Source organism: Hypanus sabinus, unplaced genomic scaffold (genome assembly GCF_030144855.1).
Source record: "Hypanus sabinus isolate sHypSab1 unplaced genomic scaffold, sHypSab1.hap1 scaffold_131, whole genome shotgun sequence".
Lineage (NCBI taxonomy): Eukaryota > Metazoa > Chordata > Chondrichthyes > Myliobatiformes > Dasyatidae > Hypanus > Hypanus sabinus.
In genome coordinates this window covers 297,289-357,497 of record NW_026779378.1, presented here as the reverse complement: position 1 = coordinate 357,497, position 60,209 = coordinate 297,289, and the positions used below count along the sequence as shown (strand labels likewise).

At 43.8% G+C, this 60,209-nt stretch overlaps 2 protein-coding genes and 1 pseudogene across 2 annotated transcripts in view; all 3 read left to right on the top strand.

Annotated features, from left to right (window-relative positions):
• Positions 1-18,899: 18,899 nt before the first annotated feature.
• LOC132386784 (zinc finger protein CKR1-like) lies at positions 18,900-26,903 on the top strand. Its single transcript, XM_059959121.1, has 2 exons — positions 18,900-19,035; positions 26,692-26,903. Exons 1-2 carry the CDS (start codon positions 18,900-18,902, stop codon positions 26,901-26,903), a joined length of 348 nt encoding a protein of 115 aa, XP_059815104.1.
• Positions 26,904-29,338: 2,435 nt separating this feature from the next.
• Positions 29,339-37,801, top strand: LOC132386781 (oocyte zinc finger protein XlCOF6-like; annotated as a pseudogene).
• Positions 37,802-54,114: 16,313 nt separating this feature from the next.
• The window catches only part of LOC132386782 (zinc finger protein 214-like), an 8,401-nt gene continuing 2,306 nt past the window's right edge, over positions 54,115-60,209 (top strand). Inside the window, exons 1-2 of the mRNA XM_059959119.1 lie at positions 54,115-54,150; positions 56,811-60,209. The exon at positions 56,811-60,209 is cut by the window's right edge and continues 2,306 nt beyond it. Coding sequence (XP_059815102.1) covers positions 57,382-58,053 — 672 coding nt within the window. The 5' untranslated portion in view covers positions 54,115-54,150; positions 56,811-57,381 and the 3' untranslated portion in view covers positions 58,054-60,209. The remainder of the gene's footprint in view (positions 54,151-56,810) is intronic.

Genomic DNA, 60,209 nt, shown 5'->3' with positions numbered 1-60,209 from the left:
TACATCCCAAAGTAGTGCAAGCATTGGAAAGGCAGGAGGACACAACTGTGGCAAAATGAGAAGCCAAACCCAACATAAAAGCCAAAGGGAGGGCAAACAAAAGAGCAAAAACTATTGGCAAGCTTTTAGAAGCCAACAGATGACAACTAAAAAAGGGGTCAGATATGCTCAGGGCATGGACTGATGATATTGTAGCCATTAATGCATCTTGGTTGCACCCAACAGCCTGAGGCACTTAGAGGAACAAAATATATGGGGCCTCGATTCCTCTTGAAAACCAAGGTTCCCTGCATCATTTGCATCTCAACTTTTATTTTGACAGACACATACAAACACCACACCCTTAAAATTTCACTTCTGAAGGCATCCCACTGACTAAGTACTTATTTGCCAAAAAACATTCTGTCCCAAACCACACTTGTCAATTCCTTTCTGATACCATCAAAATTGACCTTTCTCCAACTTAGAATCTCAACCTGTGTTCCAGACCTCCCTTTTTCAATATTTACTTGGAATATAATAGCATTTTGACTTCTGGATACAAAGTGTTCCCATACACTAATTTCGTTCACTGGCCCTGGATCGTTTCCTAACAGCTTATTGCACACTTCTACATCAGGAATTCTATGTACTGATTAAGGGCACATTTGACAAACTCTTCCCCATCTAGTCCTTTTATAGTATGGGAGTCCCAGTCAATATATGGAAAGTTAAAATCGCTTACAATCTCAACCTTTGTTTCTTGACATAGTTTCATGTTTCTTGGTAGAGTCTCTCGACAAATTTGTTCCTCTAAATCCCTCAGATTGTTGGGTGTACTCTACTCCCTGTACTGGCTATAACATCATAATTCCATGCCCTGGGTTAATCTGGCTTTCCTAAGATGCTTCTTGCATTGTGATATGCACAGCTTAGCACATTCATATCATCATGCCCAACCATTTAATTGCTGACTCAAGTCTGCATTCTGAACAACATCTCTCTGGTGTCTAGAAAACAACCTCTCCCTCATTGTCACAAAAACAAAGGAGCAGGCTGTGGACCACAGAAAGAATGGATACAGGAAAAACCCTTCACAGCTTAATGGATCTGCTGTTCAGAGGGTGAACAGCTTTCAGTTCCTCAGCATACACATTACCGAGGATCCCACCAGGTCTGTACATACCGGCCGTGTGGTGAAAACAGCACAACAGCACCACTTTCACCTCAGATGTTTGAAGAAGTTTGGAATGGTTCCCCAAATCTGAAGAACTATCTACAGGGGCAACTTGAGAACATCCTGACTGGCTGCATCACTGTCTGGTATGGGAACTGTACTTCCCAAGTTGCAGGGCTCTGCAGAGAGTGGTGTGGACAGCCCAGCCCATCTGTATATGTGATCTTCCCACTATCCAGGATATTTACACTATTGTGTAAAAAGGACCTGCCGGATCATTGGGGAGCTCAGTCACCCCAACCACAGACTGTTGCAGCAGCTACCATCCGGGAAACGGTACCACAGCATAAAAGCCAGGACACCAGGATCTGGGACAGCCTCTTCCACCAGGCCACCAGACTGATTCATTCATGCTGATACATTTGTATTTCTGTTATCTTGGATGCCCTGTTGTACATATTAATTATTATAAATTGCTAGAAATTGCACATTTAGACTGAGACATAACTTAAAGATCTCTACTCTTTAAAGATGTATGTAATAAAGTCAATTCAATTCACCCTCTCCACTATCTGCTCTGTCATTCTGGCTCCAATCCTCCCTGCAACTTTAGTTTAACTGCTCACCCCACAGGGGAGCACTAGCAAGCCACTAGGATATTAGTCCCCTTCTAGCTCTGTTCTCCTAACGAACAAATCCCCTATCACCCCCTTTGACTTTCCCCCATCAGGTAATCCCCCCCACAACAGTTTCTAAAGTGGTCCACCTATTCTTGTGGGGTATGGCCACAACAGTACTCTGTGATGGCTATTTAACCTCATTCACCTTCCTGACTCTCACCCAGTTTCCTGTGTCCTGCACCCTAGGTGGAACTCGCATCTCTTCATGTCATATCCATCACCCCATCCGACTGCCAGATGATCTGGAATTCATCCATTTCAAGTTCCAGCTCCTTAACGTGCAGGGTTACAGGCTGCAGCTGGATCCACATCTTGTAAGTGAGGGCATCAGGGACACTGGAGGGACCCAGTGACAACAATATTGTGTGCACTGAATTCTACATTTTGAGGTATTCATTTGAACAGCTAGCGAATCACTGTCAGTAAGAACTTTGATCTCCTCTGGGATTGATCGAGTTCATCTGCACTCTCGCACAGCCTATGTACCTTGCCTGTAGCAGGTAATGGACGATGCTCTCGTCAGAGCTTTTGCATACTATCCATATCTGATTTGTTTGCTAACTGATGATTTAAAAATTCACATTTCCAAAGATTGCTCGACTTCTTCCCACTTGCAAATTCTCCAGCAACTTTTGTATCATCACAATACACACAGGTGACTCCACTTTCTGTATTGTACATAAATATTCCCCCTGAACCCTCCCTCAGGTGACAGATGGTGGTGAACTCAGTGATGGCAATCCCAATAAACATGAAGGGAAGGGCAGTCGTCTATCTTACTGGAGTCTGGCACATTTGTGATGTGAAAGCTACTTGTTGCCCAGGACAAAGTTGTTTGATATCATTATGGAACCAGAGAGAATGGGCTGAAGCATGTTCTCACTGGTAGAAAATTCCAGAACAAGAGGTGGTAGAACAAGGAACAGACACAAAATGCTGAAAGAACTCAGCAGGCCTGGCAGCATCTATGGAAAAAAATATTATTGTTGAGTTCCTCCAGCATTTGCGTTTCTTGGATCTCCAACATAGGAAAAAAAAACAGAAAAAACAGAAAACCTACAGCATAATACCGGCCCTTCGGCGTACAATGCTGTGCCGAACATTACTTACTTTAGAAATTACCTAGTGTTCCCCAGAGCCCTCCATTTTTCTACGTGCCAAGTATCTATCCAGGAGCCTCTTAAAAGACCCTATTGTATCCGCCTCCATCACTGTCACCAGCAGCCCATTCCACACACTCGCCACTCTGCGTAAAAAAAACTCACCCCTCGTGGTGATATCACGTGTCATAACGCGATGGTACCGAGCATGCGCAGAAACGAAGAATGTTCGAGAAGCATGGCAATGTAAAACGTAGTTTTGCTGCTGTTAAATAAAAGGTCAATTCTTCCAGTATATGGTTTGTTATGAGTAACTCACAGTACGTATAAGGCACACAACACCCCCGAGATCTCCGTCCAACCACCTTTAAACTGTGCCCTCTCCACAAATTCTCTTTTTTTAATGATTGGAAACAAAACAAAGCTGATTTTCTCGACTGGTGATGTAAAAGATTTTGTTCCCTTTCTCCGAGTTCCTAATCCTTGCATTTAGATAGCTGGAGATCAGCTCTGTCTGAGAGATCCATCGGTTCCCATTCCCTCATCAGTCGGAATCTCCCCGGGGCCCGTGTACGGATCGTGGGGCGGAGAGACATTTAAGAGAGCAGGACTGTGCCGGGATTGCGGGTCACGGTATCCGAAGCTCACAGAAATGTCCCGAAATCGGTGTTGCAAAGTTCACATGGTGAACTTTCTTACCTTATGCTGATCCTTCGGTTTGTGCACTGCGCGCATGCGTGATATCCGGGGATGTGAACAATGCTGACGCCTGCGAATTCAATCGGTCCTTCGCCGAATGCGATTTTTTTAACGTACGGACTTATGGGTAATCACGGTGCCATTGAAAGTTTCTGCATCACCGATTCCATGACAATACTTAAGTGTTTTTTTTGTGTGACGGCTCCCATAAACAATATACTACATATCAGCAGGCACTTCGTGTATCTAATGCCAAAGTACAAACCTATTACAAATGTTGATATGAAACACAGAAGATTCTGCAGTTGCTGGAAATACAAACACACACACACGCAGCAACTAAGCAGAGGAATACACAGTCTTGGCATGCTGAAGGCCGTCGGCCTAAACGCTGTCTATTTATTATTCATCACATTTGCGGCCTGATCTGTTGATTTCCTCCAGTACTTTGCAGAAATTAACGACCCTTTTTCAATCAAACCGATTCCAAACGTTTCTGATCTTTCATTTGTACCCACATCCTGGTGGAGTTATTCAGCTTCCTTCTACTCATCGTAAACTGCAGGCACCATTTGTTTCTGGAGTCCCAAAGTCCTGACTCAGGCTGGCAACTCTTTGGTTTCTGACTCTGCTCCATCGAAGATTCACTCGCTAGTCTGCTGTCAGGGTTGAGAGGCGCATTGCAACAACCGGCTGTCCTTTGAAATTAGAGAAAATGACCCAAAACGGTCAAAAGAGCAGGAAAGAAAGAGTTACCAACCTTAGTCCGGAGTTCTGAAGAACGTTAAAACCACAGTTCTTCAGCATGGAGAAAATCATGCAGGAAATTCATGGAGGTATATCTGATGATGAGAGTCATTTGACGTGCGGATAGCCAAAGGCTTTTTCCCAGGGCTGGAACGGCTAACACGAGGGGGCATAGGTTTAAGTTGCTTGAATGTTGGTACAGAGGTGATGTCAGAGCTAATTTTTTTTTAAACAAAGAGGTGTTTGTGTGGAATGCACTGCAAGCGACGGTGGTAGAGGGGGATACAATAGGGTATTTTAAGAGACTCTTAGATAAGTACATGTAGCTTAGGAAGATGGAGAGCTTTGCGGTAGGGTAATTCTTGGCAGTTTCTGGAGTAAGTTACATGGTCGGCATAACATTATGGGCCAACGGGTCTATAATATGCTGTAGATTTCTATAATTCTATGAAATTCAAGGGAAATCTCTTATCCCACGGAGAGATGACAAGTTGCAACCTGTCATCATAGAGAGTGTGAGAGGGAAACGGCAGGGATAGATTTTGATATACTGATATGGAACAGAAACATGGACAGGAACCAAATGGACTGAGTGGGCTTTCTAGTTTACATTGTGAGGGTGATAGAGACAGTAAGTACCTGAGACACGGGATAAATGATACAGAATTGACTTATCATTCATAGATTCACAATGTAAAACTTCTGTCTAGTCTAAGGCTAACATCAGCAGAACTGACCCCTCCAATGCTCAGACCAGGGTTCAGTCCTGGGTGCGATGAGCAGCCGCAAGAACTGCAGAATCTGACAGTAACAGTCCCTCATGAACCTGCAGCTGCCTTCAGTCACCGTGATGGTTAAACATTTAACACGGAGCTGATTTGAACTTCCTCCCTGATGGGAAGTTGCTGGTGTTGCAGCAGCTGGGATGATTGAGTAAATCTCTTTCTTTATTTATTAATCTTTTTATTGATATAAAGGAATATAAATACAAACAAGAGGAGAATTATCTCAAATGTACATATCAATAACAATACAAACAGAAAGTGAAATAAACATTATCAAAGTCATACATAGTGTTAAGCTATTATGTGATATATAATAAAAAAAAGATGACAGATGATTCTCCTCCATTCTATTCATGGAGAAAAAAAACTTTAAATTATGAAATGAAGAAAATAAAACATTGCACTCTACAAAATAAAAAAGGAACTGGGCAGTTCATTCTGAGGATATGATCAAAAAGTAAAAAAAAAAGAAAGAATTTTGATCAAATCTAGAACTTTGAAAAAAATTGTAAAAGTAATAAATCAAATCAACTGAAAATATTGAATAAATGATCGCCAGATTTGGTCAAATTTACAAGATGTGTCTAATGTCCGACTTTTTCTTTTCTCTAAACTTAGACAGGACATAATGGAGGAAAGCCAATAAAAGACAGTGGGTGGATTAGAATCCTTCCACTTCAGTAAAATGGCTGTCCTAGTCAATGAAGTTGAGTGGAATCAGGAATATTTCCTGGTTCCAGTGGGATAATCCCAATGGTTCCAGATCCAAGACATTTGATAATGTTTTAAAAACATCTCTCCAGAAATTGTCTAGTTTTATACAAGACCAAAACACATGAGTGAAAGTGGCCAGCTCAATATTACATCTGTCAGAGACAGGATTGATGTTGGAAAAAATATGTGCTAGTTTATCCTTTGTCATACACTACATGCACTACATTAAACTGTATCAAGGAATGGCGGGCACAAAGAGATGAGTTATTAACCAAATAAAAATTTTACTCTATTGATTATCTGAAAATGACTCTTGAAATTCTAATTCCCAAGCAGGTTTAATTATATCATTAGATATCAGTTGAATAGTGGTTTATAAATTATAGCTATCAGCCCTTTATGAAGTGGTTTAAGATGAAAGACGGCATCTGTCATATTAGGTGGATAAACAGAAGGATAATTTGGCAGCAAACCACGTAAAAAATTCCCAATATGTAATTATCTAAAAAAGTCTACATTAGATAAATCTGGCTATCCACAGGACCAATGCCTCTCATCATCTTATACACCTGCATGAATTTCCTGCATGTTTTTCTCCATGCTGAATAAGACGATGGCCACACTGTGGTTTTAAAGTTATTCAGAGCTCTGGGCTAAGCTGGTTCTTCCCTGCTCTTTTGAACGTTTTGCGTCATTTTCACTAATTTCAAGGGACTGTTCCTCAGGCAGCTGGGTTGTTGCAACGCGCCTCTAAACCCTGACAGCAGACTAGCGAGTGAATCTTTCTGACCAGAGTCAGAAACCAAAGAGTGGCCAGCCTGAATCTGGGCTTTATAACCATATAACAATCACAGCATGGAAACAGGACATCTCGGCCGTCATAGTCCGTTCCGAACTCTTAATCTCACCTAGTCCCACATACCCGCACTCAGCCCATAACCCTCCCCTCCTTTCCTGTCCATATAACTATCCAATTTTACCATAAATGACACAACTGAACTGGCCTCTACTACTTCTACAGGAAGCTCATTCCACACAGCTATCACTCTCTGAGTAAAGAAATACCCCCTCGTGTTTCCCTTAAACTTCTGCCCCCTAACTCTCGAATCATGTCCTCTCGTTTGAATCTCCACTACTCTCAATGGAAACAGCCTATTCACGCCAACTCTGTCTATCCCTCTCAAAATTTTAAATACCTCGATCAAATCCCCCCTCAACCTTCTACGCTCCAATGAATAGAGACCTAACTTGTTCAACCTTTCTCTGTAACTTAAGTGCTGAAACTCAGGTAACATCCTAGTAAATCGTCTCTGCACTCTCTCTAATTTACTGATATCTGTCCTATAATTCGGTGACCAGAACTGTACACAATATTCCAAATTTGGCCTTACCAATGCCTTGTACAATTTTAACATTACATCCCAACTTCTGTACTCAAAGCTTTGATTTATAAAGGCCAGCGTTCCAAAAGCCTTCTTCACCACCCTATCTACATGAGACTCCACCTTCAGGGAACTATGCACAGTTATTCCTAGATCTCTCTGTTCCACTGCATTCCTCAATGCCCTACCATTTACCCTGTATGTTCTATTTGGATTATTCCTGCCAAAATGAAGAACCTCACACTTCTCAGCATTAAACTCCATCTGCCAACGTTCAGCGTTCCACCATCTTTAGGATTGCAGAAAAAAAATGAGGCCTGGAGTTCACGATGAGTAGGAGGAAGAGGAATCACACCAGCAGGATGTGGCTACAAATGAAAGATCAGAAACATCTTGAAACTGTTTGATTGAAAAAAGGCGTTTAATTTCTGCAAAGTTCTGCAGGAAATCAACAGATCAGGCCGCAAACGTGGGGAGGAATAAATAGACAACGCTTAGACAGAGCCCGTTCAGCATGCCTAGACTGTGTACTCCTCTGCTTAGTTGCTGCCTGAACTGCAGAGTTCCTCCAGCATTGTGTGTCTGCATCTCTCTATTTCCAGCAACTGCAGAATCTCTTCTGTTTCATACCTGCATTTGTAAGAGGATTGTACATTGGCATTAGATACACGGAATACCTGTTAGTATCGACTTTGTTTGTTTCTGGGAGCCGTCACACAAAAGAAAACTGAGCTATGGACATGCAACCGGTGCTTGCAGAGACTTTCAATGGCACCGTGGTTACCGATAAATCCATGCCAAAGCACCGATCTAATGCGCAGGCGTTAGCGTTGTTAATTATACCCGAACATCACGCATGCGCGCAGTGCGCAAACGGAAGGATCAGCATCAGGTAAGAGTGTTCGCCACGTGAAGTTTTCAACACAGTTTTAGGAAATTTTCTGTGAACTTCGGACACCGTGGCCCGCAATCCCGGGACAGTCCTGCTCTCTTCCCTCTCTCTCAGTCCCACGATCCGTACACGGGCCCCGGGGAACTTCAGGCTGATAAGGGAATGGGAACCGATGGATCTCTCAGACAGAGCTGAGCTCCAGCTATCTAAATGCAAGGATTAGGACCTCGGAGAAAGGGAACAAAATCTTTTACATCACCAGCTGAGAAAATCACCTTTTTTTCTACCTCCAATCACAAACAAGAGAAAACCTGTGGAGAGGGCACAGTTTTAAGGTGCTTGGAAGCCGGTTGGAAGGAGATGTCAGGGGTTGTGTGCTTTATACGTACCCTGGGTTACTCATAACAAACCATATTCTGGAAGAATTGACCTTTTATTTAACAACAACAAAACCACGTTTTAAACTGCCATGCTTCTCGATCAGTCTTCATTTCTGCGCATGCTCGGAACTCTGTCCCATCCCTTTCTCACATGTGATATCACAATGAGGGGGGAGTTTTTTTTTACGCAGAGTGGCGAGTGTGTGGAATGGGCTGTGATGGAGGCCGATACAATAGGGTCTTTTAAGAGGCTCCTGGATAGGTACATGACACGTAGAAAAATGGAGAGCTGTGGGGAATATCATGTAATTTTTAACGTAAGTAATGTTCGGCACAGCATTGGGGGCTGGAGGTTGAGGCGTTCTTTATCTACGTTGGAAATCCAAGAAACACACACAAAATGCTGGAGGAACTCCACATTGATACAATTTTCCTTAGATGCTGTCTGACCTGCAGCATTTTGTGTGTGTTCCTTGTTCTACCACTTCTTGTTTTGGAATTTTCTACCGGTGAGAAAATGCCTTGACCCATTCTCTCCGGATACATAATGATATCAAACATCTTTGCCCTGGGCAACAAGTAGCTTTCACATCACAAATGCGCCAGTCACCGATGAGACAGACTACAGCCCTTCCCTTCATGTTCATTGGCATTGCCATCACTGAGTTCATCACCATCAGTCCCCTGGGGGAGGGTTCAGGGGGAATATTTATGTACAATACAGAAAGTGGAGTCACCTGTGTGTATTGTGATGATGCAAAAGTTGCTGGAGAATTTGCAAGTGGGAAGAAATCGAGAAATATTTGGGAATCTGACTTTTTAAAGCATTATTTAGTAAGCAAATCAGATATGGATAGTATGCAAAAGCTGTGATGAGAACATCCTTCATTACCTGCTACAGGCTTGCGACATAGGCAGTGTGAGAGTGCAGATGAACTCGATCAAATCCAGAGGAGATCAAAGTTCTTATTGACAGTGATTCACTAGCTTTTGAAATGAATATCTCAAAATATAAAATTCAGTGCAGACCATATTGTTGTCACTGGGTAAACATTGCACAGCACAAGGTTTTTGCACGCATATTTCAAATTGGAGGGGACATTAATGGGAATGAGGGGAGACTTCAGTGTCCCTGATGCCCTCACCTACAAGATGTGCATCCAGCTACAGCTTGTAACCCTGCACTTTAAGGAGCTGGAACTTGAAATGGATGAATTCCAGATCATCCGGCAGTTGGATGGGGTGATGGATATCACATGAAGTGATGTGAATTACACCCAAGTTGCAGCACTCAGGAAACTGGGTGAGTGTCAGGAAGGGGAATGAGGTTAAATAGTCATTGTTGAGTAATCTTGTGGCCATCCCCCACAAGAATAGGTGGACCAGTTTGGAAGGTGTTGTGTGGGGATTACCTGATGGAGCAAAGTCAAAAGGGAGATAGGGGATTTGTTAGTTAGTGGAACAGAACTAGAAGGTGACTACTATCTTAGTAGTAATGCGTCCCTGTGGGGTGGGTGGTTAAACTAAAGTTGCAGGGAGGATTGGTGCCAGAATGACAAATCAGATAGCGGAGAGATTGAATTGAATTGACTTTATTACATACATCCTTCATATACTTAAAGAGTAGAAATCTTTACGTTATGTCTCCATCTAAGTGTGCAATTTATAGTAATTAATAATAATTAATATGTACAACAAGGCATACAAAGGTAACAGAAATACAATTGTATCAGCATGAATGAATCAGTCTGATGGCCTGGTGAAGGGGCTGCCCCGGATCCTTGTGGTCCTGGCTTTTATGCTGCAGTACCGTTTCCCGGATGGTAGCGGCTGCAACAGTCTCTGGTTGGGGTGAATGAGTTCCCCAATGATCCTATGGGTCTGTTTTACACAATAATGTAAATACCCTGGATCGTGGGAAGTTCACATATACAGATGGGCTGGGCTGTCTGCACCACTCTCTGCAGAGCCCTGCAACTGGGGAAGTACAGTTCCCATACCAGGCAGTGATGCAGACTCTCAGGATGTTCTCAAGTTGCCCCTGTAGAAAGTTCTTGGGATTTGGGGAACCATTCCAAACTTCTTCAACAGTCTGAGGTGAAAAAGACGCTGTTGTGCCATTTTCACCACACGGCCGGTATGTACAGACCTGGTGGGATCCTCGGTAATGTGTATGCTGAGGAACTGAAAGCGGTTCACCCTCTGAACAGCAGATCCATTGATGTCAGAAGGGTTTATCCTTTATCCATTCTTTCTGTCAGCCACAACCAGCTCCTTTGTTTTTGTGATAATGAGGGAGAGGTTGTTTTTTAGACACCAGACAGATGTTGTTCAGACTGCAGACAAAGTCAGCAATCAAAAGGTTGAGCATGGTGAGATGAATGTGATGAGCTGTGTATATCACAATGCAAGAAGCATCGTTGGAAAGCCAGAATAGCCCACGGCATGGAATTTTGATATTGTAGTCATTACTGGGAGTTGGTAACACCCAACAATCTGAGGGATTTAGAGGAACAAATTTGTAGAGAGATCACAGACTATTCCAAGAAACAAAGGCTGAGATTGTAAGCGATTTTAACTTTCCATATATTGAGTGGGACTCCCATACTGTAAAAGAACTAAAAGGGGTAGAATTTGTCAAATGCGTCCTTAATCAGGACGTAGAATTCCTGATGTAGAAGTGTGAAATAAGCTGTTAGGAAACAATCCAGGGCTAGTGATTGAAATTAATGTATGGGAACACTTTGTATTCAGAGGTCATAATGCTATTATATTCCAAATAAATATGGAAAAAGAGAGGTCCAGTACACAGATTGAGATTCTAAATTGGAGAAAGGTCAATTTTGTTGGTATCAGAAAGGATTTGACAAGTGTGGTTTGGGACGGAATGTTTTTTGGCAAAGGAGTAAATAGTAAGTGGGACACCTTCAGAAGTGAAATTTTAAAGGTATAGAGTATGTATGTGCCTATCAAAATAAAAGTTGAGATGTAAATGATGCAGGGAACCTTGATTTTCAAGAGGAATCAAGGCCCCATTTTGTTCCTCTAAAAGCCTCAGACTGTTGGGTGCCACCAAGACTCATTAATGATTACAATATCATCATTCCATGCCCTGAGCATAACTGACCTTTTTTTAGTTGTCATCTGTTGGCTTCTAAAAGCTTGCCAATAGTTTTTGTTCTTTTGTTTGCCCTCTCTTTGGCCTTTATGTTGGGTTTGGCTTGTCATTTCGCCACAGTTGTGTCCTCCTGGCTTTACTACTTTGGGATGTATCCATCACTCAGCTCCCAAATTGCTCCAGAAACTCCAGCCATTGCTGCTCCATTGTCACTGCTGCCAGTTTCCCTTCCAATCAAGTCTAGCCAGCCTCTCTGTCATTGAAACATGGAGAAGTTCAGGACAGAAACATGCCATTTGGCCTATCTTCTCAATGCTGGAAAAACATTCGAGCTGTGGAATGCAATGACCTGCACCGTGACCATAGCACCTCCCATCCAGATACCCATCCAAACGTCTCTTAAATGGTAAAATGGAGCTACCATACACCACTTGTGCTGGCATCTCATTCCACACCCTCATGGCCAATAATTTGTTCCCCATTAATTTTCACACTTAAAATCAGTTGGAAAAGGCTGCTTGCATTTACCCATTCTATACCGTTATATTTTGTCTACATAGAAACATAGAAAACTACAGCACAATACAGGCCTTTTGGCCCAAACATATCCTTACCTTAGATCTACCTAGGCATACCCCTAGCCCTCTAACTTTCTAAACTCCATGTATCCATCCAGGAGTCTCTTAAAAGACCCCTTTGTTTCCGCCTCCACCACCACCATGGACTCGTGCATGCACTCACCACTCTCTGTGTGAGAAAAAGAAACCATCTTCTATACTTCTAACAAATCCTCAAATCAATATTGTTTCCTTGTTTATTTTTAGAGCTTTTTTCAGGTGTATAAGATGATGAGGGGCATTGATCATGTGGATAGCCAGAAGTTTGTTCCCAGGTCAGAAATGGCTAATATGAGGGGGCAAAAAGACTTTTAAGGTGCTTGGAAATGTAAACCGAGGGGATGTCGGGGGGTATGTTTATTACACAGAGAGTGTTGGATGTGCGTAATGCACTGCCAGCAGCAGAGTCCGAAGCAGATACAATGGGGTCTTTTAACAGCCTCTTAGATGGGTACATGGAGCATAGAAAAGTAGAGGGCTGTGTGCTGGGAAGTTCCAGGCAGTTTCCAGAGTAGGTTACATGGTCGGCACAGGACTGTGGGCCAAAGTGCCTGTAACGTGCTGTAGATATCACTGTTATATGTTAAGGAGCAAAACAACTTTGGTTAACTTCCGATCATCTGGTCCCACCCCCATCACTAAAGATGACTTAATTATCTCTGCCAGGGACACAACAATTTCTGCACTTGACTCCCACAGGGTCTAATCCACCCTAATCTGCCTCAGGATTGGAAACACCTCCTCCACTTTAGTCAGTACAGGATCCACGATGTTAATGCCGCTTTTCCAAACTTCCATAGACCCTGTGTCCTGTCTCCTGACTAAATAGAGATTTAAAAAAAACGAGGATCTCCCTATCTGCTTTGTTTCCACACATGGATTGCCACACTGGTCTTACAGAGGACCAACTTTCTCCCTTGCAATCCTTTTGCTCTTACTCTATCACTGGAATCACTTAGGATTATCCTTCATCTGTTTTGTGAGGGCAAAACATGCTTTCATTTAGCCATCCTGATTTATTTCTTATGTGTTCTCTTGCATTTCTTATACTCCATAAGAACCTGCCTGCCTATTCCTGTTATACAATTCCATTTTGTGCTTCACCAGGGTCTCAATATCTCTTGAAAAACAAGGTTCCCAACTGTTTCTGTCTTTACCTTTTATTCTGACAAGGAGATACCCGCTTTGTACTTTCAAAATTTCGCTTTGAAGGCCTCCCATTTACCAAGCACACCTTTGCCTTAAAGCAGCCTGTCCCAATCCACAGTTGCCAGATCCTAGTGTTGATGATGCCCTGAACACATCCGCCTTTCCTACGCTGCTCCTTGTATTGAAATATACAGGGCTCAGCATATTCACTGCACCATGCTGATCTTTATCAATCCTGACTTTGTCTGAGGACTGGACAACACCTGTCTCCACAACCCCTCCACTCTCTGTTCTGTTATTCAGGCTCCCATTCCCCCTGCAACTTTAGTTTAACCCTTCTTACCCCCACCTCCCACCATGCAGATCTATCAGCCCTTTGGCTTTCCTGTCCCAGACCAATAAAAAGGAGGTGCATACCAGGTACAGGCAGATAGGAACAAATGGGGTACTTATGAAATACACGAAATTCAAGTGAACACTTGGAAAGAAATAAAAGAAGGCATGAGGTTGCCCCAGCAGACAAGGTGAAGGAGAATCCTCAGGGATTCTGCATATATGTTAAGAGCAAAAAGACTGCAAGGGAAATAATTAATCCTCTGGAAGATCAAAATGGTAATCCATATGAAGGATAGCATAGACTTGGGGAGATTTTTTCTGCATCCGTATTGACTCAAGAGATGGACCCAGAGTCTATAGAAGTGAGGCAAAGCCGCATCAACTTCATGGACCCTGTACAGATTACAGAGGTGGAGGGGTTTGCTGTCTTGAGGCAAATTGGTGTGGATCAATCCGCAGGGCCTGACAAGTTGTTCACAGGGACCCTGCGGAAGACAAGTGCAGAAATTATTGGGGCCTTAGCACAGATACTTAAATCATCCTTAATGACAGGTGAGGTACTGGAGGATTGGAGGACAGACAATGTTGTTCTGATGTTCAAGAAAGGCTGCAAAAATAAACTAGGAAATTATACGTTGGGGAGCTTGACTGGGAAAGTTATTGGAATGTGGGTACAGGAACCAGGTATATACTGTAAGTATTTGGATAGGTGTGGACCGAAAAAGGATAGGCAGCGTGGCTCTAGCCAATCTTATAGAGTCTCTCGAGGAAGTTATAAGGAAAGTGGATGAGGGCAAGGCAGTGGATGTTGTCTACATGGACGTTAGCAAGGCACTTGACAAAGTCTCATATGGGAGTTTGGTCAAGAAGGTTCATTCACTCAGCATTCAAGATGAGACAGTAAATCGGATGAGACACTGTCTTTGGGAGAAGCCAGAGTGTGGTAGCAGATGGTTGCCTCTCTGACCGGAGGCCACTGGCTAGTGGTTGCCACAGGGATCAGTGCTGGATCTGTTGTTGTTTGTCATCTATATCAGTAACCTGGATGACAGTGTGGTTAACTGGATCAGCAAATTTGTGGATGACAACAGGACTGGGGGTTTAGCGGACTGCGAGATTTACTTCTTATGTGTTCTCTTGCATTTCTTATACTCCATTAGAACCTGCCTATCCCTGTTATGTAACTCCATTTTGTGCTTCACCAGGGTCCCAATATCTCTTGAAATCCAAGGTCCCTACAGTTTAACATATCCTCTTCGCTGACGATCAACATTGCTGCACCTCAGAGGTGTGTGCTTAGCCCACTGCTTTACTCTCTGTATACACATGTCTGTGTGGCTAGGCATAACTCAAACACCATCTACAAATTTGCTGACGATACACCCATTGTTGGTCGATTCTCAGATGGTGACGAGGGGGCATACAGGAGTGAGATATGCCAGCTAGTGGAAGGGTGCCACAGCCGCAACCTGGCATTCAACGTCAGTAAGACGAAAGAGCAGATTGTGGACTTCAGGAAGAGTAAGATGAGGGAGCACGTACCAATCCTCATAGAGGGAAGTAGAGACAGTAAGCAACTTTAAATTCCTGGGAGTCATGATCTCTGAGGATCTAATCTGGTCCCAGCACATGGATGTAGTCAGAAAGAAAGCAAGACAGTGGCTATGCTTTCTTAGGACTTTGACGCGGTTTGGCATGTCAACAAATACGCTCAAACACTTCTATAGTTGCAGCATGGAGAGCATTCTGACAAGCTGCATCACTGTCTGGTGTGGAGGGGCTTCTGCACAGGACCGTAAGTATCTGCAGAAGGTTGTAAATCTAGTCAGCCCCATCTTGTGTACTAGCCTACAAAGTATCCAGGACATCTTTAGGAAGCAGTGTCTCAGAAAGGCAGCGTCCATTATTACTGTCCTCCAGCACCCAGGGCATGCCCTTTTCTCATTGTTACCTTCAGGCCTGAATAAAGGCACACACTCAGTGATTCAACAACAACTTCTTCCCCTCTGCCATCCAATTCCTAAATGGACTTTGAAGCTTTGGACACTATCTCACTTCTACTGTTTTTGCACATTTTTAATGATCTATCCATTACACATAATTTATTTAATTGTTTATTTCTAACGTTTTAATGTATTTATTTTTTTATTATTATTATTATTATCTATGCTAGGCTATGTACTGCATTGAACTGCTGCTGCAAAGTTAACAAATTTCACGACACATGCCGGTGATAATCAACCTGATTCTGATTCTGAGTTTCTATCTTTATCTTTTATTCTGAGAAGCACATAACCGCTTTGTACTTCCAAAATTTCACTTTGAGGGCCTCCCATTTACCAAACACACCTTTGCCATAAAGGAGCCTATCCCAGTCCACAGTTGCCAGATCCTAGTATCCTAATTCCAGGTGTTGATCCATGCCCTGAACACATCCACCTTTCCAACGCTGCTCCTTGTATTGAAATATACAGGGCTCAGCATATTCACTGCACCATGCTCAACATTTTGATTCCAGACTTTGTCTGAGGACTGAACAACATCTGTCTCCACAACCCCTCCACTATCTGGTCTGTTATTCAGCCTCCCATTCCCCCTGCAACTTTGGTTTAACCCCCCGCCCCTTACCCCCACTTCCCAGCATGCAGCTCTATCATCCCTTTTGCTTTCCTCTCCCAGATCAATGAAAATGAGGTGCATACCAGGTACAGGCAGATAGGAACAAATGGGGTACTTATAAAATACAGGAAATTCAAGTGAACACTTGAAAGAAATAAAAGAAGGCACGAGGTTGCTCCAGCAGACAAGGTGAAGGAGAATCCTCAGGGATTCTGCAGATATGTTAGGAGCAAAAGGATTACCAGTGGAAAAAATTAATCTTCTGCAAGATCAGAATGGTAATCCATAACAGGAGACAAAATAGATGGGGAGATTTTTTTTCTGCATCCGTATTTACACAGGAGATGGACACAGAGTCTATAGAAGTGAGGCAAAGGAGCATCAACTTCATGGACCCTGTACAGATTACAGAGGTGGAGTTGTTTACTGTCATAAGCCAAATTAGTATGGATAATTCCCCAGGGCCTGACAAGTTCTTCCCTGGGACCCTGCGGAAGACAAGTGCAGAAATTGTTAGGGCACAAACACAGTTATTTAAATAATCCTTAGTGACAGGTGAGGTACTGGAGGATTGGAGGACAGACAATGTTGTTCTGCTGTCCAAGAAAGGCTCTAAAAATAAATAAGAAACTGTACGTTGGTGAGCTTGACATCAGTCGGGGCAAAGTTATTGCACGTTATGTGCAGGAACTGGAGATGTAAGTATTTGGATAGATGTGGACTGATTAAAGATAGACAGCATGGCTTTCTGCATGGTAGGTCAGGTCTAACCAGTCTTATAGAGTCTCTCGAGGAAGTTATCAGGAAAGTGGATGAAGGCAAGGCACTGGATGTTGTCTACATGGACGTCAGCAAGGCACTTGACAAAGTCTCAAATGGGAGGTTGGTCAAGAAGGTTCAGTCACTCAGCATTCAAGATGAGACAGTAAATTGGATGAGACACTGTCTTTGGGAGAAGCCAGAGTGTGGTGGCAGGTGGTTGCCTCTCTGACCGGAGGCCTGTGGCTCGTGGTTGTCTCAGGGATCAGTGCTGGATCTGTTGTTGTTTGTCATGTATATCAGTAATGTGGATGATAACATGGTCAGCTGGATCATGAGATTTGGGGATAACACCAAGATTGGGGTGTAATGAACCGCGAGGAGGACTGTCATGGCTTGCAGTGCAATCTTGATCAGCTGGAAAAATGGGTTAAGAAATGCAAAATGGAGTTTAATAGAGACAAGTGTGGGGTGTTGCATTTTGGTAGGAACTAGGTTTTATACAGTGACTGGTCGGGCACTGAGGAGTGTTGCAGAGGAAAGGGATCGAGGAATACACGTCTATATTTCACTGAAAGTGGTGTCACAGTTCAATAGGGACGGAAAGAAGGATTTTGGCACATTGGCCTTCATAAACCAAAGTTCAGAGTACAGGAGGTGGATGTTATGTTGACTTTGTACAAGACAATGGTGAGGCCTAATTTGGAATATTGAGTGCAGTTTTAGTCACCAACTTACAAGAAAGATGTAAAGACTTTGGAAGAGTTCAGAGAAAATTCACAAAGATGTTGCCAGGTCTGGAGGACTTGGGTTATAAGGAAAGATTGAACAGGTCAGGACTTTATTCCTTGGAATGTAGAAGATTGAGGGGAGATTTGATGGAGGCATATGAGAGTTCTGAGGTTTATAGATAGGGTAAATGGAAGCTGGCTTTTACCACTGAGATGGATTGGGACTACATTGGTTAAGGGTGAAAGGTGAAACATTCAAGAGTAAAATTCTTCACACAGACGGTCATCTGGGTGTGGAATGAGCAGCCAGCACAAGTGGTGCATGTGAGCTCAATTCTGCCGGGTGAGTTTCCAAAGAGATCACCAGCTCGTAACCCAGCACGGATGGAAAGCGTGCAGGGGAGCCGGATGGATTCGAACTCAGGACCTTTCGTCCTGAAATCCTGATGCCACCTCGCCACCATCCAGTTCAAGAGATACTTACATGGCATTGAAACTGTGGGAGATTAAATTAACATTACATAAAGAAACCCCCGGCTGCACGTCAAGAAAGGCTATTTGTGTGAGGGTGTTTCAGTTACTGTGGGGCCAGGCACCCATGCAGCTCAGTGGGAACAGGGAATAGTACCAATGGAGAGAGTCTGACAAGTCACAGGTTGGAGATGGCAGAAATGCCCCATTCTTATAGAGACAGGAGGAGCTTCAGAGTGTTCAATGCTCATTCCAGATACCAGCACTCTGCCCAGTCAGGAGATGATTTCTCCATCCAACTTGGATTGAACCTCAATGTAACAGTGTGATATCAGATCACACCTTGACAACTCAAGTGATCTCATCTGAAATGTTGTCCTTCAACCACTGATGGATTTTTAACTCTTTTTACAGGTTGGAAACGACAAGGAATTTTTCTATGGGAATTCAAACACAACACACCAGTTGTGCTGTCTCTGTCTAAATATTTAAGGAACAAGGGATTCAATCAACCATTTTTCCTGTTCAGACCGTGGGGAAGGATTCACTCGGTCATCTGGTCTAATGGCTCACCAGCGAGTTCACACCAGCGAGCGGCCGTTCACGTGCTCAGACTGTGGGAAGGGATTCACATTGTCATCTCACCTAATGAGACACCAGACAGTTCATACTGGGGAGCGACCGTTCACCTGCCCAGAATGTGGGAAAGGATTCACTCAGTCATCTGAACTACTGGCACACCAGTCAGTTCACACTGGGGAGAGGCCGTTTAACTGCTCCGAATGTGGGAAGGGATTCACTCGGTCATCTCACCTACTGGCACACCAGCGAGTTCACACTGGAGAGAAGCCATTCACCTGCGCAGACTGTGGGAAGGGATTCTCTTGGTCATCTGATCTCCAAAAACACCAGCGAGTTCACAGTGGGGAGAGGCTGTTCACCTGCTCAGACTGTGGGAAGGGATTCACTCAGTTATCCAACCTACAGAGTCACCAACGAGTTCACACTGGGGAGAGGCCATTCATCTGCTCAGACTGTGGGAAGGGATTCAGTCAGTCAGCCACCCTACAGAGACACCAGCGAGTTCACAATGGGGAGAGGCCGTTCACCTGCTCAGTCTGTGGGAAGGGATTCACTCAGTCATCTGATATGCTGGCACACCAGCGATTTCACACTGGGGAGAGGCCATTCATTTGCTCAAACTGTGGGAAGGGATTCACTCAGTTATCCACCCTACAGAGACACCAGTCAGTTCACACTGGGGAGAGGCCGTTCACCTGCACATACTGTGGAAAGGGATTCACACGGTCATCCACCCTATTGGCACACCGGTCAGTACACACTGGGGAGTGGCCATTCATCTGCTCAGAATGTGGGAAAGGATTCACTCAGTCATCCAAACTACTGGCACATCGGTCAGTTCACACAGGGGAGAGGCCGTTCACCTGCGGTGAATGTGGGAAGGGATTCACTCAGTTATCTCATCTACAGAGACACCAGCGAGTTCACACTGGGTAGAGGCCATTCACCTGCTCAGACTTTGGGAAGAGATTCTCTCAGTTATCTCCACCAAATGTGCGTCATTGACTTCACACTGGGGAGTGGTCATTCACCTGCTGTGAATGCGGGGAAGGATTCACTCAGTAATCAAACCTTTTGACAGACTACTGGGTTCACACTGGGGAGAAAGTTTCAATAAGCTGAATGCTGGATATTTGTCCATCACCGTTGCTGAATGCAATGTCAAGAGTGACTGTAAGGGCTGAACTCTGCAATTATTGCTGCTGCTCACCACACCCAGTTCTGCACCCTGGTCACTGGGCATGGGAGGAGTTCCTCCTGCTGCATATTCACCTTTAATGGGACTGGAGTTTAATTCTCTGAATCTGTGACAAATAAATCAGTTCTATTTTAAACTCTGTCTTTGGAACTTAGTGAATTTATAACACACCAAGTGTACAATAGAGATCAACTCAGGCCAGCTGGACACTACCAGTGATTCTGTTCCAGGACAGTCCTTTTAATTCCTCCCCTGTTGTTCATCTCTCGCTCTCCCTGTGGTGATGGGTTCCAAGCAGTCACCGCTCTGGGTGAAGAGGTTTCCCTTGAATTTTCTGCAGACTGAAGAAGTCGAGCTGACTGCAGTTCTGTCTGAGATGTTCTTTGCCCCTCAAATCTCTGGACGAGGAGGAATGACATTGGTAGTTAACCTCCTCAATCATGACTCATTTCAACATTATGGGTAATTTTCCCTGCTTCTAAAGGGTTGTTGAAAGCACCACTGTCCTCTAAAGACTGAAAGCAGAATGGAAAACCATTTGTTGGATGTTCAATGAAGCAGGGTCAGAAACCCGAGGGGGGTCTGCACAGGGCAGAGTTTGGGGCTCTGGACGATGGTTCGGGTAAGAACGTATGATGAGGAGAAGGGAATCAGCAGTAGGGCATGGCAACGAATGACAGAGTAGCAACATTTGGAAGCAGATTGACAAAATCTTTTGTTTGTCTGACTGATGACACAGACAATGCCTGTGGTGAGGTGCTCCACTGGTCGAGGAACATGTGTGTGTTGGGAATGGTTTTATCTATCGAGGGATTTGTTCCTGTAATATTATTAATGTCCTTCTAGGTCCCTCCAGCATTTTATGTACGTGTTGCTTGGATTTCCAGCATCCACAGATTTTCTCCTGTTTTTGATAAGAGCAAAAGCCGGGTCATATAATATAGCAAGAAAATAGTGGGAAATTAGAGGATTGGAAAGCTTTGACATAACCAACAGGAGACAACTAAAAAAAAACACACACACACAGGAGGGACAAGATGAAAAAGTAAGCTGAGTGAGCCAGTAATATCAAGTTTCAGAAGTTGTTCACATACATAAAGTGTAAAGGAGAGGCAAGAGTTGATATTGTACCGCTGGAAGATGATGCTGGTGAGATAGTAATAGAGCAAAGAAATCGCGGCCGAATGTAATAATTATTTTGTGTCATTCTTCACTGTGTAAGACACTCGCAGTATAAGACCATAAGACATAGGAGCAGAATTAGGCCATTCAGCCCCATCGAGTCTGCTCCACCGTTCTATAATGGCTGATCCCAGTTCTCACCCAACCCCATGCACCTGCCTCCTCGGCATATCCTGTAATGCCCTGACTGATCCGTAAACTATTAGCTTCTGCCTAAAATGTACGCACAGACTTGTCCCCCACCACCGTCTGTGTCAGAGAATGCCATAGATTCACTGCTCTCTGGCTAAATAAAATCCTCCTTAACTATTCTGAAAGGTCGCTCCTCAGTTTGGAGGCTGTGCCCTCTGTCATGGCTACCCCTACCATGCGGAAAGTCCTCTCCTCATCCACACTAACTGGACCTTTCCACATTCGGTAGGATTCAGTGAGATTTTACATCCCCCCCCCCCCAACATTTATTAAACATAAGTCAGTGCAGGAGTACAGGCCCAAAGAAGGAAACGCTTCTCATATCTTAACCCCTTTATTACCGGAATCATCTTCTTGAACACCCTCTGGACTCTCTGCAATGACAACACACCTTTTCTGAGATATGCATCCCAAATACTCTCAGTGCGGCCTAAGTAACGTCTTATAAAATATCAGCATTGTTTCCTTGCTTATAGATTCTACTTCACTTTAAATAAATGCCCACAATCATTTGGCTTCTTTATCATAGGCTCAACCTGTAAATTAACCTTCTGGGAATCTTGCCCAAGGATTCACATTTTCTGCTGTACTTCTGTTGTTTGAACCTTCTCCCCAATCAGATAATAGTTCACTATTGTTACTTTTGCCAAAGTGCTTTATCGTACATTTCCCAATATTGTATTCCATTTGCCTTTTTTTTTATCCCGTTCTTGAAATTTGTCGGTGTCCTGCTGCAATTGTATTGTTTCCTCAGCACTCCACCTACCTTCGTATCATCCACAAACCTTGCCACAAAGCCATCAGTTCCATTATCCAACTCATTGACAAACAATGTGAAAAGTAGTGGACCAAATACTGACCCCTGTAGACCACCAGTCACTGCCAGACAACCAGAATGAGCCCCTTTTATTCCCACTCGCTGCCTCTTGGCTGTCAGCCATTCCTCTATCCATGCCAGTATTACTTCTGACTTTTATCCTGTCGAGCAGTCTCATGTGTGACACCTTATCAGAAGCCTTCTGAAAGTCCAAGTAAATGATATCCACTGCCTCTCGTTTGTCCATCCTGCTTATGACTTCCTCAAAGAACTCTAACAGATTTGTCAGGCATGATTTCCCTGTACAGAACCTATGCTGGCTTTGATTTATTTTTAGTCCCCAAAACCTCATCTGTTATATTAAACTCAAATGCTTCCCCAGGCACTGAGGTTAGGCTAACTGGACTATAATTTGTTTTGTTTTTAGTTGCCCGTTGATGAATTTTACAAGAAACCCAATTATCTAACTTCCTACTCACTTTTGCTAACTTATACACACTTTCCTTGGCTTTTATACAGTCCTTAAATTCCTTTCTCAGCCGCGGTAGTCCAGCCCCACTGTTTGAGAACTACTTCTGCCGGACATATCTATCCTGTACGTTATGGACTATTCTCAGAGATGTCAGCCACCTGGGGAATCACCTCTCTCATGCCTCTGTAATTCCCTTTATTCCATTGCCATACTCCGCATGTGACCTATGCTTCTCCCTCACAAGTTGCAGTGGGAATTCAATCAAATTATGATCACTGCCTTCTAATGGTTCCTTTACATTAACCTCCCTAATAAGATCTGGGTTAATACACAACACCAAAACTAAGATAGCAGTTCCCTGAGTAGACTGAACCATCAGCTGCTCTAAAAAGCCATTTCGTAAGCATTCCCTCTCTTGTGATCGGACACAAAAGCCTGAAGGTAGCTAAGACTGCTGGACCAGAAGGTGTGCACCCCAGGGTTCAGAAAGAGGTAGATGAAGAGACAGTGAAGGCATTAGAGTCATAGAACATTACAACACAGGCAAACCCCTTTCGGCCAATCTAGTCCATGCCAAAACATTAATCTGTTGAGTTCCAACAACTTCCACCTGGACCATAGCCCTCCATATCCCTCTCATCCATGGACGTAAGCAAACTTCTCTTGAAGATTGAAATCGTCCCTGCCACTTGCTCTGGCAGCTCGGTGTACACTCTCCCCGCCTCTGAATGAAGAAGTTCCCCCTTGGTTTTCTCTTCAAGTGATGAGTAATTATCTATCACAAATCACTAGATGTTGGAACGGTTCTGGCAGACTGGAAAGTTGCAAATGTCACACCACTCTTTAAGAAGAGAGAGAGGCAGAAGAAAGGACAACAAAGGTTTTGCCTCCTGAAAACCTTTAGGTGTATCTGATGAATTTTGGACCACTGATCATGAAAATCACCATGAAATTTCCCTGTGATGCACCATTTTTTGAAATCACTCGTATTATTTCAATTCATAATTCAGGTCAATTAAAATGTTGCCTGCAATGTGAGCTGGAAAGTTTCCTATCTTGTTCAGGCATGCTTGGGCATGCGTACGCGGCGCGGCTGCTGCATGGCAGGACAGGTTTTAATAATAGTTATTGGGTTCAGGACTGTAAGGATGGAATTTGATATCACCAGGCACAAAAAATTATATGAAGGATTTTAATATTTAAGACGGATGCTTCCCAGAATAAGCATTTTTATTGGTACACAAATCAAGCAGGTCATCAATGACAGGCAATTAAAGAATTTCTAGTGGGACTGGAGAAAATGACATGGAAGTTCAAGGAAGTTTTGAAAATTTTCTCGGCATCAACAGAGCACCAAGCTTTATGCAGCTGGTTGAAACCATGCTTATAGCATATAAAACCATGAAATGCAACATGTTACTAAAGATTCATTTTCTGCATTCACATTTGGACTTCCTCCCTGCAAATCTTGGTGCTGTTAGTGACGAGCATGGTGAAAGGTTTCACCAGGACATTGCGGTCATGGAGAAAAGATACCAGGGCAACTGAATCCAGCAATGCTGCAAATTAGTGTTGGACAATTAAGCGAGAAGCCTCAGACTCTGAGTATGAATGCAAATCATTAACAAAATATTTTTAACTTGGTTGCACCATTGCAAAGCATCAGCATCATTATGCAATTAAAAACAATATGTTCAATAAAAGTTAATTTGTCATTTTTTCCAAATTCCTGCGTGATACAAGTAGTCTTAAATTATACTTGTGTTAATCTTCAAGCAGATTATCATAAACAAAAAAATTCTGAGGAAGCAACACCTTTGAAAAAAAAATTGTTGTCCAGTGAAATTATAGGACAGTTAGTCTGATCTCAGTGGTCAGGAATATGTTCGGGTGTATTAAGGGTGAGTGTTTTGGGTATTGTAATTGGGGAGGTATGATGAAGTAGGACAGAGTCAGCAGAATTCCTTTGCAGGGAATCGTGTGTGACAAATCACTTGCAATATTTTGAGGAAATAACAGGCAAGATAGATAAATTATCATAGATCATTTGTAGATAAGATAAGATAGATAAGTTGTTTGCTTGGATTTTCAGATGAGCTTTAACAAGGTACCCCATGCAAGGCCGATTGAGAAAGTAAGGAGGCAATGGATCCAAGAGGACATTGCTTTGTGGGTCCAGAACTGGCTTGCCACAGAGGACAAAGAGTAGTTGTAGTCGGGTCCTATTTTGCATGGAGGTCGGTGACTAGTGGACTAGTGGATGACTCCCATCCGCTCCATAAGGTACTGGTTAGGCACAGAAGTACATTCAGCCAGAGACTCATTCCACCGAGATGCAATACTGAGCGTCTTAGGAAGTCATTCCTGCCTGTGGCCATCGAACTTTACAACTCCTCCCTCGGAGTGTCCGACACCCTGAGCCAATAGGCTGGTCTTGGACTTATTTCCACTTGGAATAATTTACTTATTATTATTTAATTATGGTTTTCTATTGCTATATTTCTAACCTATTCTTGGTTGGTGTGACTGTAACAAAACCCAATTTCCCTCGGGATCAATAAAGTATATTTGGCTGTATGTCTGGTGTGCCTCAGGGATCTGTTCTGGGACCTCTACTCTTCATGATTTTTATAAATGACCTGGATGAGGAAGTGGAGGGATGGGACAGTAAGTTTGCTGATGACACAAAGGTTGGGGGTGTTGTTGATAATGTGGAGGGCTGTCAGGGGTTACAGCAGGACATTGACAAGATGCAAAACTGGACTGAGAAGTGGCAAATGGAGTTCAACACTGATAAGTGTGAGGTGATTCATTTTGTTAGGTCAAATACGATGGCAGATTATAGTATTAATAGTAAGACTCTTGGCAGTGTATTGGATCCACGGGATCTTGGGTCCGTGTCCATAGGACATTCAATGCTGTTATGCAGGTTGACTGTGTGGTTAAAAAGGCATAAGGTGCATTGGCTTTCATCAACCGTGCGATTGAGTTTAAGAGCCGAGAGCTAATGTTGCAGCTATATAGGACCCTGGTCAGAGTCCACTTGGAGTACTGTGCTCATTTCTGGTCGCCTCAATACAGGAAAGTTGTGGAAACCATTGAAACGGTGCAGAGGAGATTTACAAGGATGTTGCCTGGATTGGGGAACGTCCCTTATGAGAATAGGTTGAGTGAATTCGGCCTTTTCTCTTTGGAGCGATGGAGGACGAGAGGTGACCTGATAGAGGTGCATAAGGTGATGAGAGGAATTGATCGTGTGGATAGTCAGAGGCTTTTTCCCAGGGCTGAAATGGCTAACATGAGAGGGAAAGTTGTTTTTACACAGAGAGTGGTGAGTGTGTGGAATGGGCTGCCGGGGGCGGTGTTGGAGGCGGAACCGATAGGGTGTTTTAAGAGAATAGTGGACAGGTACATGGAGCTTAGAAAACTAGGGGGCTATGGGTAACCCTAGGTAATTTCTAAGTTAAGGACATGTTCGGCACAGCATTGTGGGCTGAAGTGCCTGAATTGTGCTGCCCGGTTTCTATGAAAATGCATTTTGTGTCAATAACTGATTTGGAAATGTTGTATTTGGTCTCTGAGCCAAATAGTGGACACAATTTGTGAACAACTGGGTTCCAAGCATTGCTCCCTACAACACCCACTGGGACATCTTACAGGCCCAGGAAGGGTCTTTCAACAGACCGACAACCGGAACAGACGAAGGCCACTCGGCCCCTCCAAACCGTCCTGTCATTCAATAAGTCCTTGGACTGGTCATTCGCCCCCCACTTTGCTATGACCATTGGCTCCACTTGCAGGACAACAGACTGCCGATTTGACCCCCAATGTGGTGAATCCCTCTGCTCGCCACCATTCCATCTTTCCAATAAAATGCACCCCTGCTGGGTTGATTCCCTCCGTCCCCGGGGAGTCAGCAACAAGCCGATTCGCCAAGTGTTCTCCTCCTACCTCTCGGCGATACATCAGACTCCGGCGGCAGGGGACGCTTCAGAAGCGCCCCCAACTTCCCTCGGAGGGAAGCGGAAAGAAATCAAAAAGCGGGACATTTACTTTGAGGTTTATCCCGCCGAGGAAGCGGGGGAGACGATCTCTCGGCTGTTTCGCCTGTACTATTGGGTGTAACGAGTAATTGACATCGCTTCGCACCAATGGAGATAACACAGCGCCTGAATCCTCTGTTCCTCTCGGGGCCATAATCATAACTGTTGCTCGACAGATCCCACTGAATAAAGTTGAAATTTCAAAGTTTAAGTCGGAAAAGGGAGAGACTAATGGCGGACAGAAATCGACTGTGTCTTACATGTCAGTGAGCGGGAGGGGGAGTCCTGTGTTAAATGTTTAACCATCACGGTGACTGAAAGCAGCTGCAGGTTCATGAGGGACTGTTGCTGTCAGATTCTGCAGTTCTTGCGGCTGCTCATCGCACCCAGGACTGAACCCTGGTCACTGAGCATTGGAGGAGTCTGTTCTGCTGATGTTAGCCTTAAACTAGACTGGCGTTTAATATTTTGGATCTGTGACAGATAAATCAATTTGTATCAACTCCCGTGTCTCAGGTACTCACGATGCAAACTAGGGAGGCCACTCGGCCCATCTGGTCCCTGCCCATATTTCTGTTCCATATGAGTACATCAAAATCTACCCGGGCCGTTCCCCTCTCATCTCCCTGAGATGACAGGTTGCCAACCATGTAACCTACTCTAGAAAATCTTAGAATTACCCTACTGCATAGCCACCTATTTTCCTAAGCTCCATGTACCTATCTAAGAGTCTCTTAAAAGACTCTATTGTATCCGCTTCTACCACCATCGCTGGCAATGCATTCCACACACACACACCAATCTTTGCTTTAAAACCTTAGCTCTGATATCTCCTCTGTACCTACTTCCAAGCAGCTTAAACCTATTCCCCCTCGTGTTAGCCGTTTCAGCCCTGGGAAAAAGCCTCTGACTATCCACACGACCAATGCCTCTCATCATCTTATACACCTGCATGAATTCCCTGCATGATTTTCTCCGGGCTGAACAAGACGATGAGCTCACTGTGGTTGTGACGTTGTTCAGGGCTCCGGACGAAGCTCGGGAAACAATGCTTAAAGTCTTCAGATGTTAAAGTAGAACAGTTCAGTAATCCACGGAATAAGTGAGTGGGAGAAGAGAGTTGTAAATCCACACGAAAATGTGGAGAGAAGGCAATTACGAAGAATTCCACAAACATTGCAGGCTGGGTAAACGAAATAACAGTCGCCGAAGATCTTATCCGTGGATTAGTTCCGAAATCCACTTATAAATATCACCAGGTGACAGTCACAGGAATATCGTCTTCAAGTGGTTAGCTCAGAACACCCCGATTCCAGGTAAGGACCAACAAAAGTGATACCCCAGGATACTCCAGCAAAACCACACATAAGGATTATACGAAGTGACACTCAAACATCTGTTGTGCACTGCGTGCTGATGATCAATCCAATCTTTTGTGCATGGAAGAGCTCCAACAGTTTGTCCCTCTCTCTCTCTCTCTCTCTCTCTCTCTCTCTCTCTCTCTCTCTCTCTCTCTCTCTCTCTCTCTCTCTCTCTCTCTCTCTCTCTCTCTCTCTCTCTCTCTCTCTCTCTCTCTCTCTCTCTCTCTCTCTCTCTCTCTCTCTCTCTCTCTCTCTCTCTCTCTCACTCTTTCTCAGTCTGAAGCAGTCTGTGTCTCAGTCCCGCCTCATTCAGGCACTTCAAGCGACTCCCACAGTAAGCAAACCTGCGGTCTCGCAAAGCAATGCGCCTCTAAAGTCTGACAGCAGTCTCCTTCTCTCTCTCTCTCCCCCTCCCTCTACCCCTCTTTCGCACTTAAATCGACACTCACAGTAAGCGAACCTGCGGTCTCGCAACACAATGCACCTCTAAAGTCTGACAGCAGACTAGCGAGTGAATCTTCGATGGAGCAGAGTCAGAAACCAAAGAGTTGCCAGCCTGAGTCAGGGCTTTGGGGCTCCAGAGAGAGAATGGGGTCCCGAGTTTACGAGGAGGAGGAGGAATCAGACCAACAGGATATGGCTACAAAAGAAAGATCAGAAACATTTGGAAACTGGTTGTCCGGAAAAAAGGGGGTTAATTTCTGCAAAATACTAGTGGAAATCAACAGATGACGCAGAAAATGTGAAGAGGAATAAATAGACAAGGTTTAGGCCGAGCCCCTTCAGCATGTGTGGACTGTGTACTCCTCTGCTTAGTTGCTGCCTGAACTGCAGAGTTCCTCCAGCATTTTGTGTGTGTGCGTCTCTGTATTTCCAATAACTGCAGAATCTCCTGTGTTTTATAACTGCATTTTACTTTGGCATTAGATACATGTTGATATTGAGTATGGTGTTTATGGGAGCCGCTTTCTGCGTTAAAACAGCTGCTGATTTTAATACACACAGGAAAAAAAAATGAGGTATGGACAATGAACCGGTGCTTGCAGAAATGTTTAATGGCACCGTAATTACCCATAATGCAGTGCGTTAAAAATTTGGCCGGTCCTGAAGCACAGATGAAATGCGCAGGCGTCAGGCTGATGACGTCCCCGAGTATCACGCATGCGCACAGGACCCTGAAGGCCTTGAAAATGTCGGCTGCAGGTAAGAGTTTCTCCGTGTTTTTGTCTTAAACACCGACTTTGGGACATTTCCGGTGAAATCCGGACACCGTTACCCGCAATCCCGGGACAGTCCTTCCCTCTTTCCTCTCTCTCAGCCCCACGATCCGTACACGGACCCCGGGGAGCTCCCGGCTGATGAGGGAATGGGAACCGATGGATCTCTCAGACAGAGCTGAGCTATCTAAATGCAAGGATGAGGAACTCGGAGAAAGGGAACAAAATCTTTTGCATCAGCAGTAGAGAAAATCACCATTGTTCTACCTCCAATCACAAAGAAGAGGAAATCTGCAGATGCTGGAAATCCAAGCAACACACGCAAAATGCCAGCAGACCTCAGCATTAGTACTCCTTTCCATAGATGCTGCCTGGCCTGCTGAGTTTCTCCAGCATTTTGTGTGTGTTGCTTGTTCCACCTCACTTTGTCCTGGACTTTTCTACCCGTGACGACATGTTTTGTACCATTCTCTCTGGGAAGATAATGATATCAAAAACCTTTGCCCTGGGCAACAAGTAACTTTCACATCAGAAATGTGCCAGACTCCAGTGAGACAGACTACTGCCCTTCCCTTCATATTCATTGGCATTGCCATCACCGAGTTCATCACCGTCTGTCATCTGGAGAGGGCTCAGGGGAAATATTTATGTACAACACAGAAACTGGTGTTACCTGTGTGTATTGTGGTGATGCATACGTTGCTGGAGAATTTGCAAATGGGGAGAAGTGGAGTGAAATCTGGAAATCTGACTTTTTAAAGCGTCATTTAGCAAGCAAGTCACATATGGACAGTGTGCAAAAGCTCTGGCGAGAAAATCCTTCATAACCCACTATAGGCCTGCTACATAGGTTGTGTGAGAGTGTGGATGAACTCGATAGAACCCAGAGGAGATCAACGTTTTTATCGACAGTGATTTGCTAGCTGTGAAAATGAATACCTTTCTATATAAAATTCACTGTGCACATGTTGTCACTGGGTAATAGAATGCACAGTACATGATTTATGTGCACACTTTTCATTACAAATTAGAGGGGACATTGGTGGGAAGGTGGTGAGACCTCCAGTGTCCCTGATGCACTCACCTGCAAGATGTGCCTCCAGCTGCAGCTTGTAACCCTGCACTTTAAGGAGTTGGGACTGGAAATGGATGAATTCCAGATCATCCAGGAGTTGGAGGGGGTGATAGCTATGACAGGAAGAGAGGTGAGTTACACCCAAGGTGCAGGACACAGGAAACTGGATGAGAATCAGGAAGGGGAATGAGGTTAAATAGCATCACAAAGTACTCTAGTGGCCATCCCCCACAACAACAGGTGGAACACTTTAGAAAGTATTAGGGGGGATTACCTGGCAGAGGAAAGTCAAAGGAGTGATAGGGGATTCATTAGTTAGGGGAAGAGAACAGGAAGGGGACTAATATCCTAGTGGTACGGCTGCGAGAGCAAGTGTGGTGGAGGGGGGTGCTGATGTTGTTAAAATGAATTGTAGGGGGAATGGGAGCCAGAATGACAGGACAGATAGTGGAGAGGGTGAATTGAATTGACTTTCTTACATACATCCTTCATGTAAATGAGGAGTAGAAGTCTTTATGTTACATCTCCATCTAAATGTGCGGTGTAATTTATAGTAATTTATAATAAATAGTTTGTGCATAGAACAGTCAGTATAACATAGATATGCAATTGTATTAGCATGAATGAATCAGTCTGATAGCCTGGTAGAAGATGATGTCCCGGAGCCTGTTGGTCTTTTTACTGTGGTACCGTTTCCTGGATGATAGCAGCAGGAACAGTTAGTGGTTGTGGTGAATTGGGTCCCCAATATCTTTTGGGCCCTTTTTCGGCACCTGTCTCTTTAAATGTCCTGAATAGTGGGAAATTCACATCTACCGATGAACTGGGCTGTCTGCACCACTCTCTGCAGGTTCCTGAGATTAAGGGAAGTACAGTTCCCATACCAGGCAGTGATGCAGCCAGTCAGGATGCTCTGTAGAAAGTCCTTAGGATTTTGGGCCCCATCCCCAACTTCTTCAACTATCTGAGGTGAAAGAGGTGCTGCTGTGCTCTTTTCACAACACAACCGGTATGTACATACAATGTGAGATGCTTGGTGATGTTTTTGCTGAGGAACTTAAAGCTGTTCACCCTCTCAACCCCAGATCCATTGATGGCGAGGGGTTAGAGTGTCTCCATTCCTCCTGTCATCCACAACCGGCTCCTTTGTTTTTGTGACAATGAGAGGGAGTTTGTTTTCTTGACACCAGTCAGATGTTGTTCAGACCTCAGACAGAATCAGCAATCAAATGGTTGAGCATGGTGTGATGAATGTGCTGAGCTGTGTATATCACAATGCAAGAAGCATCGTAGGAAAGCCAGATGAGCTCAGGAAAGGGAATTGTGATATTGTGGCCGTTATTGGGGCTTGTTTACACACAACAGTCTGAGGGATTTAGAGATATTTGTAGAGAGATTGCAGACCATGCCAAGAAAAAAGGTTGTTCCAGTAAGTGATTTTAACTTTCCATATATTGACTGGGACTCCCATACTGTAAAAGGATTAGATGGGGTAAAGTTTGACAAATGTGCCCTTAATCAGTACGTAGAATTCCTGATGTAGAAGTGTGCAATAAGCTGTTAGGAAATGATCCAGGGTGGTGACAAAATTTGTGATCATAATGCCATGAGATTCAAAGTAAATATGGAAAAAGAGAGCTCTGGACCACGGATTGAGATTCTAAATTGGAGAAAGGTCAATTTTGATGATATCAGAAAGGATCTGACAAGTGTTGTTTGGGACAGGTTGTTTCCTGGCAAAGGAGTACCTGTAAGTGAGAGGCCTTCAGATGTGAATTTTTGAGGATGTAGAGTTTGTATGTGCCTGCCAAAATGAAAGTTGAAAGGTAACTGGACCAGGGAACCTTGCTTTTGAAGAGAAATTGAAGCCTCGTATATTTTGTTCCTCTAAATGCCTCAGATTTTTAGGTGCTACCGAGACCTATTAATGACAACAAATCATGATTCCGCACACTGAGCTCATCTGACCTTTTTTGTTGTCTTCTTTTGGTTTCTCAAAGCTTCCGAATAGTTTTTGTTCTTTTGTTTGCCTGCTCTTTTAGACATTTCTGTTGGCTTTGGCTTCTCATTTTAGCCACAGTTGTGTCCTCCTGTCTTTCTATTGCTTCCAATTCTGTGGAATCACTCAGGTCCCGAATTGCTCCAGAAACTCCAGCCACTGCTGCTCAATTGTCACTCCTACCCTTTCCCTTCCAAGCAAGTTTGGCCAGCTTCTCTGTCATAGAAACACAGAGAAGTTCAGTGAAGAAACAGGCTCTTAGGCCCAGCTAGTCAATGCCAAAAAAGCATTTAAACTTGCAGTGCGATGTGGACCAGCTGGCAAAATGGTTTGAGAAATGGAAAATGGAATTTAATGCAGACAAGTGTGAGTTGTTGCACTTTGGTATGAACTTTATTCCTTGGAATGTAGAAGATTGAGGGGAGATTTGATTGTGATAGAGGGGCAGAGATAGTGTAAATGCAAGTTGGCTTTCTCCACTGAGATTGGGTGGGACTACAACCAGAGGCCTTGTGTTAAGGGTGAAAGTTAAAATGTTAAGGGTAACATGAGGGGAAACTTCTTCACACAGATAGTCATCTGGGTGCAGAATGAGCAGCCCGCACAAGTGGTGCATGCGAGCTCGATTTCAACATTTAAGACGTTTGTATAGGTACCTGGATGGTAGGGGTATGGGAGAGGGCAGATTAAATAGTTCAACACAGACTAGATGGCCCAAAGTGCCTGTTTCTGTGTTGCAATTTTCTATTACTGTGACAATAATACAAAAATTCAGTCTACGTCCTTCTAACAGCTGTGCGGACCAACCATTCATATCAGCAGGAATTTTTTTATTTGGCGTTAAAACTGTGGCACTTAAGTTAATAATACATAAAAGAAAATCCTAGATGCAAATCCAGAACAACTATTTACGTGAGACTGTTTCAGTTACTTTGGGGCCAGGCACCCATGCTGCTCGGCAGGAACAGGGAATAATACCAATGGAGAGAGTCAAACTGAGCCAAAGCTCAAGTTGGAGACGGCAGAAATGCCCCATTCTTATAGAGACAGGAAGAGCATCAGGGAATTGATGGTCATTCCAGATACCAGCACTCTGCCCAGTCAGGAGATGATTTCTTTGTCCAACTTGGGTTGAACCTCACTGTAACAGTGTGATACCAGATCAAACCTTGGCAACTCAAGTAATCTCATCGGAAATGTTGTCCTACACCCATTGATGGATTTTGTAAATCTTTTTACAGGTTAAAAACGGGAAGGAATTCGTCTCCAGGAAGCTCAAACATGGCACGACTATTTTGTTGTCTCTCTCTGGATAGTTAAGAAGTGGAACATGGGATCCTATCGACCATCCTTCCTGCTCAGACTGTGGGGAGGGATTCACTCGGTCATCTGACCAACTGGCAACCCATCATTTTACACAGGAGAAAGGCCTTTCACCTGATCAGACAGTGGGAATGGATTCACTCGGTTATCACAATTGAAGGTACATCAGCAAGTTCACACTGGGCAAGGCCATTCACCTGTTCTGTCTGTGAGAAAGGCTTCAGTTGGTCTTCCCACCTGTGGACACACCAGTCAGTTCACACCACACTGGGCGGAGGCTGGTCATCTGTTGAATTTCTGGGAAAGGATTCACTCAGTCATCTGACCTAATGGCTCACCAGCAAGTTCGCACAATGGAGCAGCCGTTCATCTGCTTGGTCTGTGAGAAGAGATTCACTCACTCTTCCACCCTATGGAAACACCAGCGAGTTCACACTGGGGAGAGGCCGTTCACCTGCTCAGTCTGTGGGAAGAGATTCACTCAGTTATCCAGCCTACAGAGACATCAGCGAGTTCACACTGGGGAGAAGCCGTTCATCTGCTCAGAATGCGGGAAGGGATTCACTCAGTCATCCCAACTACAGTGTCATCAGCGAGTTCACACTGGGGAGAAGCCGTTCACCTGCTCAGTCTGTGGGAAGGGATTCTCTGATCCATCCAACCTGCAGAGTCATCAGCGAGTTCACACTGGGGAGAAGCTGTTCACCTGTTCAGAATGTGGGAAGAGATTTACTCAGTCATCTCAACTACACAGTCATCAGCGAGTTCACACTGGGGAAAGGCCGTTCATTTGCTCAGTCTGTGGGAAGAGATTCACTCATTCATCCACCCTACAGAGACACCAGCGAGTTCACACTGGGGAGAAGCCGTTCATCTGCTCAGAATGTGGGAAGGAATTTACTCAGTCATCCCAACTACACAGTCATCAGCGAGTTCACACTGGGGAGAAGCCTTTCACCTGCTCAGTCTGTGGGAAGGGATTCACTGATCCATCCAACCTACAGAATCATCAGCGAGTTCACACTGGGGAGAAGCCGTTCAGCTGTTCAGAATGTGGGAAGAGATTTACTCAGTCATCCCAACTACAGAGTCATCAGCGAGTTCACACTGGAGAGAGGCCGTTCACCTGCTCAGTCTGTGGGAAGAGATTCACTCAGTTATCCAGCCTACAGAGTCACCACCGAGTTCACACTGGGGAGAAACCGTTCACCTGCTCAGTCTGTGGGAAGAGATTCTCTGAGTTATCCCAAGTACAGAGTCATCTGCGAGTTCACACTGGGGAGAGGCCGTTCACCTGCTCAGACTGTGGGAGCAGATTCACTCAGTTATCCAGCCTACAGAGACATCATCGAGTTCACACTGGGGAGAAGCCGTTCATCTGTTCAGAATGTGGGAAGGGATTCACACAGTCATCCCAACTACAGAGTCACCAGCGAGTTCACACTGGGGAGAAGCCATTCACCTGCTCAGTCTGTGGGAAGGGATTCACTGATCCATCCAACCTACAGAGTCATCAGCGAGTTCACACTGGGGAGAAGCCGTTCGCCTGTTCAGAATGTGGGAAGAGATTTACTCAGTCATCCCAACTACAGAGACATCAGCGTGTTCACACTGGGGAGAGGCCGTTCAGCTGCTCAGTCTGTGGGAAGAGATTCACTCTGTCATGCAACCTACAGAGACATCAGCAAGTTCACACTGGGGAGAAGCTATTCACCTGCTCAGTCTGTGGGAAGGGATTCACTCACTCATCCAACCTACAGAGTCATCAGCGAGTTCACACTGGGGAGAAGCCGTTCACCTGTTCAGAGTGTGGGAAGGGATTTACTCAGTCATCCCAACTACAGAGTCATCAGCGAGTTCACACTGGGGAGAAGCCTTTCACCTGCTCAGTCTGTGGGAAGAGATTCACTCATTCATCCACACTGCAGAGGCACCAGCGAGTTCACACTGGGGAGTAGCCGTTCGTCTGCTCAGAATGTGGGAAGGGATTCACTCATTCATCCCAACTACACAGTCATGAGCAAGTTCACATTGGGGAGAAGCCATTCACCTGCTCAGTCTGTGGGAATGGATTCACTCTGTCATCCCAACTACAGAGACACCAGCGAGTTCACACTGGGGAGAAGCTATTCACCTGCTCAGTCTGTGGGAAGAGATTCACTCAGTCATCCCACCTACAGAGTCACCAGCGAGTTCACACTGAGATGAAGCCGTTCACCTGTTCAGAATGTGGGAAGAGATTCACTCAATCTTCCACCATGCTGAGACACCAGCGTGTTCACACCACTGAGAAGCCATTCCTCTGCTCAGAATGTGGGAAGAGATACATTCGCTCTTCCACCCAACAGAGACATCCGCGAGTTCATACTGGGTAGATGCAGTTTACCTGTTGAGAATGTGGGAAGGGATTCACTCACTCATCCCAACTACTGGCACACCAGTCAATTCACAATGGGGAGTGGCCGTTGTTATGAATCCCTTTGTTTCATTTGCTGTGGACTGTTATTTTGAGAGAGACAGAGAGATTAAGAAGGTGAATAAGTCTGACTTGCAGCTTGTTTACATCACTCGCAGCTTGTTGAGCTTTAACTCTGGACACAGACACCCAGAGTCAGACGGAGACAAAGGAGGAAAAATGGAAGGATCGAAACAAGGGAACTAGTGGCCAAGGGTCACTGTTTGGAATTTTCCTATGCCCAGAAGGGTGGGTTAATTATCGATTCAGCTTACATCAAATGTGTGGTTGTTACCTTGTTTGAGCTATAGGAGTGGATCTGATTTGGGATATCCTGTGAAGACCACTGATGTGTTAACCCTTGCCTGCGCATGGTGTGGTAATTCATTTGAAGACGATACCCCTTGTGACAAGTCACGTTGGGTGATAATTAGTATGTGGATTTGGAAGGATGACAGATAAAATCTACAGTGACTGTTCTCTCGTTTTACCACCATGGAACCTGTGGAATTTGACATAATTGCCTTCTCTCAACATTTACCCTGGATTACAAATATCTCTCTCATCACCTATTCTGTGGATGAACTGAACTTTCATAAATTACCATCTCAAGACTCCAAGCCTTGTTTCTCCCGAGCTCAATAGTTTGGGAGATTTATTTACACACATATATATACATAACACTATTAACTTCTGTTTATCTTGTTTAAGTTACTATTGTTATGAAGGATGAACAGCTGTGATGGGCAGAAGGGTGCAGGGTTGCCCATGTCCCCCTCCCCTGGGAGAATTACAAACCGTTACTGTTGCCAGGCAGCTAATGACAGAGAAAGAGATGGAACAAAAACATACTGGGACTGGATAAGGGAGAGATAACACAGGGAGGAAGAGACTTGTTGTTCCACTATATTATGACTCCTGTAAGACTTATGGCTCTGGAGAGGGCTGTTTTCTTGGTACCATTCTGTTCATTAAAATTCCTCAGTGGACAGCCAGAGTGGGCTGGTTTGATAGGCTGAGCCATTCAAAACTGATTGACACCTGAGACCCCATGAGTAGGGATAAAACTGAAGTCTGGGGAGACACCCCTCAGACACACCAAGAGACACACTAGTGAGCACTGCTTAAGTGTTGGAACCCACGAGAAAGTGTGGGGCATCGGAGACCTAACAAAGGATCGGTCAATTTTAACTGACAGTGTTTATAGCGAGGCCGGTGGGGGCTTGTGTGTGGGTCCACCCTTATCTGGGTGACGAGTCCACCATAGAACGGTCTAGCTAAAGGACAGAGCGGTCATACCTGAATGGCCAACACATCAATGGATCAAGATCGTAAAGGAAGGTTTGACTGGCTGTCACTGTTTGCTCTCTCTCTCTCTCTCTCCCCAAGAATTACAACACATCGACCAACAACTACCTCAGCTTGTATGAACTGAACTGAACTTTATATTCACATATGACAATTCATTATCCCCTAGACATCAATAGAGCTTATTTATTATTGATTATTATTATACCCACGTGTATACGTGTATTATCTGTATATTTTATTAATAAACACGGTTTTGATAATAGTACCAGACTGCAATGGATACTTCTATCTTTGCTGATAAGACACCCAGTTATGGGGTACATAACAAATTGGGGCCTCGTCTCGAGATTTGATACCAAATTGGGGGGGGGGCAGTGAATTGGGCTGTAAGTAACCAGACGGGAAACCAGCAAACGGGGGTGGGTAACCAGACGGGAAACCAGCAAAGATGGATATAGATGAATTTATAGAAAACCCCACTCTGAATGCGCTAGAGATTGCCAAAAAGACAGACTTGGTGAATATTGCAAAAGGTTTAAATCTATCAGAGTTGAAGCCGTCAATGAAAAAGTGGGAGATATAGAGGGCCATAGCCCAGTATTATATATCCGAGGATGTGTTCACGCTGGGGGTATTGGAACTTATCCCTGAAAAGAAACCAGTTGTTGGGGTGGTTCTGTTAGAGTTGGAAAAATTAAGGTTGGATGCGGAACAGAAGAAAAGAGAGAATGAGCTCCAGCTAAAGGAGTTAGAGGTGCAAAGGGAGCGGGAAAGAGCTGCCTAGGCAGCACAAAGGGAGAAGGAAAAGGCTGAAAGGGAAAAGGAGAGAGACAGGCAGCATGCGCTGGACATGGAGAGGTTAAAGCAACAGGGAAAAGACCGAGGGGAAGGCTCAAGAGAGGAGAAGTTTAATGTTAGTAGAGAGTTTAGGTTAGTACTTCCGTTCGAGGAGACAGATGTTGATAGGTACATCTTGCATTTTGAAAAGGTGGCAGTGAATCAGAAGTGGCCCAGGGATCAGTGGGTGGCGTTGTTACAAAGTGCATTAAAAAGTAAGGCTCAACGGGCATATGCGGCATTGTCCATGGACGAGTCTGAGGATTATGAGGAAGTAACGGAGGCTATCCGTCGGGCCTATGAGTTGGCACGTGAAGCGTATAGGCAAAAGTTCAGAGATTTAAATAAACTGTGGAATCAGACGTATGCAGAGTTTGCCTATGAAAAGGGTGTGCTCTTGGATCGTTGGTGTGCTGCAGAAAAGGTGGAGGAGGATTTCCATCGTTTCAGTGGGTTAATTCTGATTGAGGAATTTAAAGGTTGTGTTTCGCATAATATCAGGATGTATCTGAACGAGAAGCCGAATAATTCTATATCAGAATTTGCCAGTTTTGCAGATGAATATGCCCTAACCCACAAGACAAAGTTTTCCTCAAATAAGAGTTACCAGAAAGGCAGTAGGGACGGTAAAGAAAGTCCACTGGCTAAGGTAGAGAATAAGCGGGGAGCTAGTGGTAAAGTTAAGGAGGAGGACAAGCAGCCTGGCAGGAAAGTTCCTGGCTTGAATGTTATAATTGTGGAAAGGTTGGTCATATTGCATCTAAGTGCTTTGCTCCGAAGAAGGAGGCAGGAAAAGGGAAAACGGTAGTCCCTACAGGGTGTGTCGATCAGCAAAGGTGGATAGAGTACGAGAGGGGCATGAGAAATTTATTTCAGAAGAGAGACCTCAATTTCAATGAGAATCTGGAGAGATACTCGGGCTGATCAGTCATTGATCCTAAGTAAAGTGCTAGATTTTGGTCCTGAGACTGCAGAGGTAGTTTTAAGAGGTATAGGAAAAGGGACAGAAGCTGTGCCTTTGCATGGGATCATTTTAAAATGTGACTTGGTATCTGGACCAGTCGAAGTAGGGGTGCGGTCAGAATTACTGTGAGACAGCGTGGACGTCCTTCTTGGTAATGATTTAGCAGGTGGTGACGTGTGTTCAGCAGTGAAACTGACAAGCAAGCCTGTGAGTGCTGAGGACCCGGCCCTGGATTCTAAGATCTATCCCGCATGCGCAATCACTCGCAGCATGTCGAGAAAGGCGGCTGAGAAAGAGGACAGTTTAAATGAGTCCAATGTTGATTTGGCTGAGACGTTTTAACCGACCCTGTAACAAGAGGGGTTAGGGGATAATAAAGCGGAGAATAGGGAGGTGAAAGAGAATAAAGGAGAGGAGGTAGACCTACCCTTAGCAAGAAAAGAACTTATAAAAGAGCAAGGACGTGACGAGGAGCTTGTGGCATTGAGAGAATCAGTTCTTTCTGAGACAGAACTGGATAAAGAACCAGAGGGCTACTACCTGAAGGACGGAGTGTTGATAAGGAAGAGGAGGCCGACCACGGGCCAGTCAATGATGACTGGGCCGTAGAACCAGGTGGTAGTAACGAAGGTGTATCGGGATGAAATTTTGAAATTAGCTCTCGTGACCTCTAGGTGGACATTTGGGAGTAAGGAAGACAGTGGATAGGGTTATGAAAGAATTCTATTGGCCAGAAATGAGGAAAGATATAGCTGATTATTGCAAAAGGTGCCATACGTGTCAGGTGGCAGGAAACCCGAACCAGGTTATCCCTAAGGCACCTCTCAGACCGATACCCGCTTTTGAGGAGCCTTTCTCCCGAATCATTGTGGATTTTGTGGGACCTTTGCCTAGAACAGCGAGTGGGCGGCAGTACGTCATGACCATGATGATTGCCGCTACACGATTTCCAGAGGCTGTGCCTCTGAGGAATGTTAGGACCCCTGCGATGATGAAGGCCCTCATTAAATTATTTACCACAGTGGGGCTACCTACGGAAATACAATCGGATCAGGAGAGTACATTTACATCCAGAACATTTCAGCAAATGATGACACAGATGGGAGTTAAACACATTTTAGCTTCTGCATACCATCCGGAATCTCAAGGACCGTTGCAAATATTCCACGCTACACTAAAGATGTTCGAGACTGGGATGATGCATTACCACTTCTGTTATTTGCAGTGAGGGACACGATTCAGGAATCTCTAGGGTTCAGTCCGTTTGAGCTCGTTTTTGGTCACAGGCCCAGAGGACTTTTGACCCTACTTAAAGAGAAGTGGTCTAGCCCGAACGTTCAAGTCAGTGCGATTCACTATGTTTTAAAATTCCGGGAAAGACTCCATAAAGTATGCGCCTTGGCAAAGGAAAATTTAAAAGACTCCCAGACCAGAATGAAACAATGGTATGACAAATGTACCCGAGAGCAAGAATTTCACGTGGGCGATAAGGTCCTGGTCCTATTCCCTGTAGTTACCACCCCCTACCGGCAAGGTTTCAAGGACCATACAAAGTAGTTAAGAAAATAGACTCGCTGAACTATGTGATTGAAGCCCCTGATAGGCGCAGGCCGAACCAGTTGGTTCATGTAAACATGCTGAAAGGTTATCATGAAACGACCCCCGCGGAGGTCGGCGCAGTCACGAAAACTGATGAGGTAGAGAGGAGTGTTGAGAAGGACCCAGAGCGTTTTGAAAAGATAAGTATAATACCCACCAGACTAGAGAACTCAGTTATTCCACCCAACCTTGCTGATAAAGTCAATCACTTAGAGCCTGAACAAAGAGAGCAGTTAACACAGCTCATTAAACGGCATACAGATTTATGTCCAGATGCTCCAAGGAGGTGTAAAGGAACAGAGCATGATGTCATTGTTACCTCGACCCAGCCGATTAAACAATCCCCTCAGCGGATGGATTTGGAAAAGAACAAGCTAGTAGAAAAAGAAATTGAGCATATACTAGTTGCTGGTATAATTCGTGAATCCTTTTCTGCGTGGGCCTCTCCGCGTGGTAGTACCGAAATCGGACGGTACCATAAGATTCTGTACCGATTACAGAAAGGTGAATGCTGTCACGCAGACAGATGCTTACCCTATCCCTAGGGTGGACGATTGCATTGATAAAATGGGGAAAGCGAGGTACATCACTAAGATTGACTTGTTAAAGGGATACTGGTGCTTTCCTTTAACGGACAGGGCTTGACAAATTTCAGCCTTTGTCACCCCATCCGGGTTTTACGAGTACAACGTCTTGCCGTTCGGAATGAAAAATGCACCAGGGACATTCCAGAGGATGATTGACATGGTGATAAAAGGGTTAACAAACACCAAGGCTGATATTGACGATGTGGTAGTTTGGAATGACACCTGGAATGAGCACATTGAGGCTGTAGAAAACCTGTTCAAAAGAATGTCTGCAGCCCAACTTACAGTGAACTTTGCAAAGAGTGAATTTGGGCATTCCACAATCACCTACTTGGGTATGTGGTAGGGCAGGGGCAGTTGGCTCCTTTGCAGGCAAAGGTACAGGCTATTTCTGAGGTTCCTGTACCAACAAATAAGAGAGCCTTAAGAAGATTTTTGGGCATGCTGGGGTACTATCGAAAATTTTGTAAGAACTCTGCTGATATCGCCCTCCCGCTTACAAAACTCCTACAGAAGGAAGAAAAATTTGAGTGGAACAATTCTTGTCAGGATGCTTTTGACAAGTTAAAAACCATACTGTGCCATCACCCTGTGTTAAAGGCACCTGACTCGTTAGAACCTTTCTCCCTGGCGACTGATGCAAGTGATGAGGCTGCAGGGGCAGTCCTATTGCAGAAAGCAGGGGATGGGGTAGAACACCCGGTAGCGTATCTCTCTCGGAAGTTCAATGTGCACCAGAGTAATTACTCTACCGTAGAAAAAGAATTGTTGGCACTTGTTTTGGCAATACAACATTTTGAAGTGTACTTTTGTTCACCACAAAGACCTTTAATTGTTTATACAGATCACAACCCTTTGGTATTGCTGGCTAACATGAAAAATAAAAACAGGAGATTATTAAATTGGAGTCTGATGCTACAAGAGTTTGATATTCAGATACAACATATTAAAGGAAGCGACAATGTAATCGCTGACTGTTTATCCAGATGCTAAGTGAAGGTACATCTGTATTGCTTTATAGTTAAGAACACTTCTGTATTTTTTTTTGCTAAACTCTGTAATCCTGTCAAACGCTGTACTAGTTAATGTTCCCCTTTGGTGAAAATTCCTACAAGGATGGGGGTGTTACGAAGGATGAACAGCTCTGATGGGCAGAAGGGTGCAGGGTTGCCCATGTCCCCCTCCCTTGGGAGAATTCCAAACCGTTACTGTTGCCAGGCTGCTAATGAGAGAGAAAGAGATGGAACAAAAACATACTGGGACTGGAACATTTGCTTCAGATAAGGGAGAGATAACACAGGGGAGGAAGAGACTTGTTGTTCCACCATATTATGACTCCTGTAAGACTTATGGCTCTGGAGAGGGCTGTTTACTTGGTACTATTCTGTTCATTAAAATTCCTCAGTGGACAGCCAGAGTGGGCTGGTTTGATAGGCTGAGCCACTCAAAACTGATTGACACCTGAGACCCCATGAGTAGGGATAAAAATGTCTGGGGAGACACCCCTCAGACACACTAGTGAGCACTGCTTAAGTGTTGGAACCCACAAGAAGGTGTGGGGGCATCGGAGACCTAACAAAGGATCGGTCAATTTTAACTCACAGTGTTTATAGCGAGGCCGGTGGGGGCTTGTGTGTGTGTCCACCCTTATCTGGGTGATGAGTCCACCATAGAAGAACGGTCTAGCTAAAGGACAGAGCGGTCATACCTGAATGGCCACAACAACACATCGACGGATCAAGATCGTAAACTAAGGTTTGACTGGCTGTCACTGTTTGATCTCTCTCTCTCTCTCTCTCTCTCTCCCTCTCCCTCTCCCTCTCCCTCTCCCTCTCCCTCTCCCTCTCCCTCTCCCTCTCCCTCTCCCCCTCCCTCTCCCCCCCCTCTCCCCCTCCCTCTCCCCCTCCCTCTCCCCCTCCCTCTCCCCCTCCCTCACCCCCTCCCTCACCCCCTCCCTCACCCCCTCTCTCCCCCCCTCTCTCCCCTTCCCCGCTCTGGACGGCTCCCCCCTCTCTCTTAATAGCAGCAGAGTTCATGGGGTCTATTTTGGACCCCGTTACAAAGTAAGGTTACCCCTAACACCCCGAATAAGAGCTTCCAAAAGAGTAGCGGGGATCAACAGTGTAAACCAGAAATTAAAGCTGGGACTAGTGACAAGAGTAAGGATGAAGGGAAACAGTTGAAGGAGAAATATTCTGATCTTACTTGTTACTATTGCCAGAAAGATGGTCATCAGATGGCTATTTGTTCCATCCTGAAGAGGATAAACGAAAAGGAGACAGTCCCAAATGCCGGTGTTCAATATGTTGAAGCACCTATAAACCCACAGTGTTTGGCACATTCTGTTGAGGCTCAGATAAGGTCTAAGAGGTCTAACCGAGTTAAGAATAGATTCGATCATTTTATGTCAGATGGGTTTGTATTAGTAAAGGAGGAGTCAACCCCGGTACCAGTGAAAATTCTTAGAGTTACTGGGGCTTCTCAGTCACTTATATCAGACAGCGTTCCTAAGTTTGGTGATGAGACTAACACTGGAGAGATAAATCTTATTAAAGGCATTGGGGGCGGCATGGTTTCTGTGCCGTTGCTCAAGGTAACTTTACTGTCAGGATTGGTTTCGGGACCTGTTGAGATCGGATTATGCTCCAGTTTACCGGTGGAAGATGTTACTTTGCTGTTAGGGAATGACCTGGCAGATTGTAAAGTTGTTCCTGCAGTGCTGTTGACAACTAACCAACCACTGAAGACCCACAGATGGATTTTAACATTTATCCTTCCTGCGCAGTAACACGAAGTATGGCTAAAAAGTCTGCCGACGCAGACGGTCTGTGCAGCGTGATTCTGATACCCATGATAGCCAACATCGGGATTCCGGTTACGATGACTTGTCAGGATCTTTACTGCCTTCATTGTTTCAACAGGATTCCGGTAGTAAGTCTGATGAGAAAGATTTATCCCTGTCTAGGAAGGAGTTTATAGCAGAAGGGAACCGCGACCCTGAGATTGAAGCTTTAAAAGAAACAGCTCTCTCAGATGATGAGACTAAGAAAGTGCCGGGAGGGTATTGTCTCAAGGATGGAGTGTTAATGAGGAAGTGGAAGCCACCAGCTATAGAAGTGAGTGAGGAATGGGCAATTGTTCAGCAAGTTGTAGTTCCTAAAGTTTATAGGACTGAAATTTTAACTTTGGCACACTTTGGAGTGAATAAAACTGTAAACAGGATTATATAAAAATTTTACTGGCCTAATCAGAGGAAAGATGTTGTGACCTTTTGCAGAACCTGTCGCACTTGTCAAGTTCTGGGTAAACCGATTCAGGTCACGCCAGTGGCTCCACTGCGGTCTGTACCTGCATTTGATGAACCTTTTTCAAAATTTATAGTGGATTGTGTTGGCCCATTGCCAAAGGCTAAAGCTGGCCATCAGTATTTGCTAACTATTATGTGTATTGCATCCAGATTCCTAGAGGTAATGCCTCTCAGAAATATTAAAGCTAAAACTGTGACGAAGGATTCACTGGACTTCAGCCCATTTGAACTGGTATTTGGTCATAGAGTGAGGGGACCTTTGAACTTGTTAAAGGAACAGCGGATTGATGGAGATATACATATTAACTTGTTAGGCTATGTTTTGAAGTTCAAAAATATATTACATGAATCCTGTAGAGAAAACTTAAAGATTTCTCAAAACAAAATGAAGTGTTGGTTTGATAACAGGGCTCGAGAAAGAAAATACCAGGTGGGAGATAAGGTGCTTGCCTTATGTTGACGATTCCACTTCAAGTGAAATTCAATAGACCGTATGAAATAGTCTCCCAAATTAATGATGTGAATTATGTTATTAAAACCCCCGACCAACGTAACCTAACACAGGTGGTACACATAAATATAACAAAGCCTTAATTTGACAAACAGGCACCATCTGTGAGTGCTGTTGTTAAAACATATGAATCTGGCAACCCTGAGAATGAAGCATTTGACTCGTCTGAGACTTTTCACAAGCCAAACATGGTCCCAGTTAGGTTAATGAACTCGGTTGTTCCAGAAAACATTGCTAACAAGTTGTCTCATCTGCAGCCAAAGCAACAAAAACAGCTGAAAGAATTAATTCCGATGTTTAAAGATTTATTTCCGGGTGTTCCCAAGCAAGCCACGGTCGCAGTACATGATGTAGATATTGGTCAAGCCAAACCTATTAAACAACACATTTATCGCATGAACGTAGAAAAGTGTAAATTGGCGGAGTAAGAAATTGTATATATGTTGGAAAATGGTATTATTAATCCTTCAGCATCAGATTCGAGTCACCCTGCGTTATTGTGCCCAAACCTAATGGTAGTGTTAGAGTTTGCACTGATGATAGGAAGGTAAATGCAGTAACAAAAACAACGATAAGGTGGGAATAGCTAATTTCTTACAAAGATTGATCTGTTAAAAGGGTATTGGTGTGTTCCATTGACGGACAGAGGTAGAGAAATTTCTGCATTTGTGACACCACCTGGTTTGTGTGAATACAATATTTTAATACAAAAATATACCAGAAACATTCCAGAGAATGATTGATTTTGTAATTCGAGGGTTAGAACACACAGATACCTATATTGATGACTTAGTCACAGGGAGTGACACTTGGGAAGAGCATATCTCTGCAGTAGAAAAGCTATTTGACAGGCTTTCCTAGGACAACCTTACAGTTAACTTGGCTAAGAGTGAATTTGGCCATGACACTGTGCCCTGTCTTGGCTATGTTGTAGGTCAAAGCAAGTTGGCTCCTGTTTCAGCAAAAGTTCAGGCAATTTCTCAGGTTCCTATTCTGACTGCTAAGAAGGCTCTGAGAAGGTTTCTGGGAATGGATGGATGTTACCGTTAGTTCTGTAAGAACTTTGCTGCTATCGCTCTTCCTCTGACTAATCTCCTGAAGATGGGTGAAAAGTTTGTTTGGACCGAGCCTTGTCAGAATGCATTTGTTTTAAAGTTATTATTTGAGATTAGGCCAATCAATGTACTGTTGTCAGCAAATTTAATTATCAGATTGGAGCTGTGGGTGGCGACACGTCATGGGAATACAGAGAGTAAAGGATGGGGCAAAGAGACAACCCTGTGGGGTATGTGTGCTGAGGGTCAGAGAGACAGAGGAGATGGAGCCCATTCTTACCACCTGCCGGCGATCTGACAGGAAGTCCAGGATCCAGCGACACAAGGCAGGGTGAAGGCCGAGGTCTCTGAGCTTCTTGTCGATACTTCACTCCTTCGTCTGGCTACTGCTCTGCCCATGACTGCAAGGAACTGCAGAGAACATCAGAGAAACAAGCCTCCACTCCGTGGACTCTTCCTACATTCCCCTCCCTCGGAAAAGCAGACCATGTATTCAAAGACCCTCACAACCTGGATATTCTTCCTGCAAACCCGCTCCCCCAACGGGGAAGAGGTACAAAAGCCTTAAAGCGCGAACCACCCGGCTCAAGGACGGCTTCCTGTCTGTGGTTATAAGCCAAATGATCGATGAAATGGACTTGGCCTCACAATGTAACTCGACGTGACCCTGCGCCATATGGCTATCTGCACTGCACTTTCTCTGCAGCCTAATGTTTTGTTATAGTTATTGTTTCGCCGTTTTCATTTTTTTCAAATTTTTAGAATCTTTTTGATTGGTATTGAATCTTCTACAGCTATAAAATGATACAAAACTTCAATAGATTAATATGTATGCAATTAATAAAGCTGAAAAAAACTGATCGTAAAATATAAAATGGGAAATTATATATGTACGTGGAACTAAAGGAACCTCATCTAACTAGGAAAAAAAAACACTAACTACATAAGAAACACACATTCGGCCATCATCTAAGTATGAAAATAAGAAACATCAACCGTCATTTCGTATTTATATAAAAAATGGAAGGAAACCATATAGAGTAATTCAAATTAAACGATAATATTTTACAAAAGAACCCCATCTTCTCTCAAAATCGAATCGAGGATCAATAATTCTACTTCTATGTTTTTCCAAACTAAGACTAAACATTCCTTGAGAAAACCATTCAATTAATGTAGGGGAAGAAATATCTTTGTATTTTAATAAAATAGCCCTTCTTGTCAGTAGTGTAACAAATGCAATTACATGTTGATCTGAACATGTTGATCTGAAGATGAAATACCCTGAATATGATGCGGAACTATTCCAAATAGAACAGTCAATCTATTAGGTTGTAAATTAATTTTCAGAGCTTTAGAAAATGTAGAAAATAAAGATTTCCAAAACGATTTTAATGAAGAACATGACAAGAACATATGTGACAAAGCAGTTACTTCATTTTACATCTATCACAGCATTTGTCTATACTAGGAAATATTTTAGATAGTCTCTCCTTTGTTAAATAATAACCGTGAACAATTTTAAATTGAATTAAACGATGGTGGGCACATACAGAAGAAGAATTTACGTTTTTCAAAACTCGAAGCCAATCTTCATTATCAAAGGCCATATTAAGTTCTCTCTCCCAATCTTGTTTAATCTTTAGTGATAGGTTCTCTTTATGTAACAAAAATAAATTATAAATTCTGCTCATTGATCCTTTCCCTAAGGGATTCAATTTCAACATGGTATCCAACAAATCAGATTCTTGTAAATATGGAAACTTAGGTAAATATTGCTGCTAAAAATGCCCAAACTGAACATATTGCTGAAAATGTGTATGAGCGAGAGAAAATTTGTTAAAAAGCTCTTCAAAGGATATCAATCGACAATTACAAAATAAATCTGTAAAAGAATGGATCCCTTTATTTTTATAAATGGCGTCAGTTGTTGAAGGTTTAAATGAAAAGTTTCGATATACAAAACTAGACAACTTAAATTGTTCAAAATTTTAAAAACACAAAATTGAACACAAATCCGTAGGGATTGTTTAATAACCGGGTAAAGATTTAAATCTGGAATTTTAGAGAGCTGTATATGTAATGGAGCTCGTAAAATTGAAGTTAAATAAAATTGTTTAACAGCTTTTAATTCCAAATCAACCCATAATGATTTTTGGTTCTTACCAAGCCAATAGAACCAAAAACATAATTGTCTAATATTCACAGACCAATTAAATTCATAGTCTTAAAATAGGAAGTGCAAGTCCACCATCTTTTTTAGCTTTGTGTAAATGATACTTATTAATTCTTGGTCTCTTATTGTTCCAAATAAAGGAAGAAATAAGAGAGTCAATTTGATCGAATATTTTTAGTTAAAAAGATATGTATATTTTCGAACATATATAAAAATCTAGGTAAAATCATCACCTTCACAGCATGAATACGACCTATTAAAGAAAAAGTAAGTGGATTCCATCTAGAAAATAGTTGCTTCATGGAGTCCATTAAAGGAACTACATTCGTTTTATAAAGATCTTTATATTTTTTAGTAATTATAATAGCGAGATATCTAAATGTATTAACAATTCTAAAAGGAATATCATCATAACTACTAACATGGACATTTAATGAAAACAATTCGCTTTTATTCAAGTAAAGTTTATATCCTGAAAATGTACCAAAATCTTTAAGTGCTTCCAAAAGATTAGGAATTGATTCCTCAAGACTTGAAATAAAAACCAAAAGATCATCTACATTCCATTCATAGAGATACCACGAATATTTTTAGCTTCACGTCGTGTTATAGCTAAAGGCTCCAATACAGGAATAACTAAAAAAGGGCTTAATGGACATCATTGTCCAGTTCCACGAGAAAGTGAGAAACACCTTCTACCAGGGGTTACCACACAACATACCCAGGCAAGGGTTAACACAAGATATTCCAAAACCTACTCCTATGGATTATACGAAGTGACAGCCACACACATTCGTTGTGGTTCCGTTGTGATCAACCCACTCTTGTGGGCATAGGAGAGTTCCAAGCCTCAGCTGCGACAAACTGAAGCGATCAGCTTTTCCAGTCTCTCTCTCTCTCTCTCTCTCTCTCTCTCTCTCTTTAGACTGGCTGACTGGCTGACTGCCTGGCTGCAGATCGCTCTCTCTCTCTTATGGTTCAGTCCACAGTCAGCGCTGTCAGCCTGTGACTGACGTCATAGTCCCGCCTCCTCACGCCGGCGCTCTTAAAGAAACAGTCACAGTACGACCGCAGGCTCGTAACAGCCACAGCACAACTTCCAGACTTTTGAACTCAGTGCTTCAACTAATAAGGACAACCATGCAATTTGCCTTGTTAACGACCCGATCAATCTGTGCAGACTCTTTCAGGGAGCGATGAACTTGGAGTCTAAGATCTGATCATCAACACTGTTCAGGGTTTTGCATTTAACAGTGGACTGTCGGATACATTCGACCTACCGAGCTGCCAAGATGATCATCACTAATCAAATCTCACTGAGATTTCTCAGGTCCTGTTGAATTTATTGCCAAGTGCACAAGTACGGGAAGGTACAGGTACAGAGAAACACTGACTTGTGGCAGCATCACAGGCAAGTACATTCAGATAACACACGGAGCATAAATTATCCGATTCTCTGTCAGTAACAATCTATAAATATGTTTTCTGTCATTAACGATACATAATATACATTGTGTCATGATCAACATTAAAATGTGCATTTTATGTCAATACCAGACTTGGAAATGTTGAATTTGGTCCCTGTCTCCATTCCTCTTGTAATCCACAACCAGCTCCTTTGTTTTTGTCACAATTAGGGAGAGGTTGTTTTCTTGACACCACTGTGTCCCGGTGATGATTTCTTTTTTGTAGGCTGCCTCGTTATTGTTTGAAATTAGGGCAATCAATGTGGTGTCGTCAGCGAATTTAATTAGCAGATTGGAACTGTGGGTGGCGACACGTCATGGGAATACAGAGAGTAAAGGATGGGGCAAAGAGACAACCCTGTGGGGTATGTGTGCTGAGGTTCAGAGAGACAGAGGTGGGGGAGCCCACTCTTACCACCTGCAGGCGATCTGACAGGAAGTCCAGGATCCAGCTGCACAAGGCAGGCTAAAGGCCGAGGTCTCTGAGTTTCTTGTCGATATTTCACGCCTTCGTATGGCTACTGCTCTGCCCATGACTGCAAGGAACTGCAGAGAACATCAGAGAAACATGCCTCCCCTCCATGGACTCTTCCTACACTTCCCCTGCCTGGGAAAAGCAGGCCACATACTCAAAGATCCTCACAACCTGGACATTCTAGCTGCAAACCCGCTCTCCCATGGGGGAAGAGATACAAAAGCCTTAAAGCGCGAACCACCCGGCTCAAGGTCGGCTTCCTGTCTGTGTCAATAAGCCAAATGAATGATAAAATGGACTCGGCCTCACAATGTAACTCGACGTGACCCGGCACCATATGTCTATCTGCACGGCACTTTCTCTGCAGACGGAATGCTTTGTTACAGTGATTGTTCTGTCGTATATCAGCTCAATGTACTGTTGTAACGTATCGATCTGTGTGGGTGGTACGTCAGGCAAGATTTTCACTGTATCTCGGGACATGATAAGAATAAACAAATTCCCCATTTTAATTGTGTGGAAATATTACACGGACTGAGCGTCTGCTCTGGAACCTCAGAAGGAAACTGAACTGTTGTCATTTCTGTGGAATGCAAATAAATGGAAAGGGCTTCAATCTCACATTACGATCTGCGGTAACTGGGATCAGGTGACTGGTGGTGGGTCTCCCATATCAGAATCAGGTTTAACAGCACCGGCATAAGTCATGAAATTCATTGTCCCTGCGGCAGCAGTAGAACCTAATTCATAACCATAGATTTTAACAATTGTGGTTTAAGAGTATACATATTAAATAGTTAAATTATATAAATAGTGCAAAAATATATATTTTTTAAAAGTGTAATGAACTATTTTAATTGTGTGAAACAATTTGACTGACCTGGTTGTTGCTTTGGAAATTGTGGAGTGAAGCTTAACTAAACTGTACACATTTATGAGAAGCTGAGAGAAATAGAAAAGGCTAAATTCTCATATGAATGGGTCATATACCCAGAAATAATGGCTGCACTTTGGCAGGTCGAAACAGTGGAATAGACCATAAGACCATAAAATATTGGTGCAGAAGTAGACCATTCGGCCCATCGAGTCTGCTCCGCCATTCAGTCATGGGCTGATCCAATTCTTCCAGTCATCCCCACTTCCCTGCCTTCACCCCATACCCTTTGATGCACTGGCTAATCAAGAACCTACCTATCCCTGCCTTAAATGCACCCAGTGACTTGGCCTCCACAGCCGCTCATAGCAACAAGTTCCACCGATTTACCACCCACTGACTAAAGTAATTTCTCCCATCTCTGTTCGAAATGGACGTCCTTCAATTCTGAAGTCATGCCCTCTTGTCCTAGTATCCCCTATCATGGGAAATTAACTTTAACATATCTAATCTGTTCAGGCCTTTTAACATTCAGAATGTTTCTATGAGATCCCCATTATTCTCCTGAACTCGAGGGAATACAGCCCAAGAGCGGCCAGACGTTCCTCTTATGGTAACCCTTTCATTCCTGGAATCATTCTCGTGAATCTTCTCTGAACCCTCTCCAACGTCAGTATATCATTTCTAAAATAATTATCACAAAACTGAACACAATAGTCTGTGTGACCTCAGGAGTGCCATATCGAGCGTCACCATGGCATCCCTGCTCTTTTTATTCTATACCTCTAGAAATTAAAGCCAACATTGCATTTGCCTTCTTCACCACAGACCCATCCTGGAAGTTAACCTTTAGGGTATCCCGCACAAGGACTCCCAAGTCCAATTGCATCTCTGCATTTTGAATTATCTCTCCATCTAAACAATAGTCTGCCCTCTTCTTTCTTCCCCCAAAGTGTAAGACCATACACTTTACAACTTTGTATTTCATTTGCCACTTCTTTGCCCATTCCCCAAACCTGAAGCCCTACCCCCTACTCAAGTCTCTCACCCACATATGAATACGCCTGATCATGCTATTCTTTCATCGATAGCACGTGGCGCAGGCAGCAATCCCGAGCATGCTCAGAATGCGAAGGAGACAGACAAACTGAGCCAAGTCACAGACTGATGAAGGGGAGGAATGATCCATTTTGATACAGAGCGGGAAGCAGAGAGTTTGATGTTGTGCCTGATGCCGGAACTGTGGCCAGTTAGAAGGTGAAATCTTGTTCGTCCAAATTGTTTAGAGTTGTGACAGTGCTTTTTTTTTATATCAGAAGGCACCATGGAGACTAAAATTATCTGAGTTGAAATTTTGTCCTTCGCCCACTGATATGCTTTGTAAACTTTTAACAGTGTAGAAAAGTCAAAGGATTTGTGTATAGGAATCACAACCACAACAGCTCGTTATTTCCGCTATATCTGTCAGTTCACCAGCGCTTGAATGCCGCCGATTCTTGAATGTGGAGGCGGAGATGCGGGAGAAGACAGCGCCTAACTCGCTACAAGGAGAGCCCGAACACGTGCCCATGTCCGTGATCTGACTGGATACATCGCCATGACGTTAATAGCAGTGTGACGTCATTCACTCGCTCTCATTTTGGAAGGGATTCAGTCGGGCAACGCAGATACACCAACAGCTTCGCTCTGGGAAGCGGCCGTTCACCTGCTCCATGTGTGTGAAGAGACTCATTCAGTTAACCCACCTTGTGATGCTCCGGTGAGTTCACAATAAATAGAGGCCACATTTCTGTCCGGAGTGAGCAAAGAGTTTTACTCAATCATCCCAGATGCTGCAACACCAGCAACTTCACATCAGGGAGGAAGTTCAAATCAGCTCTATGTTAAATGTTTCAACATCACGGTGATTGAAGACAGCTGCAGGTTCTTGAGGGACTGATACTGTCATATTCTGCAGTTCTTGCGGTTGATCATCGCACCCAGGACTGAATCCTGGTAACTGAGCATTGGAGGAGTCTGTTCTGCTGATGTTAGCCTTAAACTAGACTGATGTTTAATATTGTGGAGCTGTGAAAGATAAATCAGTTCTGTATCAGATCCCGTGTCTCAGGTATTCACAATATATACTAGAGAGGCAACTCGGCCGACCTGGTCGCTGCCCATTTTTCTGTTCCATTTCAGTACATCTACCCCTGCCGTTCCCCTCTCGCTTTCCCGGAGATTACAGGTTGTAACTAATCACCACTCTGTGGGATAGGAGATTTCTCTTGAATTTCATGGAAATATATAAATCCACAACACATTGCAGACGCTGTTGTGCCAGCCATGTATCTTACTGTAGAAACTGATTAGAATTACCCTACCGCATAGCCAGCTATTTTCCTAAGCTCCATGTACCTATCTAAGAGTCTCTTAAAAGCCCCTATTGTATCCGAATCTACCACCGTCGCTGTTATGGGATACACGTTGATATTGAGTATATTGTTTCTGGAAACCACTTTCTGCGTTAAAATAGCTGCAGATTTTTCTATACATACAAGAAAAAAAATGAGGTGTGGACATTGAACCGCTGCTTGCAGAAATTTTTAATGGCACCCTCATTACCCATAAGGGCCTGCGCGAAAAAAAATTGACCCGCGTTGAAACACTGATGAAATGCGCAGGCGTCAGCGCAGTGACGTCTCCAAGTTTTACGCATGCGCGCAGTACACAGAAGGCCTTGGAAACATCAGAGCAGGTAAGAGCGGTCCTCTGACTTTTTGTCTTAAACACCGATTTCGGGTAATTCCTGAGAAATTCCAACACCATGACCCGCAATCCTGGGACAGTCCTGCTCTCTTCCATCTCCCTCAGCCCCACGATCCGTACACCGGTCCCGGGGAGCTTCCGGCTGATGAGGGAATGGGAACCGATGGATCTCTCAGACAGAGCTGAGCTCCAGCCATCTAAATGCAAGGATTAGGAACTCGGAGAAAGGGAACAAAATCTTTTACATCCGCAGTTGAGAAAATCACCTTTGTTCTGCCTCCAATCACAAGAGGAAAAACTGCAGATGCTGGAAATCCAAGCAACACACACGCAATGTCGGCGGAATTCAGCATTAGTACTCTTTTCCGTAGATGCTGCCTGGCCTGCTGAGTTCCTCCAGCATTTTGTGTTTGTTGCTTTCTCTACCTCCTCTTGTTCTGGACTTTTCTACCGGTGAGAGCATGTTTTGTCCCATTCTCTCTGGGTACATAATGATATCAAACTCTTTTGGCCTGGGCAACAAGTAACTTTCACATCACAAATGTGCCAGACTCCAGTGAGACAGACGACTGCCCTTCCCTTCATATACATTGGCATTGCCATCACTGAGTTCACCACCGTCAGTCACCTGGGGGAGGGTTCAGGGGGAATATATATGTAGAATACAGAAACTGGTGATACCTGTTGCATTGTGGTGATACAAAAGTTGCTGAAGAATTTGTAAGTGGGAAGAAGTGGAGTGATATTTGGAAATCTGACTTTTTAAAGTGTAATTTAGCAAGCAAACCACATATGGACAACGTGCAAAAGCTTTGGTGAGAAAATCCTTCATTACCCGTTACAGGCCTGCTACATAGGTTGTGTGAGAGTGCAGATGAACTGGATCAAACCCAGAGGAGATCAAAGTTCCTATTGACAGTGATTTACCAGCTGTGAAAATGAATACCTCTCTATATAAAATTCACTGTGCACATCTTGTCACAGGGTAAAAAAATGCACAGTACAAGATTTATCTGCACACTGGATATTACAAATTATAGGGGATATTGGAGGGAAGGAGGGGAGACCTCCAGTGTCCCTGATGCCCTCACCTACTAGATGTGCATCCAGCTGCAGCTTGTAACCCTGCACTTTAAGGTGTTGGATCTTGAAATGGGTGAATTCCAGATCATCCAACAGTTGGAAGGGGGTGATAGATATGACATGAAGAGAAGTGAATTACACCCAAGGTGCAGGACATAGGAAACTGGTTGAGAGTCAGGAAGGGGAATGAGGTTAAATAGCCATTGAGAGTGCTCTAGTGACCATGCCCTATAACAACGGGTGGAACACTTTAGAAACTGTTGGGGGGGGAGGAAATTCAAAGGGCTGATAAGTGGATTTGTTAGTTAGGGGAACAGAACAAGTAACGACTAATAACTTAGTGGTAAGGCTTACAAGAGGTAGTGGGGGGTGCTGATATGGTTAAAGTAAGTTGTAGGGGGAATGGGAGCTAAAATGACAGAACAGATAGTGGAGATGGTGAATTGAATTGACTTTATTATGTACATCCTTCATATAGATGTGTAGAAATATTTACGTTATGTTACCATCTAAATATGCAATGTGTAATTTAAATTGATTTATAATAATTAGTTTATATTTAGGACAGTCAAGAAAACATAGAAATCAATTAATCAGTCTGATGGCCTGGTGGAAGATGATGTCCCAGAGCTTGTTGTTCCTTTTGCTGGTTTACCATTTCCTGGATGGTAGCAGCAGCAGGAACAGTTTGTGGTTGTGGTGAATTTGGTCCCCGATATTCTTTGGGCTCTTTTTACACACCTCCATACCCCTGCTATCCAGGCTCCCATCCAAACTTCTTTTAAATGGTGAAACTGTGCTCATATTCACCACTTGTGCTGGCATCTCATTCCACACTCTCACGATCATTTCAGTAAACAGCTTTTCCAAATGTTTCCATTAAATTTTCACCCTCCCCACTGACCCATGACCTCTGGTTGTCATCCCACCCACCCTCAGTGGAAAAAGCTGCTTGCATTTACCCTATCTATACTCTCTTGATATTCTATACTTCTAACAAATCCTCAAAGCAATGTGTAATTTCCTTGTTTACGTTTAGAGTCTTTTCTAGGTGTACAGGATGATGAGGGACATAGATCGTGTGCACAGCCAGAGGTTTGTTTTTCCAGGGCTGAAATGTCTAACACGAGGGAGCAGAGTTTTAAGGAGCTTGGAAATAGATACCGAGGGGATGTCAGGGGTAAGTTTTTTACACAGAGAGTTGTAGGTGCATGGAATGCACTGCCAGATATTTGTATGAGATTGTTTTAGTTACTGTGGGGCCAGGAACCCATGCAGCTCAGTGGGAACAGAGAATAATATCAATGCAGAGAGTCAAACTGAGCCAGGTCACAGATTGGAGATGGCAGAAATGCCCCATTCTTCCAGAGACAGGAAGAGCATCAGAGAGTTTGATGGTCATTCCAGATACCAGCACTGTGCCCAGTCAGGAGATGATTTCTCTCTCCTATTTGGGTTAAACCTCACTGTAGCAGTGTGATGTCAGATCACACCTGCACAACTCAAGTGATCTCATTTGAAATGTTGTCTTAAACCCATTGATGGATTTTGTAAATCTTTTTACAGGTTAAAAATGGCAAGGAATTTGCCTGCGGGAATCTCGAACACAACACAGCAGTTTTGCTGTCTCTGTCCAGATATTTAAGAAGTGGTGCAAGGGATTCAGCCGATCATCCTTCCTGCTCAGGCTGTGGGGAGGGATTCACTCGATCATCCTTCCTGCTCAGGCTGTGGGGAGGGATTCACTTGATCATCCTTCCTGCTCAGACTGTGGGGAGGGATTCACTCGGTCATCTGAACGACTGGCACACCGATCATTTTAAACAGGTGAGGAACCCATTCATCTGCTCAGACAGTGGGAATGGATACAGATGGTCATTTCATCTGAAGGGACATCACCAAGTTCACACTGGGACAAGGCCATTCACCTATTCTGTGTGTGAGAAGGGATTCAGTCAGTCATCCCACCTGTGGACACACCAGTCAGTTCACACTGGGCAGAGGCTGGTCATCTGAGGAATTTGGGGAAGGATTCACTCGGTCATCTGACCTAATGGTTCACTAGCAAATTCACTCCGGGGAGCGGCCATTCACCTGCTCAGACTGTCGGAAGGGATTCACTTGGTCATCCACCCAAATGGCTCACCAACGAGTTCACACCGGGCAGTGGCGGTTCACCTGCTCAGACTGTGGGAAGGGATTCACTTGGTCATACCAACTGAAGGTGCATCAGAGAGTTCACACTGGAGAGAGACCATTCACCTGCTCAGACTGTGGGGAGGGATTCACTCAGTCATACACCCTAATGGCTCACCAGCGAGTTCACACCGGGGAGCAGCCGTTCACCTGTTCGGACTGTGGGAAGGGATTCACTTGCTCATCTAAACTGAAGCTACATCAGAGAGTTCACACTGGAGAGAGGCCATTCACCTGCTTAGACTGTGGGAAGGGATTCATCACATCATCTGAACTGAAGGTACATCGGAGAGTTCACACTGGGGAACGGCCATTCATCTGCTCAGAATGTGGGAAGGGATTCACTCAGTCATGTCATCTGAAGGCACATCAGCTAGTTCACACCAGAGAGAGGCCATTCACCTGCTCAGAGTGTGGGAAGGGATTCACTGGGTCACCCCAACTACAAGCACACCAGTCAGTTCACACTGGAGAGAGGCCATTCACCTGCTCAGACTGTGGGAAGGGATTCACTGGGTCATCCCAACTACAAGCACACCAGTCAGTTCACACTGGGGAGAGGCCATTCTCCTGCTCAGTCTGCGGGAAGGATTCAGTCAGTCATCTAATCTGAAGGTACATCGGTGAGTTCACACTGGGGAGAAGCCATTCACCGTCTGAAGCCTGAATTTTACCTCTGCATAGACGCTACTTGTGTGTTCTTGTGCCTGTGTCACTCGGCCAAAATGCTAGTTGGCGTTGGGGTTCTATGGTACTGTGTTGCATTGACTCGTGCTGAGTTGGGAACGATGGCGACTGCTGACTACATCTTGTTGGAGTTCGAGCTAATCGATGTTGAACAAGAGTTACTTTTATTGAAATTACTGCAGCGCAGGAAAGAGAAGTTTTTACATTACGTTGTGCAGTCCACAATGTCCAAACCGATGTTTGTGAAAATTTCTTTGCACGAAGTTGATGCCATTTTCAAGTGTTTATTCTCTGCCGTTGAAGAGTCATGCAAATGTACATATTATCTGACTACATCACTTAACCTTTCCTCGACTTGGTCCACTTTCCAACTTCGAAGCAACTGGAAATTCATAGGAGGAAACTGGCTGCTGCCAAGTGAACCATTCACAGTTCTTGCGGTCTGTGTCACCACGACGCATAGCTACATTTTTGGGAATGTGCACGTTAGGCCTCATTAGGTAAAAGACTCTCTTGGAGGCGTTACATGGAGTCGGTAGCTTTCGGGCCTTGCTCCGCTCATTTTAAATTTACTTACCACCCCTTTAATATCTTTATCAAAGTGTTTATAACACTTTTATATGTTTGAATTTGAATTTTAATCGACTGAAATGGCTTATAGAGAAGAAAGGCATTAGCTGAAGGCGAGGAAACTGGCAATGGAAATGGGAAGAAAGAAGATGTCTTTGAACAGCCTAAAGAGTTTCAACTTACTTTACAGGCTATCTCGAATCTTTTGGATGAAAAACTTGATAAAAGGTTTACTACCTTGGAAGTATGGTTAAAGGAGAGCTAAGGTGGATTGGCAACACTTGAAAAGAAGAATGAAAAACAGCAGTGACAAATTTCAGTGCCTTATAAGCTGGAAAACAGAGAGATCACAAATTGAATTCTTTGGAAAAGAAACGAACTTCGACCACACATACATTGGAGCAGAATAAAGTCAGGTTTACTGATTTGGAGAGTCGAAGCCACAGACTGAATTTGCGAATAATAGACTCAGTGAGGATGTTGAGAGCCGGGATCTTACTCAGTTTTTTTCTCAATTCTTAATGGAGGTCTTTGGCTTGGAGGTTCTTTCTTCTCTTCCTGCGCTCGACCGCACACATCGGGCGCTGAAACCAAAACCGTCGAAAGGGTTAAAACCGCGTCATGTAATTCTACGATGTCACAATGTGAATACTAAGGAGCTCTTCATTCCGCTTGCTCGTCAGAAAGGAGTTACTGAGCATCAGCATCTTAAGTTTCATTTTGTTGAAGATTGTTGTCCTGAGGTTATGCAAGAAAGATCGCGTTTTAAAATGGTGATGTCAGAATTATATCAGAGGATTCTTCATCTGGCTTTCACCTAAGGGTTGTTCTGCCTCATAGATCATTTAAATGGTTTAAATCCATGGATGAAGCAAAACAATTTCTCGAAGATCTAAGCTTGAATGCAGATGTCTAATATTTTGAAGATCAATATTTGTGTTTGGATGTCTATAAAATTTACCATTCCTTTATGTCTGTGTATATCTGGTTTATTAGTTAATAACCAAATTTATTAGTTAATAAATTTGGACAATTTAGAACTTTGCCCTTGGGTTGATTACAGTCGTACTGTGTTCTGATGTACGGATGTTTATTATGTTTCCAAGTTAAAGTTCCTTTCTTTTACATTCATTGTTTTACTTTTTTATTTTTAATTGTTTGCTTTTGAAAATTATTAAGACTCTGATTTGCTGATTTTTTTTTCTTGAAGTATTATTAAGATTGTATTTTGTGTCATTTTTAAAGACCTTGTCATTTAAAATGGTCTGCAATAGGCTGTTTTCTCTGAAATGTGTTTGACATTCCTCATAATTTTTTGACTATGGATGGTTTGTTTATTTTTTTGTAATTTGGAGATTTTTCCTCGTGGGAGATGGGGGTAGAGAGGTTCTTAGATAGTTCTCTGGCTCTCTATTGGCCAGGTTTTTGGTCTTTGTGGGTGGGGGATAGGGCTATTAGTCTAGTATTTTTCTTTTGGGCTGAATTGAATCTACAAAAATGTCTCTGTTGTCA

What these genes read in the sequence shown, in the direction of transcription:
- LOC132386784 (XM_059959121.1), top strand. Translation starts at nt 18,900, where the DNA reads ATGGCTCACCAGCGAGTTCACACCAGCGAGCGGCCGTTCACGTGCTCA. An exon ending in ACCGTTCACCTGCCCAGAAT is followed by an intron (nt 19,036 to 26,691) that starts GTGGGAAAGGAT and finishes GTCCCCGGGGAG; the next exon opens with TCAGCAACAAGCCGATTCGC.